The sequence below is a fragment of the Antechinus flavipes genome, chromosome 6, assembly GCF_016432865.1.
Source record: "Antechinus flavipes isolate AdamAnt ecotype Samford, QLD, Australia chromosome 6, AdamAnt_v2, whole genome shotgun sequence".
NCBI classification, from domain to species: Eukaryota; Metazoa; Chordata; class Mammalia; order Dasyuromorphia; family Dasyuridae; genus Antechinus; species Antechinus flavipes.
The window spans coordinates 239331073-239403161 of record NC_067403.1 but is presented as its reverse complement, the minus strand read 5'-3'; the positions used below and the strand labels follow the sequence as shown (position 1 = coordinate 239403161).

General features: G+C 42.5%; 1 protein-coding gene across 1 annotated transcript; it reads left to right on the top strand.

The window, feature by feature from the left end:
* Positions 1–12497: 12497 nt before the first annotated feature.
* SYT13 (synaptotagmin 13) lies at positions 12498–71748 on the top strand. Its single transcript, XM_051964745.1, has 6 exons — positions 12498–13266; positions 33895–34120; positions 39666–39800; positions 50965–51260; positions 62463–62592; positions 67846–71748. The coding sequence occupies exons 1-6, from the start codon at positions 13078–13080 to the stop codon at positions 68148–68150; spliced, it is 1281 nt and encodes a 426-aa protein (XP_051820705.1). The 5' UTR covers positions 12498–13077; the 3' UTR covers positions 68151–71748.
* The last annotated feature ends 341 nt before the right edge of the window (positions 71749–72089 follow it).

Below are 72089 nucleotides of genomic sequence, written 5' to 3'. Positions count from 1 at the left end.
AGTTTAAATCCTGTCTCTGTCCTTTAATATGTAAGTGATTTTGAGGAAACCTGGAGTCTAGTCTTTACTCCTCCACTAATCAAATAAAAACTTTGTGGAACCATATGATCATGGAGTTGGTAAAAACACTTAGAGACCATCAACTCCAATCTTCCACCTGATACTTACGATAGGGAGTTCACTACTCATAAAATCACCCATTCCGAACTTTGAATGGACGTGGGATTATTCTATTTTATATTTATAATATAGTGTCCTATCCGGGAGTGGGAATATTCTATTTTATATGGAGGCAATTTCTGCCTTTCTAAAGCTCCTACTCTTTTCTCCTACTTATACTCCCTGAACTCAAGCAATCAAACATTTGTTAAGTGCCTACTATGTCTGAGGCACTGGGCAGCTAAAAACATGAGACTAATCTTCTCCCACATGATAATACTTCAATGTTTGAAGATGACCAATATGGCTCTACCTCTGTCTTTTCTTCACCAGACTAAATATCCACTATTCACCTGGAATAATTTTAAGCCTTCTAAGTCATCCCAGCCTCTTTTGGATAGACTATCACAGGGAGAGACTAGCATGTAGATATGGCCGTCATTGTATGGCTTGAAGGGAGGCAGAAGATACATCTGCAGCTTCTTTTTCCCAACCCTACTTTTTTAGGATTTTCATTCCTGAGAGGAAGAGAAGGAAGAAGCTGGAGTCAGAGGTCGCCCTGCTCTCCAGAGAGATAGAGAACTGGCCTAGAATTATTTCTAACTGTTTCTTTAAGTATTATTCCTCTAGGAGATATGAGTCCAAACTATTGCTTTGTCGTTAGTGGGGAGAAGCATGACTCCAAGCTTTATATCTAAGACTTGATCCCTTTCCCAACAAATAACAACTCCACAATGAGCATACATAGTAAACAGCAAAAATATGGTTTGTTCAAGTCATGACAAAACAAAACTTGGAGAAAGTATACATTAGAATATATGTCAAACAATACAGAGTGAAGAAGCTGAGATCACCTGGCCCAACCAAGAGAGAGAGTTCTAGATCTTACCCAAGAAGAGAGATCCATACCATTGAGGAGAGAATCCCATATCAGTGGGTTTTGGATCAGAGATTATGCTCTAATTGGTTAATGCTGTGCAGGGTCAACTGAGAGTTTAAATAGAAGAAAAGCCAGCTGATGATATGTGGGTGTTTCTGCTGCTGGTGTTGAATAGAATCCCAGATAGAAGAGGGAGGGGGCTTTGCTAGGTGATCAGCACAAAGACCTGAGGCTCCCATGGACCATAAAGCTTTTAATTTGTCTATCTAATCCAGGTGAATCAGGTGAGAACTTTTCTCTCCTTTCTCACCTTCTTTACCTCAATGTTGCCCTTTTATCCTAAGGAAGTGCTGTTATAAATCCGAAAGATCCCTTTAATTGGTCTACATTTTGTGATCTCAGTTACCATCTAGCTGCTACAATCTGCTCCACGATCTAAGACCTCTTCCAACTCTGACATTTAATATTCTTGTGTTACTTTCAGCTCTAAAATGTTATATTCTAATGATTAAAATGAAGAATTTAGAGAAGCATGGAAAGACACGTGAATGGACCTTCAGTGAAATGGAAAAAGGAAAATTATATAAACAAGAACTATAACAATATAAATGGAAAGAAAATGAAATCAATACCGCATGATTATAAAGAAAAAGCTTGAATTCAGCAGAATTGGTTGGGGTGTCTGTTAGTTTTGCTGAACTGACTTTATTTTTTCTTCTTTTTTATTTATGGTTACAAGGAATGACTTTCTATAGAGGGAGGGGGAGAGAGATATCCAAAAAGTGAGATTATGTAAAAGCCAAAGATATCAATATTTCTGTAAAATTATAAGAAAATGCAGAAAAATTCTATGCCCTAAAGTCTTTTCCAGGTCTAGGAAGAAAGGAAACAAATATTTACTGAGTACCTTCAATATGCCAGAAAGTGTACCAAGTGCTTTATATAAATTGTTACAATGACCCTTCGAGGTAGATGCAAATATCCCTATTTAACATTTAAGGAAACTGAGGCAGAGGATTAAGTGCCTTGCTTAGAATCACACAGCTAGAAAGTATTTGAGTTTAAGCGCCCAGCTCTATCCATGGTACCACTTAGCTACATTCCAGTTGTAAATTGAGGGTACAAAAGATGGAATGTTGTGCATAAGAAAGAGATAATCTGCCAAAGTGATTAGAAGAGAGAATATGCTTTGGTCTACCTAGTTCTTGCTATGTGTGTTATATAGAGTCACCTCTAGCTTTGACCTTCTGTGTTCTAAGTTCCCTTCTGCATCTAATCTTGTATCATTCTGTGATCTCATGCATTAAAAAAATTAAGAGACTTGGAAGAGGGACCCACCTTGGGATTTTATGAGAAACTACCATTGATGGGTAGGAAGGACTCCTTGGATCCCTTCCTTGTTCTCCACTGTGGTTAGAATATTTGCCTGGGATTTGCTGGCCAATGGCCAATAGTGGCCAATAATCAATGAATCAATTGATTCACACGAGAACAACAAATAAAACAATCTCTGCTCCCAGAGGACACATTTTCTATCAGGAAAGACAAGAAATACTTATATAAGAATGTATGTAGAATAAATGTAAAGTTCTTTGGGAGGAAGAACACCAGCAATTGAAGGATCTAATAGTGACCAGGAGTCCCAGGACTCCTGTATCCAGTCAAGGAGTGTACCTTGGATGTAGGAAGAACCTAGAGATACCCCTCCCCTTCTTTCTTACTCTTTTTGGGGGATTCTGAAACATATAAGTCAGTTTGCAATAGAAATACTCCAAAGAACTCCTTTTTTTCTTTCTGAAAAAAGATGCTTGCTACTTGAATCATCCTCAATAAGAAGTATTTCTTGGGTAATGGACTTTGCTCTAGGTCCTTGCTTTAATCTTTGAAACTAAATGCATTTAATAAATAAACTCTTATTGAATAGAAGCGGGTAAGAGTCTCCATCCTTGGAAATCCCTTAATCGAGTAAAACTACTTGGGGAAATCCAAGGTCTTTGCAAAGAAGGACCAGGAGTTCCTGGAGTATGTTTCAGTCACTGGGGCATCCCCTGGGCTGACCAGATAAGGGATAGATCTGGAGAATTAATCACTGAGGACCCCATAGGGCTTTTCGTCTTATTTTGTCATAAGCACTTTCAATTTGAAACTGACCATGAGTAACAATTGCCCATGAAAACTCTTCCCGGGGCCATCTGCAAGACTCCCCCCAAAAATGAACCTGACTTCAGCCACACTTACAGGCAGGCAGTGATGAGACCTGTAAACCTGGATGTCATGGTTGACTCAAAGAGTTATAGCATGTCAGGGCTGAAAAGAGAATTTAAAGCACAGAATACAGAATAAAGGAACTGAAAAAGACCTTAGAATAGAGAACATCAGAGCTGGGAGAGTCCTTAGAACATATAATGCCATTCCAGTAGACTTGGGATGGAAAATGCCATCTGCATCCACAGAGAGATAACTGAATGTGGATTGAAACATATTATTTTCACCTTTTAAATTTGCTTTTTATTTCACATGGTTTTTCCCTTTTGTTCTGATTTTTCTCCACAACATGACTAATGGAAATATGATTAGAATGATTGTACATGAATAACCTATATCATTTTTGCTTGCTATTTTGGAGAGGGAGGAAAGTAATAGGGGCAAGGAGAAAAACATTCGCAATTCAAAATCGTACAAAAATGAATGCCGAAAACTATCTTTATATGTAATTGAAGAGATAAAATACTATTGAGAAAAAAGAACATAGAATATCAGAGTTGGGAGGGAGGGCTCTTAGAACTTAGAAGAAAGGTCAGAGCTGGGAGAACCCTTAGAACACAGGTCAGAGTGGAGGGGACCTTGGAACATAGTGTCATAGATTTTGAGCTGTAAGACATCACTAAAGTCTTTACAAGCTTTTAAGACTCAAAGGCTTCATAATCCATCCTACTTATTCTATAGTAGATGCTTAATAAATAATGAATGAATGAATGTCTATAGACTAAGAAAGGATCAGAGGATCAGAGAAGTTAAGAGGGATTTGCTTAAAGTCACACACAAGAGAAAGTCAGTCAACACACATTAATTAAGTGCTTACTATGTGCCAGGAGACACAGCTGAATTCTGAGATTCTGGGAAAGGCAAATAAACATTGTTTGCCCTCAGGGAAAATACATTTCACTGGGGAAGATGATATATAAAAAATTCTGTGCCTACGAGATATATGCAGAGTAGAAGGAAGTCATTAGCAGGGGGAGGGAACTGGAGAGCATCCTCAGAAGGAAGGATGTGAGTTAGAACTGAAGGCTTGTGAGCAATCTGGGAGGCGGATGATGTGAGGCAAGAGAGCGTTCTTGGCATGGGGTGAGCACTGTCCTGTGGAAGGGCAGCAATGGACCTCTGGCCCCTAAGGCACTGCATGGCCGGAAGGGGTCCTAGACCCCTGAACACAGAATATCAGAGCTGGGAACAGCCTTAAAACATTATGAGTGTTGACACTTTTAGAGCATTTTAACATTATCAAAAATGTAAAAAAATAGCTGATTTTTAAATTATAGCTTTTTATTGACAGAATAGATGCATGGGTAATTTTTCAGCTTTGACCCTTGCCAAACCTTCTGTTCCAACTTTTCCCCTCCTTCTCCCCATCCCCTCCTCTCTATGGCAGACAGTCTCATACATGTTAAACATGTTAAAGTATATCTTAAAAACAATATATGTGTATATATTTATACAGTTCCTTTGTTGCTCAAGAAAAATCGGATTTCAAAGGTAAAAATAACCTGGGAAGAAAAACAAAAATGCAAGCAAACAACAAAAGAAGGCGTGGAAATGCAAATAGTTGATTTTTATGTAGTTTTAAAGTTTACAAAGAACAGATATCATCTCCCTTGAGCCTCACAACAATCCCATAATGCTGGTATTATTAAGGTGAAGCTGTGGCTGGAGCACTGGATCAGGGGTTAGGAAGACTTGAGTTTATGAATCAGAGTATTCTGAAAGGGTGAGGAGGGGGCTTTCTTGGTCCCTGGGAGCTGGAAAAGCTAGTCCAGGCAGCAGCAGGGATGGAAAGGCATTAGAAGCTCTGGAGGAAACTTCACAGAGGGAGGCCTTCCTGTTCCAATCCTATTAAGCAGCCCCTCTAGGTTCACTTAAAGGCTAATGTATTTTGATGGCCTCCTGAAAGCTGCAATTCGGCTAGTAAGGGGAAAAGGGGGGAAATCACATCTTTACAGCCCACTGACTAATGATAACAATGAAATCACTAGCAACAGTATGGTCCCCAAAGGGCTCCAAACACCAAATAGACATGAACTAATTTAAGGTTCTCTATGGCCTGATCCTGAGGAGCTGTCTCTTGCAGACTATTCCAGGGAGCCTGTCTCTCTCCTGGAGGGTTGGAGGGTTTGAAAGGAACCCCAAACCTAGAGTCCAAAAGCCTGGTCCCATCCCTCTCTGTTCTAGTCAACCTGGCTTCCTTGTCATTACCCTGGATGGTACTTCCTCTGTACAGGCCATGTGGCTGGAATACTCTCTTTTATTTAAATTTTAATGATTATTTTTTTTCCTTTTTTAAAAGCTTTTCATTTTGAAAACACATGTACGGATAATTTTTCAACATTGACCTTGCATAGCCTTGTGTTTCAAATTTTTCCCTCCTTCCCCCCACCCTTTCCCCTAGACGGCAAGCAATCCAATATGTTATACAAGTTAAAATATATGTTAAATCCAATATGTGTAAACATATTTATACGATTCTCTTCCTGCACAAGAAAAATCAGATCAAAAAGGAAAGTAAATGAGTAAAACAAAACGTAAGTGAACAACAACAAAAAGGAGAATGTTATACTGTGATCCCTACTCAGTTCCCACAGTCCTCTCTCCGGGTGCAGATGGCTCTCTTCATCACAAGATCATTGGAACTGGCCTCAATCATCTCATTGTTGAGAAGAGCCACGTCCATCAGAATTGATCATCATATAGTCTTGTTGCCATGTACAGTGTTCGCTTAGTTCTATTCACTTTACTCAGCATCAGTTCATGTAAGTCTCTCCAGGTCTCTTTGAAATCATCCTGCTGATTATTTCTTATATAACAATAATATTCCATAACACTCATATAATATAACTTATTCAGCCGTTCCCTAACTGATGGGCATCCACTCAGTTTCCAATTTCTTGCCCCAACTGCCACAAACATTAATGCATATGTAGGTCCCTTTCCCTCCTTTAAGATCTCTTTGGGATATAAGCCCTGTAGAGACACTGCTGGATCAAAGGTATGCAGTTTGATGACTTGTTGAGCATTTGAACATTTGCTCTCCAGAATGGCTGGATCCCTTCACAGTGGCTGGAATATTCTCAATCTTCACCAATACTTCATGGAATACAAGATGCCATCTCCTAGAGGAAGCCGATCTCGATCATCTCCCTTCATCCTCTTTCCCCTCTTGCTAGTCCCCTTCCCTACCAAAAATGTCAGTATTGACATCTATTTTGTATTCACTAATCTGTGTGTTCCTTGCTTCTTTCTGAGCTTCTTAAGGGGAAAGTTGTGTTTATGAATGTGTGTATGTGTGTGTTCATGTTTGCCGTTATATTATTCTTTAGTAATGAATGGATAAATGAAGGGATGACCGCGCTGTTCAAGATCTTTGGATGAGCCTCATTTGACTCATCTGTAAAGTGGAAATAATAATACATGTATTCCATACTTAGGACGTGATTCAATTCATCATTTATGAAGTGTCTTTTAACAATCACAACAATAAACACACATTTGGACACCTGTTCCCAAAGAGCTTTCATTCTACTTGGGCACAGGGGACAACAGATGGCTCAGAGATCAGTAAATACAAAGAAATATACAAAGTAGCATCAAGAGGAAAGAGGTTCCTTGTGAGAGGTTGCATTTGAACTCTTTATTCACAAGGTTTCTTTGAAGGAGGTAAAGGATCCTAGAAATTATCAATGCTTTTCAGACATTGAGGATTGCCTATGCAAAGATAGAGAGGTGAGAGATAATTTGGATGCACATTGTATGATGGGAAATGCTAAACTTGGGAAGTGTCATATTGTAGCTCTGGGAAGATTTTGTATTTTATCTTAGGGACCAATGAATGCAGAGGCTGTCCCAAAAGCCTTAGTGTAGCTTTTTAGGTTCTTTTGTTTTATAATAATAGCTTTTTATTTTTCACAATATAGGCAAAGGTAGTTTTCAAGATTCATCCTTGCAAGATCTTGTGTTCCAAATTTTTTATCTCCCTCCCCACTTTCCCTTTCTCCTAAATAGCAAGTAATAAGTGTATGTTAAGCATGTGCAATTCTTCCAAACATATTTCCACATTTATCATACTATACAAGAAAAATCAGATCAAAAGTGAAAAAATGGGAAAGAAAACACAAAGCAAGCAAAACACCAACAAAAAGGTGAAAATACTATGTTGTGATCCACACTCAGTCCTGACAATGAATGCAGATGGCTCTCTCCATCATAAGACTATTGAAATTGCCCTGAAGCATCTTATAGTTGAAAAGAAGCAAGTCCAACTCAGTTGATATATCACATAATCTCGTTGCTGTGTACAATGTTCTTTTGGTTCTACTCCTTAATGTAGTTTTAAGCTTTAGTAATTTGATGCTACATTTTAGAAACATCAGTTTGGTACTGTGAGAAAGGATGGATTGGAAAGTAGAGGAATTGGAGTCAGGGAGACCCACTGAGAAGGCTGTTTCAATAGTTCAGGCTTGGACTAGGGTATAGCTATACCAGTGGAGATAAAGGGAGGGAAGCCAGAGAGGTAGATGTGGTTCTAAAGTTAACCAGACTGGATGAATGATTAGGAATGAGGATAGAGGGAGAAAGAAGAATCAAGGATGGCTCCAAATTTAAGAACCTAAAATACTAGAAGGATGGTGCTGTTGTTCACAGGTATTCAGTGATGTATTTAACTAAAGATATTCAAAACTAAAATGGGTTACCTTAGGAAATAGGAGATTTCCTTATTTCTAGGTGTCTTTAACTGAAGGTTGAATTACCACTTGTCAAGTATCTTGAAGAAGGGATTCTTGGTTCGGTAGGACTAGGAAGCTTCTGAGTTAACTGTCAAAGCTGGAAGAGATCAACCAGTCCAAACTTCTCATTTTGAAAATGAGAAAATTAATGGGGGGTGAATTCCCCAAGATGACTTGATTGGGAAGTAAAAAAAAAACAGAACTCAAATTCAGGACTTTTTACTTTGAAGTCAAGTTCTCCTTCCACCACATCAAAACATCTCACTGATGGAAATTGTAAAAAACTATGTATGAATGAGCATTCTATTGTATTTAGAGATGGAAGAGACTTAGAGATTACTTAGACTCCCATAATTTCAGAGCTGGATGAACCTTCAAGAAGGACATTGTTTAGAGCAACCCAGTCCTGAAGGAAAGGTCTTTCCTTCACACTGAACAAATGATGATCCTTTCACTGCTTCAAGATAGCAGTGAGGAAGAGGTTACTCTTTCTTGAGGTAGTCTAGTCTGATTCTGGAGAGCTCTATTTAGAAGGAATTTTTTTTTCTATATGCAACCTCAATTTACCTTTTCTAGCCTTTTTTTTTCTTTTTGGCAATTCTACCCATTACCTTCATTTCTTTCCTCTGAGAGTCAAATAAAACAAGTGTAACCCATCTTATTTTACAAATAAGAAAATTTGTAATAGCCAATGGAAGTAAAGAGTTTCCAAAAGAAACAAAAATTATGAGTGACTGAGTGGGATTTGAACCCAGCCCTCTACTCCAAATCCTTTGATCCAACAGTTTTATTTTGCACTTTAGTCTTAATATTTACTAATGTGTCATGATCTAACCACTTTATTTCTGTGGTCTTGGGTTTTGGACCTGTAAAATGGAGACAAAAATTTTTGCCCCATTTTAAAAGAGATGGTGTGGAAAAGAATGCTTAATTGAGTTAAAGTCTAAATTAATAATTTTAAAATAAAATTTAAATTAAGTAATTAAAATAAATTAATATCTAAATAATTTAGTTATTTTAATAATAATAGCTAAAATTGATATAGCACCAGGGACAGCTAAATGACATCATGGATAGGGTGCTGATTTTGAACTTAAAAGGTCCTGTGTTCAAATGTAACCTCAGACACAAGCTATGTGCTCCTGGGCAGGTCATTCAACATTGTTTGCCTCAGTTTCCTTATCTGTAAAATGAACTGGAGAAGGAAACAGCAAGTTACTCTAGTGTTTGGGTCAAGAAAATTCCAAAATGAGATCATGAAGAGCCAGCCACGATTGAAAAATGACTGAATAACAACAACAAACATAACATCTACTAAGTATCAAGTGCTTTACAAATATTACCTTATTTGATCCTCACAACATCTCTATTTTACAGAGGAAGAAACAGAGGCAGAGAGAGATTAAGTGGGTCACACAGCTAGGAAGTGAATGAGAGATTGGATTTGAATTCGTCTTCCTGACTCCAGGGTCCAAGCTCTGTCTACTGCGCTACCTTTTTGCTAAATTAACTAAGATAAATATAAAATGTTGTGCTGCTATGTAACAAGTGTTGTATTTAAAGTCAGAGGGTTTGAATGTGAATCATACATAGTTCTGCTACTTACTGGGTGACCTTGGGCAAGGTACTTTGGACCTCAGTTTACTCCTCTGTAAAATGAGGACTCGGACTATATGACCTCCTCCTGAGAGTTTCTGGACAAGGGAGATGCTTTTCTTCCCCTCTAGGTGGCAGATTCCTCTCGTTGAGGTGCAAGGACATCTCTGTGTTAAGGGAGGACAAACAGCTTTGGAGAAGGCTTGAGTTTTCCCAAGTTGGGTAACCCGGAAGAGAGTCACATACATCTCTGGCTCTTTTCCTGCCCAGTCAGACCCCTTGTTTGGGGAAGGAGCAGGAGAAAAATCTCCTCCAGTATTCTTGGATTCCAAACAATGGAAAGATTCTGAGAGCGTTTAGTAAATCTCCTGCTTGTGAGATTTCTCTATTGCTGGGAGAGGCTATTATTACAGGGTGGAAAGAATACTGGAGTTGGAGTCAGAATATCTAGGTTCTCATTCTCCTTCTGGCACAATGTGACCATGGGGAAATCCTTCATCTCTCTAAGCTTGTCCCCTCATCTATAAAATAGTGATAATAACACTTTTTCGATCTACCATCATCAGGCTGTACTATGGGGAACACTTTGCCAACTAATAATGCAAGGCTTTGCTATTTACAAGGATACTAGTTATTGAGCAAGGACTCAGTTTTATATCTTTTTATGATAAATGTCATTAGGAGTTGAGACACATTTGATCTGGGGCAAACCATTTTCCCTCTCTAGTTTTCAAATCCAGTCTCTCAGTCACTTACTAATTGTGTGATCCATTTAGCCTCTCTCTTCCTCAGTTTTTTCCTTTGTGAAAAGGGGATAATAATAGCATCTCTCTCCTGGGATCATTGTGAGGATCAATATATATGTAAAATACTTGATACATAGTAGATGGTGGTGTAGTCTAGTCTACCCTCATCCATAAAACGAGAAAGTTGGACTAAAGCAGACACTCATCCATTCATTCAAAAAAAAATATTTGTTGGATGAAAGAAAGGAAGGAAGGAAGAAAGAAAGAAAGAAGGAATGAAGGAAAGAAAGAGTAAGAAAAAAGAAGGAAGGAAAGAGAAAAAAGAAAGGAAGAAAGAAAGAATGAAACCATCTTCTGGATTTGAAAGTCTTTGTCCTTGAAATAGGAGGCATTTTTACCACTCAGAATTGTACAGTGGCTCATCGGAGAGAAAACACGAGCATTGTTTAATTTGGTCTAAATTTCAAATATTCAATATTCAAAGACCCAGATTCTTGTCCTGTTTCTGTCACTTGGAAAAAGTCTCTTTCCCTCTCTTGTTCTCAAGTTTCTCATCTGAAAAATCAAAGAGAAAAACAATATGATCTCTGAGTTTTTCCAGATCTAATATTTCAATCCTAAGGTTCTTTCCAAAGCTGGCAACCCAAGTTTTTTTTTTAAAGGTCTCTCCCAGCTTTGATATTCTATTATATTCAAAACTCTCTCTGCTTTCTTACTCTAAGTTTTGTCTCAAGTCCCTTTGAGTTCTGATATTCTGTTTTACATTTAAAGATTTTTTGTCAGTCTTGACATTCCATGTTCCTTCTAGCTCTAAAATTTTGTGTTCTAGGTTCCAAGGCCCCTTGCCTTCTCACATTCTCTCTGTTTTAAGGTTTCTTTCAGGTTTGACATTCTCTGTTCTCAGCCCCTTTCCAGTTATAATATTCTGGATATTTGATTTTCTAACCCTGACATTTCACCACAGTCAGTCTTTCTCTCCTCTCCCCCTCCCCTTTCCTTTTTTAGCCTGGCAGCTTTTGTCTCTAGGTTGTTTTCAGACAGAGCATTCAGGTATTCCCAGATGCTCAGCACCCTCTGCCAACTGCCTCTCTATCAATAAGATTTATCCAGTTTTCAAAGAAAACAGTTCATTGGTTTTCTTGGGGGAAAAATCTCACCAAAAGCCTGGATAAAAATAACAGGGAAGGAAACATCACCCTGTTCCCAAGCTAGTAGAAGAGTAAGAGGAGAGTGGGGGTGGCCTAGGGAAAGAACAGACTGCCAAGGATTTGCTGTGTGACCTGGGAAAAGATAACTAACTTCTCTGTGACATGTTCCAAAGGAGAGGGAATCCTTTCTTTTACACCGGGACCTGTAACCCTATGGTACAAGAGCCTGTCCTGTTCACAGATGTTGCCTTAATCATCTGTCCTGGATACCTTTGAGAACAGTTGTTCTCAGAGAGAATTTCAGACAGGAGGAGGATCAGAGATGACAGGTTTAATGAAATATTTTATTTTCCATGGGCATTCTGCAGTGATGGACACAGAAACCAAGGATACTCCAGATCATCTCTTGGGGAATCTCAATTTCTTGGAGATCTGCTGAGTTTTAGAGCAGCTGTTGGGAGAGGGGGGTTCCCGATCCAGGATTTAGGAGAGACAGAAGAGAAAAGAAATAGAGACAGAGACACAGAGAAAAGGCAGCCAGAGGCATGAAAAAGAGCTATGGAATCAGTGGCCCAGGGTCCAAATCCATTCCAGACTGAGGAAAATCTAAGTATCCATCAGGCACATCTTTTTCCTTCCCCCCACCTCAGTTCCTCATATATAAAATAAGATTGGACAAATGACCTCTAACGCTCTCCCCAGCTCAAAATAAATGATTGTCTTATATTAGTTCAACTTTTTCATATTCATATGAGTAAACAGAACCAGAGGAGAAAAATGACTTGTCCAGGATCAAACTTGGCTCTCGACTACTACTAATTGAGGGGTCTGTCCACCATGCAGGCTGATAATATTTTGCCTCTGGAAGCTGCAGATCCAAGATGAAAGAAAATTCTAAGACTAAGGATTTCCGATTTATTCTCCAGGAGTGAGGAGGTGATTTTCTGATCTATGGGCTAGTGGGGGCTGGGAAGCTGAGAGAACTTGACGTGATACGGTGGGAGTATTATGGGGGGGGGTGAGGGGAGAGGTGGGAGTGAACCTGGAGGCAGAGGAGAGCTCTGCGGGAGGTAGGGGTTTGGGGGGAGGCGGAAAGGCCGTTCCCCATCTCTGACGTCTTCCTGTCTCCACTGCACAGTGGCTGCTCCCCTCCCCAACCCCTAACCCACCCCCAGCCCCAGCCCCGCCCCTCCCTCCTCTTCCATCCCTTCCCTTCTGGTCTCTGTCTGCCCGATTCAATGAGAGCTGCAGATTCCAGAGGAGGCCAGGGGGCCGCTGAGCTCCGGCAGTGGGCAGCGGAGGGCGGCGCCAGGGGGCACAAACTGGACCCCGGGGAGCGAGCCCGCAGGGACTAACGTCCCCCTGCCCCTCCCGGGCCGCCCGGCCCCGGGGAGCGCGGGGAGAGGAGCCTCGGGGGCGCTCGGGTCCGGGACAGGTCCTGAGCCCTAAGGGGAGCCGAAGAGGACGAGGGAGGAGGGCCCCCCCGCTTGCAGCCTTGCCCCGCGCGGACTGGGATCCCAGAGTCCTGCCCTGCTGCGCCCGGAGGGACCATGGTGCTGTCGGTGCCCATCATCGCGCTGGGCGCCACGCTGGGCACGGCCACCAGCATCCTTGCCCTGTGCGGCTTCACCTGCCTGTGCCGCCGCCTGAACCCCAAGCACGGACTCCAGGATCAGGACCAAGGCCAGGATGCTGAGAAAGCGACGTCCGGCGTGCTTCGGCCCGCCCAGCAGCAGCAGGTACCCGGGCGCCTCCACCGCACGCGGAAGGGAGCCGGGAACCGACCGCGCCCCCTCCCCTGTCTGGGGGCGGGGCCATCTGTCTGCCCCTGGAGTGGGGGGCGGGGACTGACCCCCTGGGGAGGGGGTGTGACCTCGTGGGCCAAGGGTGGCAGGGGGCTGCAGCTGGCACGAGGGCAGCAAAGGGGGGACGATACAGAGAAATAGAGGGGTGGGATGGGGGCATGATAAAGGAGATTGAGGAACTGGGATACTGAGGAAGGGATTGAGAGGGGGGCTATGGGTCGAGGGAGAGCAGGGTATTCTGGGGGAGGATCAGGATGAGTGAAGATCAATGAAGAGGGGAGTTGGGGATTGATGAATTCTGGGGGAGGATTAGGTGTCTCTTGAAGAATCCTGCAGGAGAGCATTGAAGGAAGAGGACTAAAGAGAGGTGGACGCTAGGGGGTGAGAGTGGAGACTGGGGGGTGAGTGCACTGGGGGGGGGTGTTGAAAGAGTAGAGTAGAGGCTCCCAAAGGGGAAAGGAGTGATGTTCCTGCGGGAGGGGAGATGGCTAGTGAAGCCTCTGGGGAAGTGGGGGGTTCTAGTGGGTGCTTTGACTTGGAGTGGCAGGGACATGACAGGAGACAGTACAACTGGGGAATTGGAGAGGGACTGGGGAACATGGAGAAGGGAGAAGGGGGCTGAACATTTGTAACAGGATTGGGGAGGTTAATACCAGGAGGAGGGGGAGGATTTGAGAATGAAGGATTCAGTGAGTGGGGTGAGGGTGCTGTGAGGAGGGAGAATTAGGGGAGGAAGGATGGAGTTATGACAGGAGAAGGGAGTAGGACTGATTGAGAGGATGATTGGGGGGTGGGGTAAATAGGGAGATGGGAGAAGTGTAGGATTCCAAGGAAGGACTGAGATAATTAGGGACTATGGGGAGGGGGTATGAGAGAGAGCTGCAAGGAGCATAGGGGGAATCATGGATTGGGGGGAGCATTGGGGACTGTAAGGAGTCTTAAGAGGGAAATAAAGGATTCTGAGGGAAAAGTGGAGGAAGGGCTTTGGGAGATGGTGGAGCATATGTGTGTGGGGTGTAAATGGAGAGTAAAAAAAAACCCAAATCCAACAATGTATGTGGGTCAGGAACCAAACTGAGTCCTAAACAAAGGAAAATGCAGTGATCTCTCCAGGAGGGAAAATTCTCCCTCGTGGGTAGGAAGGACAGTCTGGAGGGAGGGAAGAACACCTGTGGTTTAAAAGCTTCCAGACATAAGAGAGAGCTTGGAAGTAGAAGTGGATAAGACCCTGAAGGTTGGAAAGACATCCCCTGCTTTCACCACGATCTGCCCCCAAACTCCCACTACTGCCTACAGTCATACAGCTGGGGTTGACTCCACTTCCTTGAAAGAGATCTCTGGGACTAACAGGAACATGAGCACCTGCATCTGTTCTTCTTGACCTCTGGCTAGCAGGGACTGGAAAGAGCCCTTGGCTGGCAAACTGGAAGGGTGGGGATGAGTAGGCAGAGGATGCATGTGTACTCTGTCCCTGGAAAGCCAAAGAGGCAAGTCACCTTGCTGGGATGATTTGAAGGAAGGGAGTGGGGTTAACTAGAAAATCTGACCTTGAGTTTCAGAACAGAGTTGTAAACATCTTGCAGTGTACCACGTGGGTACACCCTGGTCCCTGTCTGCAAGATCCACCCTAGAATCCTTTGGCTCTGGGCTCAGATCTCTTCTTGTTCTTTTCCTAGTGGGAGGGTCACATGAATGGAGGAGAGTGTTCAGAGAATCATATAATCATAGCATGTTCAAATAGCTTCCAGGAAATCCTAGAACAGAGAATGTTTGAACTAAGAGCAGTCTTAGAACATCGTCAACAAATGTTTTTTCAGCATCTTCAGACGTTGGGCTAAGTGCTGGGAATACTAAGAAAGGCAAAAACACAGCCCTACCCTCGAGGAGCTCACCTTCCATGGGAGGAGGTAGCATGTAAATAACAAGGTATACTCAAGACATATACAGAAGAAATGGAAGCTCACCTAACAGAATATTAATTATTAGAATTAGGAGACCCTGGGGCAGCTAGATGGCACAGGGGATAGAGCACTGGCCATGGTGTCAGGAGGATTGAGTTCAAATTCAGCCTTAGCCACTTAGCACTTACTAGTTGTGTGACCCCTGGCAAGTCACTTAATCCCAATAGCGTCACTTGTCCCCCCTTTCCAAAAAAAAAAAAATTAGGAGGCACTTGCAGCATAAAATGTTAGAACTGTGAGGAATCTGAGAATATTGTAGTTGGAAAAGACTACAGGACATAGAATATCAGAGCTAGAAAGAATGTTAGGACATAGAATATCAGAGCTAAAAGAGATCTTAAACCTCATTATTGGAACTAGAAGAAATCTTAGAACAAATCACACAAAATGTCAAAACTAAAAGAAACATTAGAACATACAGTGTTAGAACTGAGAGAGACCTTAGGATTGAGCATCTTTAGAGCTGGAAGGAACCTTAGAACATGGATCTGGGAGGCCAGATTTGGAAGGGACATTTGAACATGGACCAAGGGACTTTAGCACAAAGAACATAAAATGTCTTTTTCTGGTTTCCCTGCCTGAAGCATGAATCTTATACTTTTTCTACATGAAGTGCCCGATCACTAAGTATTCCAGTCTACAAAAGCTTTTCTTAAAGACCTATTTTAATAAAAAAGGCCTCTATTGACATTATGCACATTGTATGTGCACATTTATGAGGCAGACCTCAGAAATTTCTCCCAGTGCTGAAGGTCACCCCGCTCAAAGCAATTAAATTCAAGAAACATGTCTTTGTAGAGCCCATGGTACTTACTTAGCACAGGGCCTTCCACCTAAGTGGTGCTCAGTAGTTTATAAAATGCCCTTTCTATCATAAATCAAATGATTTAGAGCTGGAAAGGATCCAGAGGTCATTGGGTACATGTAATGGGCTGAGTTGATGCAGCCCATTACAGGTACAGCCCTATCACTTGACCAAGGATGAACCTGGGACTCAAAGGCTTTTTAGTTCACATAAGATAGTAAAGTGGCAGAAGCAGAATTTAGTCCCTGATTGGGTCCAACTGATTCCAGATTCAGGCCTTGAAGTCTCACTCCTGATTTGAGAGAAAAGGGAGAACTCTGTGGAAGAATGGCATTTGGGGCTGGCCAGATCAGACTTTTGAAATAGGTCTCTGCCAGAGATGAGGAGGAGGCTATTCTGCACATAAAGCACACCGTAGGCAGAGTTGGAAGGAGCAGGATGAGTTTCTTCTGGTTAAGGTGGGTTTGGCCAGAAGGGAGGTCCTACCCATCGCCTTTCAGAACCTTGGTCTCACTCCCAACTCAGCCTTACTTAATGTTAGACTTGGTATGATAAACATGTTGTGGCTGGTTGCTTAGCAATGGGGAAGGCAGCCGGCTGTATGAATTTTTCATCCAGAAATTAGCATGGGTTATTTCAGGGAGATGTGCAGAACGCTGCCTACTGGAGACCAAAAGGCGTCCTTGGAAACCTTTGACATGCTGTCAGTTTGTTCCCCAAGGTTGTACTCAAAGCTGGAGTCAGCTGAAGCCTGGTGGCACTCTTCTTTTCTCCTCCTGGTGAGACATGGGAGTCCTCATAATAATTATTCTTCTTGACTTAGATCCAATAAACATCTTTAACTTTATTCCAACCTAAAGCATTTCTACAGTTTTGGAAATTTTTAAAATAACAGACCACTAGCTCTGGTCAAAATATATTCAAGAGACACAAAGAGACAGAAAGTAGAGGGAAAAGAAAACAGAGAAGGGAGAGAAAAGGAGAAAAGAGGAGAGAGATATTGACTGAAAGAGACAGAGAGGCAAATACATATAAAATGAGATGAAAGAGGAAGAGAAGAGAGAGGAGTGAAGAAAAAAGAGGAGGGAAGAAAGGAGTGGGAAAGTAGAGAGGAGAGGAATAAGAGAAAAGGAAATTTATGGAACAGAGAAACAAATTGAGAGACAAAAGAAAGGGAGAGAAAAGATAAAGATAAAGGCTGAAAAGAAAAAAAACAGAGTATGGTGAAGAGCAAGAAAGTAAAGGAGAAAGTAAAGCAGTAGAATGGAGAGAAAAAGAAAAAAGAAGCAGATAGAAAAGAGAAGAAGAGTGGAAAGGGTAGAAAGGGTAAACAAAAAAGAGAAATTGAAAGGGTAGAAAGGACAAAGAGAAGAGGAAAGAGAAGAAGAAAATAAAGAAGAGAAAGGGGAAATGGAAAGAAAGAGAATAGAGGAGATAGAGAGTAGAGGGGGAGAAAAGAAATGAGCAGAAAGAAAAGATGGGGAGAGATGGAAAAAAAATGGACTGAAAGGAGAAAGAAAATATGAGGACAAAGAGACAATGAGAAGATAGGAGAAAAATTGGAAAGAACACATAAAAGAGATCTACAGAAACAGGGGAGAGGTAGCAAGAAATTAATTAGTCAATAGAACAAGAGAGAATATCAGAATGGATGGATATGATGACTTATGTGTGTTATGGATCAAAGGGAAAGAAAGGGAATAAGAGAATCAAATGGAAACAGGGAGACAGATACATAAAAGCTGAGTTAATTAGACCTAGTTAGAGAGAGAGAGGTAAAGAAGGCAGAAGATGCTGTTAAAAAAAGGACACAGAGAGAGGTAAAGGAAGACTGAGATCAAAACTAAAAGTCAGAGAAAAACAGAGGGGAGCAGCCAGCCCCAGTGACAGTGGTACCATTGTTTCCCTTCCTCTGTACTCATCAGACAGTATCACATTGGCTTTACTGTCTCCCAGCACTTAAGAGCATCTCACCCCTTGTTCCCATCAGACTATCAATTCCCTTATGCTCATTTCTCACTAATTATCTTTAGAAAACCCTGTTGGGGTTGGGGTCATGAATAACCTCAAAAAAAGGAAGATAATGACTGATGAATCCTAGCTGAATTCCTCCTAGGAGGATTCATTTCTAGGCGGTGTGGTATAGGGGAAAAAGGGAAATTCTGGATTTAGAGTCATTTCACCTTTGCCATTTCCTACCCTTGGGACTTCCTCTGTAAGATGACAGAGTTGGGCCAGATAACTAGTAAGTCCTTTCTGGCTATCACTTTCCGATCTTTTGAACCCTGAAAAACAGGCAAAACTCCAAGTTTGAGGACATTTAAATGAGCATACAATGGCGGCCACAAATACAATTATATTGAAAGTGCTGCAAGAATATCCAGAGAACAAAACAAGCTGTGTGTTTTCTCTTTCCCTTTTGTTCTTGGTCTTATTGGCACTGTATATGGTGGAGAATTACAATGAGCATTGTTTAATTTAAGCAAAGTTGTGCTTTTCTTTGTAAATGAGGACTTTCTAGTTTGCTTGGATCCTACCGAACCATGTCCTTAGTCATGAGTGGGTATGAGAAGGAAGGTTAAGGAGGGAGCTACCATTATAGAGTTAGAAGGTCTTTGCATTTTGCTTTAAATTTTGCAAAGTATTTTGCACACATCTGAGCCTCACAAAAATCCTTTGAAGTATATACGATTATCTACATTTTACATAGGAAGAAAATGAAACTCACAGAGGTTAAGCAAATTGCTTATTGCAAATTGCAAATTGATCACATGGCTGGAGGTATCAGAAATAGGATTGAATGGAAGTCTCTCCCGATTCCACAGCCAACAACCTTTTTTTTCTTTCCTTTTCTTTTTAATTTTTTCCCCAACAACCTTTTAAGCACACTAAGCTCCCGATGCCTTGTGGGGAATAGGAGGGTTCTTAGTGTCCTGAGGACATTAGGTCAGAAGAGAGATGGCTCTTTCCCATCTTTGGAAAAAGCAGAAACACTTAGGGGAGAGGAAAATGGTGAGGAGCAATGAACACAGAGCAGCATGGATCAAAGGGAAAGAAAGGGAAGATGGAGATGACTGGCTTGGCCATAACTGGTCAAGGATAAAATCAGTGATGGGGCCCTAGGGGGCCCTGGTCTGGAGTGAGGAAGATTCATCTTCCTGAGTTCAAATCCTATCTCAGACACTTACTACAAGCTGTGTGACTCTGGCTAATTTCACTCTGCCTCAGTTTCTTCATATGTAAAATGAGCTGGAGAAGGAAATGACAAACCACTTCAGTGGTCAAGAAAACCCCAAATGGGGTCACAGAGGGTCAGACATGACTGAAAAAATGACTAAATGTCAGCAGCAACAATGAGAAGATCAGTGATGGGGAGAAGTAGAGGACTAGACCCTTTATCCTATTCAAACTAAATTTGGAGGGGAGAATGAGGAGTAACTTTGCCCTTCCTTCACTTGCCAAAGACCTTAGGCAAATCTCTTTGGATCCCAGTGTGTTCATCCACTGGTGATAATGGCAGGTGCATTAGGCACATGCCTAATGTTAACTCATATTTCCATGATCTGTCTTTTGCACTATCTCCTTTGTTCACTCTTATCCCCATTTTTAACAGGAGAAAAATGGGCCAGAGAGTAGTAAAGTGACATACTCAGAGTCACAGCTAATAAATAGTAGTCAGTCAATAAGCATTTATTAAGCACCTACTATGTACCAGGCACTGTGCTAAGCTCTGGGAATACAGAGTCAGGACATAGTCCCTGCCTTCAAGACACTTTAACTTGAATTAAGATCTCCTGACTCCAGATTCTGCCAAAGCTTAGAGCAGCCAGCTTCCTCTGTCCCCCTCTCTATCATAGTTCCTCCTCTTTCTTTCTTTGTTTCTTTGTGCCTTTGTACCCTTTGGAAGAGTCAGATGCTGAGCTTCCTGCCCTGTCTAACAGCCCGGGTTTGGAGAGGTGAGAATGGTGCTGGCCTTTTCTCATCTTAGCCCTGGTCATGAAGGCGAGGAATTGTGGGTGAGTTGGGCCATTGTGTTCTGATTTAAGGAGGAGCCAAAGCCAGAAGAGAACAAAGGACAAAGACGAGGCTCTTCTTCTGTTAATTCAGGTGTGATGGCCAGCATGTTAGAAATCCTAAATTTATTTCCAACTACTTACCAGCGAGATAACCATTGGCTAACATTCTGAGACCTCAGTTTCCTTGTCTGTAAAATGGGAATAAGAATGTTTACATTCTCTAGGCAATAAGTTTGTTGTGGGAGTGTAGAGAGACCAGGATGTGAGGTGCAGTTGCCAAAGAGGGGGCAAACAGCTGGGAGCTTGACCCTTGTTGATGACCCTCGGGTCCCCCTCCCAATCCAATAACACATCGCAGCTTTTCTTCGTGTTTTCATCTCTTATCTCACTGTCTGGCACATAGTACTCACTTAATAAAGGCTTGTTGATTGCCTAATTCTCCCAAGTCTCTCTAAATTAGGAAATCACTTTGGAAATCCAAGACCATGATATAGATGAAGTTAAAGACAAGAAATGGAGATTGAGATGTAGGATGTTCAAGCACGCTGAATCAGGAATAATATAGCTACTCTCAAGTCTCCTGTGATCCTGAGTGAGACCAGACCTAGAATTGGGAGGAACCTAAAGACTACAAAAGCACCCTCTCCCCAATTTTAAAGAAGAAGAAACTGGGGCTCAAGAAACAAAGTGTTTCACCTATGGTCCCACTAGGATAATATATCTAGAACTGGAAGGAGCCTCAGAAGCCATCTAGTTAAGTCTTCCCTACTTGGATTTTATAAATAGGGAATAGATCATGGTGAAGTGAAACATCTGACCTAATGGCACACAAGTAAAGTGGCAGGGCAGAGATTTGAATCCAAGACCAATTCCATATTTGGGACTTTTTCTCCACCAAGACTCTGACTTTTCTATTTGGTAATTCTACAATTCTATACAGGTTATTTAATCTTTCTGCTCCCCAATGAGCATGATAATGCCTAATTCACCAAATTGTTGTGAGGAAAGAGCTTTGTCAAAGGGTGACCCATTCTTTGTAGGCATCTGAGTCAGCCTTAGTCCTCAGACAGGTATTTCCTGTTCAATGAAGTAGGATAAAGCAAAGTCACCGGACTTCATTTATTCAACAAATATTTACTGAGTGCCTGAGAGGTTCCAGTTCTGCCCAAGCAAAAATCAAATAGAATAGAAAACTAATGGTGAGAAATGAAAAAAAATCTCTCATTTCAGTTAAAATCAGGTGGAGATAGAAAGAATATGGAACTCAGACACAAGAAATTTGGGTTCAAGACCCAGCTCAGTCACTTAATGTCTGACATTTGTCTGCTTGTTGATAAACAACGAGTTAACATTCTCCTTTCCTGGTCTTCAGGTTCCTCATCTATAAAATAAGGCAGAATAGAAAGAAAGCAAACTCAGTGTCAGAATATTGAGTCAAAAAACCTGGTTCAGATCTGCTTCTAATGCTACCTAAGAACATGGGAGAAGTCAGTGCATCTCCCTGGGACTCAGTTTCCCCATATATAAATTGAGAGGGTTGGAACCAATGGCCTGTGAAGTTCCTTCTTGACTCAAAGCTTATAATCCCCTGACTAGATCACATCAGAGGATCCTAATTCCTCTGAGCTTTCCAAATAAAGTGGGTGTGTGATTAAATGAGCTAACCCTGCTCCTCGGCTCCGGTGCACCACAGAAACGTGAGCTGCCTTTAATGAGCACATAGCCTTGGATCCCGGCTGGCTTTTCCAGGGCCGGCTCAAGCCCATATTTCAGCATCTTTCTCCCACCCCCACACTGGACAGATCCCTGGTTGGTCTCCTCACTCCTGCCCCTCATTCCCAGGACCCGGCAAGTTCAAGGAAAGGGAAGGACAGGACTTGAGGGGAGGGACCATGAAGACTGGCAGAGCAGGCCGGCTCCCAGGGACAAAGCCGGCAGGGCCAGTCGGGCTCAGTTATTCTGGGCCAGTGCGTCAGTTAGTGGGAGGCCATCTTTACCCAGGAGGATGGAACAGACTTGCAGAATGGGGACGAGCTCTAACAGCTGATCAAACATCAGGGACACAAGTGGCCCCACTGCGAAGGGCTTTCAGTGGGAAACCTGAGAGATTTTCTCCAAGTCACAATGAAATGAAAATATTGGTAGGTCAGGGGATTAGTCCCCATTTGCTTTCTTCCTTCCTCAAAACTCCCCATGAAGTCTCAAAATCACCCACGGGGACTGTTTTTAGGCAGAGTTCTGTGTCTTAGAAATGACGGCCTTGTTGTGTTAACTGGAAAGCATGGAATCATCCATGTGGAGTCTGAAGATTCCCTGGATTCATTGAGGATTCATGTGGATTCACTGCCTGGTTTTTCACCTTCCTACCTATGGAGCCTGTCTTCCCTCTTCATCCAACTCTCTGATCTTTCATTTCTGAAATCTAGGCCACAACACAGGGCTTTGTTATTTAAAAGACTCCACAAATAGTTATGGAATTTGGGGGAGATCAGGCTGAGCTGTCAGTCAGCATCTATCACGGTTTAAATTGGTTCTCAGCCAGAATGCTGTTGGCTTCCCCTCTCTGTGCCTCAGTGAAAATGGCAGGGTCATAGGGGGGAAACAGTTCAGGGAACACAGAAACACCTGGATAATTGTTGTACTTTGGATATTTACTTGTGTGATCCTGGCTACTTCATCCTTCTGTGCCTCAGTTTCCTTGTCTGTAAAATGGGAATTGTAAAATTTGGAGTGCTTACCCCAAAGAGTAGTTGTGAGGATCACATGAGGTAACAGATATATCAAATATCTATGGTCAGTTAATTATTGCATTTATTAAGCATGCACTAAGTGCCTAGTGCCAAGAGCTGTCCGAGGTATTGGGGAAGAAAAGGCATAAATGAAAGTGCTCATTCTCAAGGATTTCACAGGGATGGATCCCTTTGGTTACCTGGATTGCTTCTCAGCACAATGTTTTAAGTAATTAAAGGAAATATTAAATTTCAGTTAGAGTTTAGTAAAAATAAAGATGTATTTTCTTCATATAAGTTCATGGGTTTTCCTAAAACCTATTTACAGACTCCTTGAATGTCTGCAGACTGCAACTTAAGAATATCTGTCTGGAGATACATAGAATGCGTGTGTGTATATATATATATATGTAATGTGATCTTACTATTGTTATTTTATAATTTAGTAACAATATTCCCTATTTTTCTTTAAAACTGAGAGGAACCTTAAAGACCATGAAATCCAAAGCTCTTGTTTTGCAGACTAAGGCTCGGAGAGCTTAAAGGATATGCCCAAAGTCACACAGATGATGATGTAGACAGACTGGATTCCATCAGCAGACTTCTCTGACTCCTGCAGTCTCGTTCAAAGTGATAAATAGGATACAAGAGGTTCTTTGTTTATTTATATTTAGCCCAAGCTGGCAAATTTTTGTCAAAGGAGGTTCTACACAAAGTATTCTATAATCATCTTGGGGTAAGTGTGGGGCTCTGGTTCCCTGGGGGAAATTGAGGATTTCACTAGGACGTTCCTCCTACTCACTTCTTTATGATCAAAAGATTTGCATCCAAAAATAACTTAAGAAAGGGCCTCGTTGAACTCCCTCACTTTTCATCAGAGAAAACAGGTCCAGTGAGAGCAAGCAATTTACTATATAGAAAGTGAATACATTGGAAATCTACCAAATCATGATGACTGTAGTTTCCAGAGTAACAGCAGATGCACATATTTGCTCATTTATTCTTTAATTCATTCATTAACCATGTATTAAGGACCTACTATGTTGGATACTCTTTGCCGATCTGGACTGTTGCCGGGGACTTGCTTTTTGGATTGAATCAGAAGAAGAGAGAAAAGACAATCCAGTCTTCTCTGTCACTGGCTGGCTGAACTGTTAGTCAGCATCAGGCTAGCCAACAACAAATCTAAACAATGAATAATACTCAGCCAGTCAGTGACATGGGTAGCATGAATAGTAGGCATTGTTGACCCCTCCACCATATGACTATTTGTGGAGGTGTTTTAATAACAAATTCTTGCATGTAACTTAGATTTCAGAACTGAAAGACTAGAGGGATGGATGATTGAAGGAAGGAAGGGGGGAGAGACAGAGACAGAGAGAAACAGAGATAAAGAGACAGAGAGACACAGAGACAGAGAGAGATAGAGAGATAGAGAGAAACAGAGATAAAGAGACAGACAGAGACAGAGAGACACAGAGACGGAGAGAGAGAGATAGAGACAGAGAAGGAAAGGGAAGAAAAAATAGAACTTCTAATGTTCTTGCTCTGTGTCAAATGTCTTCCACCTTTAATCAACCCATTCTTCATATAGCTGCCATATTGATATTCTAGAACATAGGTCTGACCATATCACTCTCTTTCTCCAGAAGTTCTGTTGTCTTGTTGTTTGCTTACTTTTTTCTTTTTTCCCATTTTTAATCTGGTTTTTGTGTAGCAAGATAAATGTGGAAATATGTTTAGTAGAACTGCACATGTTTAATTTATATTGGATTACTTGTTGTCGAGGGGAGGTGAGTAGGGAGAAGGGAAGGAGAAAAATTTGGAATATGGGTTTTGCAAGGGTGAATGTTTAAAACTATCTTTGTGTGTATTTTGAAAATTAAAAGCTCTCATTAAAAAATAAAAAAAAGTTCTGTTTTTTAAATACAAACTATTCTGAGATTTATAGCCCTACACAATCTGGCTACAGATTATCATGTAAGGCTGATTACATGTGGATAGTGGAAAGATCATTGGGTCCAGAGCTAGGAAAAAGGCCTGAGGTTCTCTGTTTACCTCAGTTTCTTTATTTATAAAATGGGGATAATAACAGCACCTCTCTCTTAGGGTGGTTGTGAAATTCAAATGAGATCATATCTGTAAAGTATTCAGTACAATGCTTGGTACATAGTATAAATGTAGAAATAAGTAGCATGGCATAGTGCATAGGGCAGCTAGATGGCACCACAGTGGATAGAGTGTGGAACCTGGAGTCAAGAAGACTCATGTTTCTGAGTTCAAATCTAGCCTCAAATACTTCCTCACTGTGTGACCCTGGGTAAGTCACTTAACTGTGTCTGCCTCAGTTTCTTCATCTGTAAAATGAATGGAAAAGGAAATGGCCAACCACGCCAGTATTTTTGCCAAGAAAATTCAAACAGAGGTTACAAAGAGTCTAAGAACAATTAAAATACTGCTTAGAGAGTTGGCCTCTAAAAGCCCGGAAGACTTGGGTTCAAGCCTTTTCTTTTTAATACAATCTGTGTGACCCTGATAAGGTGATTTATTTTCTTGATAGTCCTTGTACCCTACTTTAAATGGCACAGATGTTGCTTTTTCTTTGGTAGAGGGAATTTCCTCATCTGGGAGTTCCTTCTGCCAATGAAATCCATGGTCTAGTTCCTGTCTTTCTCTCTTTAGATGCTGAAATCAATCTATTTGTCATGTTCCCAGGATATAAAATTCCCTCTTCTATTTCCATGATTCTCTCTACACTGTCCTCCAGGTCTGGAGTACTCTCCCTACTCACCTTTGCCTCTTAGAATGCCTCTTCTTGTTGTTGTTCAGTCATTTCAATCATGTCTGACTTTTCATGATCCTATTTGGAGTTTTCTTGGCAGAGATACTGGAGTGGTTTGTCTTTTTCTTCTCCAGCTCATTTTACAGATGAGGAAACTGAGGCAAGAAGGGTTAAGTGAATTGTTCAGGGTTACATAGCTAAGAAGTATTTGAGGCTGGATTTAAACTCATGTCCTCAGACTCCAAGCCTGATGCTCCACATACTGCAGCACCAAGGTGCCCTTTGAGATCCTTAGTTTCCTTCAAAACTCAGCTTGAGTGTCTCCCTACATGAGATTTATACTTATCCTGATTTCTCTTGTCCTCAGTTTTCTCCTCTATAACAGGAGAGAGTTGGAGCAGATGAGGTCTTCTGTCCCCTTCTAACTCTATCCCTCTGATTCTATATTCCTTATTTCCTTTATTTAATGAGTTGTTTCTTCTCGATGGAATTTAATCTCCCTAAGGATAGGTTATATTTCATTTTTTTGTATCCCCATTGATTTGTTTAAAGCCTTGCACACAGTAGGTGCTTAAAATGTTCCCCAAATGAATGAATGGAGCACCCAGTTTGGAGTCAGAGGACTTAGGTTCAAATCCCAGCTTTGCACTATTTGCGTGACCTTTGCCACTAGTTACATGTCTTTGAGCCAATCAATTATCTCTGAGCCTCAATTCCTTTATCTGTAAAGTGAGATAGTCCTTAAGTCCTTTCCAATTTAGTCCATGATCCAATGCATGAATGAATGAAATCTAAAGATAAATTTATTCCCCTCTTCCAGTTCATTGAATGCAACAGTGATGTTATTACGGATGGAGAGTCAGCATCAGGGTGGGTTAATGGAAAGAATCCTGGCTTTGGAGTCACAAATCTTGATTCTGCTACTTATCTGTGGGACCTTGAGGAAGACCTTTAACCTCTCTGGCACTCACCTTCATCTTTTGCAAAATGAAGGGGTTGAATTCAGTGATCTCTGAAGTCTTTAAATTGCATGATCTTTTCTCCCAAGCGAAAGTCTGAGAATAGAATAAATCAGGTTTGGGGGAGGTTGAAGGAGGGGATAGAGAGGGGATGCCAGCTGGGAGGAGGGGAGAGTAAGAAGAGAAAAGAGCTGTTTTTAGAGTGACTAATTGATGTAATTAAAGTTATTAGTAAAGAAGAGCTTGGTTATTAAGGGGCAAATGAGTCAGCAGCAAGTGGAAGTCAGCAGCCCGGTGCCATGTGGTGTGTCTAGAATTTGTGTATATTTCAGGAATGCATGATCCCCTTGTAGGATGAACACCTTGGATCTACCATCTGTATGTGCATGAAAATAGCCTTCTTCACATCGGGGGACCTTGGACTTGACCCCAGTGGTTGCTAAGGGAAGGGGTCCTTGGGAGAGATAGTGAGTGGTAGAGCCAACTGGTATTAAAGGAGACCCAAGATTTATAGACATATAAATACCCCTCCACTAATCTCATAGGGAAATAAATTAAGGCTTGGAAGAGACCTCAGAGTACATCTAAGCTTTTTCCACTTAAGACTCCTTTTCACCTGACAAATTTTTACATGACCCTGGGTATATAGTATAAAAAATAGGTAAACAAATCAAATATTTAATAAATCATAATTTCATGACCCCCACATTCAGTTACAAGACCCCATATGGGATTATGAACCACAGTTTTAGAAGTTGAGATTCTAGTACAACCTTCTGATTCTATAGAAGAGGTTAAATAATCCATAAGAGACAGAGCCAAGTCTTTTGACTTTAAATCCAGTGCTCTTATTTCTGTGTCCCATTGTTCTTCTATTGTAGTGGTGATCTGAGCTGTCAAAGGCCAGAAGGACACCAGCTTTGACAGATTTTACCAGTCTGGAAAGGTGTCAAATGAACAGTCTTTGTGTCTATTTTCTGGAGATCACGCTGGCTAAGTTGGGAAATGCTCTTTACCAACCTGGCCACAGAACGATGAACTCATTGGCCCCAGGAACTCTTAATATCTGATGACTCGGTTTAGAGGAATTTTGACCCCTTAGGATAAAATAACTACTTCTAAGGCTGGCATTTAAAACCTTCCCACAATCCCTTTACAATTGTTTAAAAGATATTACTCTTTTTTCCTACACTCTGAATTCTAGTCAAACTGTCCACATACTCCATCTCCTGTCACTATACTTGTGCCCAAATTGTCCTCCCTTTCCTCCCTCATTAATCATAGATTGTAGAATCTGTACCTCCTCCAAAATACCACATCCTCCACAAGACCTTCCCTTCAGTTATTAGTTCTCTGCCCCCTTAAAATTACTTACCATCTAGACTATGCTTAGTTGTGGGACTCTCCCCATTTCCCTATTCCCTGCAGCATCTAGCAAAGTACCCAGAAAATAGCAGGCACTCAATTATCTGTTGAATAAAATTGAATTACAATCTGGCTTCTGACACCATCACTTGACCGAGGCTGCTCTCTCTGAGGTTCCCGGTGAGCTCTTAATTGCTAACTCTAATGGTCTATTCTCAGTCCCCATCTTTCTTGACCTTTGTGATGCTTTTGATTCTGTTGGCGATGTCCTTCTCCTGAAAATCTTCCTCCCCCGTGTTCTGCTTTTCTAATACTGTTTTTCTTGATCTTTCTTCTACCCGTCTGCCCTCTGTTCTGTCTCTGCAGCTAGATCATGATCTATGCTCCATCCCTTCACCTTGGGAGAGGGGTCCCTCATCCTGAACACTATTGTCTCTGTTTATCTCTGTCTCTCTTTGTTTCTGTCTCTCTGTTCCCATATACTTCTCCCTTTTTCTGGCGGCTAGCTGATAGAGTGCTGGACTTGGATTCAGGGAAATCTGAGTTCAAATCTGACTTCGGACATCCGGGGCTAGTCTCTTAACTTCTGTGTACCTCAGTTTCCTCAACTGTATGATGGAAATAATAATTGCATCTAGACTGCATATAAGCATGAAACCATACTTATAAATAGCTTAGCACTAATCAGCATTATATATAAATATCATCATCCTCATCCTCATCACTGTGTATCTGTCTTTCTTGCTGTCTCTCTGTATTTTCATTATTATCTCTGTCTATCTCATATCATATCAGTTTCTCTGAATCTTCTGTGCACTTGACCTTCTCTTCCCTTTTTTTTTTTTTTTTTTTGGTTATCTCATTTCTTCCCATGGATTCGATAGTTATCTCCATGCAGGTGACTCCCAGATCTATATGCAGCCCTCCTCTCTGCTGAGCTGCAATCTTATATCTTCAGATCACAGCCAGACGTTTCCAGCTGGATGTCTTTGAACTACCTCAGACATGACCTGTTCAAAATGCAACAGATCAGCTTGCCTTCTAAGTCTGGCTCTCTTTTTGGAATCGCGTGTCTTTTTCAATAGCGGGACTATTCTCTGGGTCTCCATTCTCAGAGTGATCCTTGAATTTTCACTTTTCCTTCCTCCAATTGTGAAGCCACCAAAACTTGGGACTTGTTTTTTTCATAATCCTCTCCCATCCATCCCCTTGTTTACACTGATTTAGCCACCTAAGTTCAGCCCATCATCATCTCTTGCCTAAGCTATTGTGCCATCATTCTATTTGATCTCCCGGTATCAGGAATAGCAAGAAGGCAAGGCTGAATGGAACACAAAGTGCATGAAAGAGAATAAAGTGTAACAGAGTGGAAAAATAAGTCAAGGTCAGGTTGTAAGGATCTCTAAATGTTAAGTAAAAGATTTGGGCCTCATCCACCTATTGTAGAGGTTGTTATCAGGGGAATAATCATGGCAAACCATTATATTATCTCTGCCAAAACCTCAAATAGGGTTGTGAAGAGTTGGAAGTGAATGAAAAACAATCATCACTGCTAAGGCACATGGCATAGTGGTTAAAGTACTGGACTTGTAAACAAGAAGACTCAAGTTTGGATCCCACCTCAGACACTAACTAGCTTTGTGAACCTAAGAAAATTACTGAACTCCTCTGAGTCTCTCTCTGTTTCCTCATTCTAAAAAGAAAATAATAAATAATAGCACCTACTTCATAGGGTTCGTATAGGACCAAATGAGATATCAGTGCTTTGCAAACCTTAAAGCCTGTTATAAATATTGGCTATTATTATTATTTGGTTTTTTCTCATTATTAGTGAAGGCCTGTACTAAGGTCATCTATAGTACTTTGGGACCAAAGTCCCACATAATTTTGACCAATGGAGCATATTCCTAGGACATCCCATCTCCCATTGCTTCTCCTTTGTATTGACTTTCACCCTTGCCTGAAATGCCTCTCTCCTCTTAGAATTTCTAGTTTCAAAATTTAGCTCAAGCATCATTTCTGTATAATCCACGAGCTATTAGTGTCTTCTCCTCATTCCCTCCATTAGCTCATATCTATTTTGTATGTAATTTAAAATGTACGTTTGTCTGCTGAAATAGTGTGTATGCTACTTGAGGGCAGGAGTTGTTTTATTTTTGTCTTTATTCCTAATGTCTAGAATGGCACTTAGTAGGTGCTTCATGAGCACTTATTGATTAACTGATTAGTTTATCATGAAAATATTCTACTTCCCAGGGAGGTAGGAGATCTTTGACAGATCTCCCGGCAGATAAATGGCAGGTCTAGACTTTGCTATCAACTGTGAACTTGGGGTTCAGTTTCCTCATCAGTAAAATGAGAATGTAGTAGATCTTGTCCAAGGTCTCTTCCAGTTCCTGTGTTCCATGATTATAATCACAGCCAAAGGCAAAAATCAATGCACCATCAGCTACACTAAGCTAGGTCACAGAAGCTGGGAAAGAAAGGATGTTATTTATAGTAACTAGCAGCAAGTACTCTGGGAGAAAAAATCTGTTCCAAAGATTTGCAGATGTTCTCCGATCAAACTCTATTTTAATGAAGACATGCTATATAGACTGCTCAAACATTGACCTTTCTAGGAAAAAAGGAGTTTGCAAATGCTCCCCTCCTCCTTCAAAAATTGCCTTGTATTCATGTGGTATATGTATTGTCTCCCATGATGGACCTAAGCTCATTGAGGGTAGGGGCTGTTTGTTTTGTTTTGATTTTTCCTTTGTAATCCCAGTGCCTAGACTTTGCTTTGCACCGATTGATTGATCTCTAAATCAATCACTAAATCACTAAACCAGACTATGGTGATGTCATTCCCACATTTTGAATCAAATCAAGGGATAAGAAAATAAAGAGAAATGTATCGGCAGCCTTTCTGCATATTCACAACCAAATCCATAAAGAACAGATATAAATAGAAATCCCATTGAAAAAAACAACAGAATATAAAATATTTTGTACTCTACATATCAAATCACCCACTGGAATGATAGAAATACAATAAAAATGCTTTTTGCAAAAGTAAATATAAGCCTAAGTAATTGGAGCAATGTAAATTGCTTGTTTGGGTTTTGCTAGTATAATAAAAATGACAACATGGCCTGAATTAATTTCCTTATTCAGTATGAAATCCAGCAAACCACCAGAGGATTACTTTATAGAATGAAGGGAATAATAATGAAATTCATCTAGAGGAACAAAGGGATAAGAAGTAGGAAGGAAAGGATTCTAGAAGCACAAGATCTCCAAATATATTATAAAGTAGTAATCATTAAAACTATTTAGTACTAGTTAAAACTAGAAAGATAATTAGTGAAATATATTGACATAATTTCTAGAAACCAGCTTACTATTAAGATTTTCAATAAATCCAAAGACTCCAGCTTCTAAAGTAAGAACTAGACAAAAACTATTGCAAAAACTGGAAAGCAATCTGGCAGAAATTAGGTGTAGAATAACATCTTCCATAGTATACCACACTTTCCAAATATATACATGATTGAGATATCACACTACAAACAAACTAGAAAAGAATGGAAATACCTTTTATAACAATGGACAGGGGAAGACTCTTTGAATAAACAAAGGGTAGATATTTAATAGTCATGGAAGCTAAAATGGAAAATTTAGAGTCCCTACAATTTTGAGCTTTTGTACAAATAAAACCAGTGCAGTTAAAATCAAAAAGGAAATGTTTGCCAAGAAAAAAATCAATGGAGTAAGTTTCTGAGATAAAAGTCTCATATTCGAAATAAAGATATATAGGGAATTGATCCAAATATATGGAAAAAAGCTATTTTCCTATTGGAGACAGGTATAGATGGTAAAAGGATATAAACTGATATTTCTCAGGAGAAGCTAATGATAGTAATGTCAAAAAAAAAAAAAAAAGAAAGAAAAGAGCATCTGCAAAGTATTTTTTACAAAACACATAGATGACAACCAGGAGGTGCTGAAGTCAGGAGGACCTGAATTCAAATATGCCCTCGGACATTTAACACTTATTAGCTGTGTGACTCTGGACAAGTCACTTAAGCCCAATTGCCTTTACAAAAAAAAATACATAGAAGAAAATGTAATGAAAGTCAAGACAGATACTGACAACAACAAACAAATTCAATAGCTTTTGGAACTAACATACTAAAATTTAATATATACTTAATTTAAAAAAAAACCAAGCTATTTGTGATGATATTCATAGTTACAATACTTTCTCCCATTCTTTGTATGTGGAAATTTTTATGCTTATTGGTATTTATTTTTCTAGATCACAATAATGCAATTTTAAAATAATATTTGAAAGATATGGGGAAACTGAGGCTCAGATATTTCAAGAAATTTTTCTTAGGTCCAATAAGTGACGATGAGCAGAGGTGTGGATCAAATTTGAGTCCTTTGGCTTTGTCCAGTCAACTTTCCACTTTACAGCATGTAAACAGTGATTAAACATAGGGGGGCTTTATTGTAACCCTCATATATTGAAGAGACTGTCCCACGGACAAGGGATTAGATTTGTTCTCCTTAGCCCCAGAGAGCAGAAATGAGAGTGATGGGTGATAAAAACAAAGAAGCAAGTTTGGGTTATTGAGAGGAAAACCTTCCTGGCAATGGGAATTATCCAAGAGTATCTTTTTGCCTTTTCTCTCTGACTAGCCCTAAGACACTTTCTAAGAAGTCCTGTGGATAGTTGCCTTCTCCCTAAACTGTGATCTTTCATTTTAAGCAACAAGGAGGTTCAAGTACTCTCTTCCTTGACATCTTGATGGTACCATGTGCTATTTTGGGACTCATATTGTGATTTGCTGAAGAGTATCCAGAGAGGGTGAACTAAATGGTTACAATTCAGTTAATAAACATTTATTAAGCTCCCATGATGTGGTAGTATTGTGCTGAGGGCTGGAAACACAGAAAGAAAGACGGTCTCTGTCCTTAAGGAGCTTACAATCTAATACAATAGAAGGATAAACTAGAGGGAATAAAGATGTTGAGCCTGGAAAAGAAGAATCTTGGACAGGGGGGACATAGTATCCTTAATTCTTTGACATGAAATATTAGACTTCTGAGAACTGAATTAGGAATAATAAATACAAGCTACAGGGAGCCAGATTTCAGTCTCCCATAGGAAAAACATTCTGTCCAGAAATAGAATGGGCCATCAAAGAAGGTAGTGAGCCCCCCCCCCCTTAATCCAATTAAACCCATATTTATTGACATTTTTTCTGGCCATTACTGGGCTGTGTGTTAAGGATGCTCTGGGAGGGGGGTGCCCTTAGAATGGATTCCTATGCTCCCATTGTCTCTGAAATTCTATCATGTCCATACAGGGTTCAGAGATGATCTGTCTTAGCCCTCAGGGAGCCCTGGATGGGGAGATATTGAAGTTTGGTTTATTTACAGTGTGACCTTAGATAATTTACCAGAGAACCAAGTAGCATGGGCCTGACTGTCCTAGGGAAAAGGATTGGTAGAAAGAAAGCTGCCTCCCCGCTTAGCTGTTCACCTCTACTGGTTGTGACTTTGGGTAGCACCATTTTGGTATGCGAGAAAGTGGATTTGGAGTCAGGAGACCTGGATTCTAGTCCTGGTTCTGCCACGTTTTGCCTCTAGGACCTTAAGAGAGGGTCTCTTCATCTTCCTGTATAAATGAGGAGTTCTGAATGAGATCGCTAAGATCTGGCTCTAAAATCCTGTGCTCCTAAGTTCCAGGGATATCTTTAGAAGTCGATTCTTCTCTAGTGTTTGGGATCCATCAATGGACATTTATAGAGCATCTAGTACATGTTAGGCAATATGTTAAGTGTTAGGGATGAAAAAGAGGCAAAATAAGTCTCTGCTCTCAAGGATCTTGCAATTTAATGAGAAGGAGTTATAGCAAAGGATGTAATAACCAATCATGGCAACTTGTGTTTCAGTTCAATATTAAAAAATCCACGGAGCCTGTTCAGCCCAGAGCTCTCCTGAAGTTCCCGGACATCTACGGACCTAAGCCATCAGTGACTGCCCCGGAGGTCATCAACTATGCTGATTATACCCTGAGGACCACCGAGGAGGACCCAGTCCCCGCCAGCACCTCAGCCCTGAATGACAGTCGCCTCAAAAGACAGGTCACGGAGGAGCTCTTCATCCTTCCTCAGAATGGTAGGCTCCCTCCCTCCCAGGCCCCATCTCCCTCCACCAGGGCACCGACTTTTGTTCACTGGTCTCACCAAATGGCCTGCCTCTGGCCAGACAGACTGGGACATTCCAAGAGATTGATGGAATCCCAAACTTTCCTGGCTGGGATGGGATTCTCCAATGGAAAAGCAAGTTTCAGGGTCCCAGATGAAGTGGGTGGCCATTCAGGTGTAATGCCCAATAACAAGCATCCCTCCTTCTCTCTCCATGTTTCCCGTTATCTTACTGGGAAATGGAAATTCTCAATCCTCCTCAAGTCCACAGTTATGGGGGTTGTATCTCCTCTTGCTAGGTACTGCAAGGGACATAAGAAGCGTAATAAATAGAGTGTTTAACCACCCTGGAAAGCTCCTTGTCTTCACACAGCCATTAAAGCCATTTCCCTTAATTAGGTAAAATAGAAAGTCCTTGAGGATATCGATGATTATTCCCCTTATGTCTGTATCTTCCGCGCTTAGTGCAGTGATTTCACTGGGGTAGACAGCTCTCCTAGGAGCAGACTCGCTCTAAAAATACACTTCCTCTAACAAAGCAGATCAGCCCCAGCTCAGACATATCTGGTCCTGAAGGTTAATTAAGTGACTTTTCCAGGGTCACGCAACCACACTTGAATCTATGCCTTTCAGATGGAAAATTCTGTCTACCCAGGGATTCTTAACCTGGGTCCCATGAATCCCCCCGGGGTCTGTGAACATGGATGACAAATGCATCTTTGATCTGACTAATCTAGAACTAAAATTTAATGTTTTCCTTCATTGTGATTTTTAAAAATAATTGCATGATTCTTAGCAGGACCTATAGGATTCAGCAAATTGTAAAAGACATACAAGAGATACAAAAACTTGAGAATCTCTGATCTACTGCTTCTCACCTTGCATATAATTGGCAATTAATACATGTATACTAAACCGAATTGAGTTTGTACCTTTCTGCACCTTAATGCCCACTCCCATTATCTTCAAGCTAATATAAAAATTCTTTAGTCTGGGCATTCAAGGTCTGCCACAATCCTACCTTCCCAATCTTATTTGAAAGCCATGTTCAAGTCAGGTTGGGTCGATGAGCATTTATTAAACTCCTACTGTGTGTCAGGCATTGTGTAAAGCAATGGAGATGCAATATTGTTGTTCAGCAGTGTCCTACTCTTTTGACTCCATTTGGGAAATTCTTGGCAAAGATGCAGGAAGTGGTTGGCCATTTCCTTCTCCAGATCGTTTTATAGATGAGGAAACTGAGGCAAACAGGGTGAAATGGTTTACCCAGGGTCACGCAGCTGATTCAGATTTGACCTCTGGAACATCTTCCAGATTCATCTTCTTGACTCTAGGTCAAGTAACTCTTATCTACTTGGACAGCCTAGCTGCCCCATTGGGGACACAAAGAAAGGCAAACATACTCTCAAGGACCTCCCACTCTAATGGAGATGGCAAACAACTATTTATGAATAATATATGAACAATATAAATAAGAATAATAAAGTCACTCGAGTTTATCAATGATGGGTAGGGAGGGAAAGGGACATGGCCATCTTGAATCAGTAACCCTACCCATTCTCTGCTTCCATGCACTTGTACACTCCCTTCCCTCCCTCCATCCCCAAAGAATTCCTTCCTTTTCAATTTGTTGAAACTATTCCTTTCCATCAAGGTCCAAGCTAGGTAGGAACCACCCCGCCCCCCAGCTCTTGGCTCCCCTCCCCTAGATAAGAGATCCTTCCCCTTTCAAATCTCTCCTGCCTTTATGTTTGACCTCTCCCATGGCCTGATCACAATCAATTCAGTTTAATTTAACAATTGAATTTGCCCATTATATACTCACTATATGCCAGGGGAGAGAGAAATAAAGGAAAGGAAAGTTCTCAAGAATGGCACAATACAGAGCTTATTCCAAGAGGTAGAGGGGCCTCTTTCCCACCTCATTTCTGCCTCCTGACTTTTCTCAAGCTCCAGCTGAAATACTATCCCCTCCAGGAACCCTCTAAGGGATCCCTTTCGTGACTGTCTATGTAGCACTAACTGGACTCCACATAGCTTCTTTGTACAGCTCTCCCCCATTACATGGGGGGGGCTCCTCAAGAATGAGATTGCCTTTTGCCCCTTTTGTGTCCCAAGAGCTTAGTGCAGTCCCTGGCACAGAGCAGGTGCATCCTAGAAGCTTGCTGGCTAACTGGTTAGAGGGGGGGAAAGGCTGCATCTCAGACCTAGGAGCCACAAATGAAAACGTGAGGTGAGGGGGACAGCCCGGGAGCTGGGGTCTCAATGTAGTATGTGCGTGAGGGAGAGTGATGGGAAATCAGTCTGTAAAGACAGAAGGGAGCCAAACTGAAGAGTCTTAGATGCCAAAAAAATTGGGTTCATGTATACACACACACACACACACACACACACACACATACACACACACACACACACGTATGTATATGTGTTGTATATATATATGCGTGTATATATGTATATGATTATTTTTTATTCACCTTATTTCCCTACTAGATTGGATATATTTATATATGTATAGATATAGCCAATAGATAGATAAATACTAGATATGTAAATGTATTATGTATATGTATATATATACATGATTATTTTTATTTATTCACCTTATTTCCCTATTAGATTGGAAGCTTCTTGAGAATAGGTGTTCACCTTTTTTATCCCAGCATCTAGCATAGTGCTAATTAGCAATTAGCTTAATTGCTAATTAATAAATATTTCTTGAATTAGTTAGGACTGACTTTGCTTTTTTTGGGGGGGGAAATAGGGGAAGCAAAAGCCATTGGCTGCTAGACCTCTTCCCTATTAGAACAGTTACTCCACCTCACCCCCAAGACAAAACAAAACAAAAAATATTGGCCACCTGAAATCCAAGACAGTCTTCTGCTTAAAGAAATTTCTACCGAAAGCTTAATAAAAGTAGCTCCATTTAAAACCTTAGTACTTTCACAGGAGCACAGTTCTAGAGCTGTGCCTTATTGTGATCTGTCCAAGGTCACATAGCTAGACAATGGTCTTTGATAGGAGCTGTTAGAAGCAAGCCCCCGGTACTGGTATCGTGACTGCTGAGTTGTTTCAGTCCTGTCCAATTCTTCATGGGTCCATTTGGGATTTTCCTGGCAAAGACGCTGGACTTGTTTGCCATTTCCTTTTCCAGCCCCCCTGCTTTTATCCTCTGCAGAAATGCCCAACTTACTCCATGAGGGAGAGAATGAAGGGGGAAATGAGGCAATAGGGAGAACCTCGGAGGGAAATCCAGTGGAAAGGACGTCGTTTCTGGAGATGCAAGATGGGAGCTCCCGTCTCAGTGCTAATGCTCGTTGAGTGCCTGTGAATCGGGCACTGTGCTAGGTGATGGGGATGCAAAGAAAGAATGAAGCTGTCTCCTCCTTCAAGGATTTTACACTCTAATGGGGACAACAGCCTGAAAAAAATTATGTGCAAGGCAACGTTGGCCAGGGTCCCCAAGGTCTTGTGTTTTTAAGCTTTAATGCCGTGATAAATTTTTAGAACTTTAATAAGCTTTAAGTTTTAATGGCTTAAAACCACAAGTCTTTGGGGATCCCCTGGCCATGCAGTAAATTGTTGCTAACCGACAGAGGGAAGTTATTACCATTGTAGTCAGTTTACCTTCTTGAACCTCAGTGTGATCATCTGTAAAATGGAAGAGTCCCCGAGGCTCCTGCCAGCTCCAGGTCTACGGTCCTGTGGGTCAGGAGCAGCTGGCTTTGAGTCCCTGCTCTGTGAACCCAACTGATTTAGCCTTGGTGGGGCTTGGTTTCTGCAGCTGTCCAATTAGGATGGCATTATGAGTCTGCCTGCTGGCACACGGGTGGTGTGAAGCTGAAATGAAATGGGGGGCAGAATCTGCCTTTCTGAATTGTCAACTACTACGTTTCCCTGGTCTGCATGGAACACTCACTACTTGTGCTCCAGTAAACTTGCCTGGATCACAGGGATCCCTTCTGGAATGGAATCTTAGAGATCACCTGGTGCAGCCATTTTATTATACAGATAGGGAAACTGAGGCTCCCTAGAAGGAGAGTGAGCGACTTGCTCAGAGCTGAGGTCCAAAGCTAAGTTCTTTGTCCAAATCCAGAGCCATTTGAATGATTCCATCTTTAGGGCTCTTTTAGGAGCTCGGTGGGTATAACTGTAGTGGACTGAATGCTGGAACTAGAGTAGTAAGATTCATCTTCCCTAGTTCAAATCTGGCCTCAGACACTGTGTGACTCTAGGTAAGTCACTATACCCTATTTGCCTCAGTTTCCTCATCTGTAAAATGAACTGGAGAAGAAAATGGCAAACCAGTCTGGTATCTGTACCAAGAAAATCCCTAATGGGCTCAGAGTCAGACATGACAGAAAACAGCCCAATATTACCCCCAGCGATGGAGTCTCTCCTCCTTGAGCTCGCACTATTGGAGCTCCATTTCAAATTCCACCTGAGAGTGTCTGAATCCCTGAGTGCGACTCTCCTGAAGGTCTTCGGGGGTCTGGCACTTGTAAAAGCAGCCCGCTGGCCCGCTGCCACTTTTTCACCCACTCCCCCAAGGGAAAGACCAGCACTAGACCACAATTGATTGTGGAGGCTAGAACCTCTGAAAGCTACCCACCGCATGGCGTCATGCTTTCCCAGGGGCTTCATTAGTCCCCAGGGCATGTGCCACTGAAATGCCCTGGCTCCCAACTTGTGACGATCACACCTTTAGAGATTCTAGTAACACTCGGGCCCTCACATTTCCAGCCTTCTCCTGTATTAAAAAGTGCCCAGAAAATAAAATGTCTTAGAACCTGCCGCAAAGAATTCCAGAGCTGGAGGGGACCTCGGATCAGTATGATATAGGATGTCAGAGCTAGGAATGTGGAACATAGGATGTCCTAGCAGGAAGGATCTTTAGAACCTAGAATGACAGAGCTGGCAAAGAACTTAGAACATGAACTTGGGACAATATAAAACATCTAATTTATTGTTGGGGCTTTTGAGTCTATTTAGCCTAACACCTTCATTTTAGGTGAGAAAACAAGTTCAGAGAGGAAAACTAACTTGCCCAATGACATAGGATGTCTCAGCTAGGAACATGGGATGTAGAATGTCCTAGCTGAAGGATCTTTGGAACCTAGAACCTAAAATGACAGAGCTGGAAAAGAACTTAGAACATAGAACTTAGGATGACTGAGCTGGGACAATATAAGACATTTAATTTGTTGTTGGGGCTTTTGAGTCCATTTAGCCCAATGTCCTCATTTTTGGGTGAGAAAACAGGTTCAGAGAAGAGAACTAACTTGCCCAAAGCTACATAGCTGATGAATGGCATTATACAGACTGACTAACTAACAAGTATTTCCCGACATCTGCTTTGTGCCGGGGCCGGGCCAGGTTCTGGATGCACGTATACCTCTGTATCATAGGATGGTTTTAGGCCAGTTTTGCTGGCAAAGCATTAAGTGGGAGCATGGGTAGGAGAGGTGGGATCCTCAGGGGCAGGGAGATGACTCCTGTGCTCCTCCCCACAGGTGTGGTGGAGGACGTCTGTGTGATTGAGGCGTGGAACCCAGAGAAGGCTGCCAGCTGGAACCAGGCCCCCAAACTCCACTACTCCCTGGGCTACGATCCCCAGAAGGCCCAGCTGTCTGTGACGCTGCTGGAAGGTAAATGTCTCATTCTTCCCTCTGCCTCCAAACGAATTCTTTACCCCAAATGTTCTTCTTTACAGATTCAGGCAATGGGGTAGAGATGAAGCAATGATTGAAGAGATATTTCATGCAATTTAGGATCTAAAGATTCCGTGCAGGAAGAGACTTTTGAGATCATGCAATTCTTTTTCTTTTGAAAAACATTTATCTTTTGTTTTTGCCTCGACTACATTTCCCAATGCATCCCTTCCCTTCTACCTCCAGGACAGCCATCCCTTATAAATAAAGGAAAAAGAAGAGACTAAAAAGAAATAATTCAGCAGACCTGATCAATACATCCATTCAATATGGCATTGGATGCCATGTTCCACACAAATCATCCCCCACCTCAGCAAAGGAGAGGGAGGGTCATTCCGATGTCTGCTTTGGGGCTAAACTTCTCATTTTGTAGACAAAGAAACTGACATTTGAAGGGTTTAAATAACTTAGATAAGGTTACAAGATTAGTAAATGGTAAGACAGCTAGATGGCTCAGTGGATAGGGCACTGGTTCTGAAATTAGGAGGATCTGAATTCAAATTCAGCCTCAGACACAACACTTACTGTGGGACCGTGGGCAAGTCACTTAACTCCAACTGCCTCAAAACAACGATTATGACGACAAAACCAACAAAATCAGTAAATGTAGAGCTGAGCTTCAGACCCAGGTCCATTGACTTCCTCCTACCCAATCCACCTACCACTTTCCACTTGCCTAAACAAAAATTCTCTCCACAACATACCAGATAAATGATTATCCAGCCTCTGTTGGAGAACATTTAGTGTCAGGGTCCTCACTACATCCCAAGACAGCTCTAGCTTTTTTTCCCTGAGGCAATTGGGGTTAAGTGACTTGTCCAGGATCACACAACCAGGATGTATTAAGTGTCTGAGACCAAATTTGAACTCAGGTCCCCCTGACTTCGAGGCTGGTACTCTAAGTATTTGGAAAGTTTTTCTTTACATTTTGCTGAAACCTAAGTCTCTGTGGAGTCTACCCACTACGATGCTCTGAGGTGGTGAAGGTTAGAGTATTGACCTTGCAGCCAAGGAGACAAATTCAATTCCTGACACATACCTATAATTATGCTTGACGCTTTATGGCTCAGTTTCCTCCTTTTGTAAAATGAGTCTTTAAGGTCTCTCCCAGTTCTAATTATTCTTTGACTTTCTTTCTGGCCAGCAATGTCTATAGAATTTCCCCCTTGGCTCTGATTTCATGATTGTAGCTATTATTTTAATGATATATTAAGCATTTCAGAGGGCACAACGGAAGGGGTGGCCAGAACGGAAGAAAGACTTAAGAGATGAATGGCTGAGGTGGCTGAGAATTTGGCACCAGCAAATGGTGGCAGGAGGAAGGAGTTTTTACCTATGTAGTCTGCATTTCCAGATCAGAAAAGCTTCAGGAGAGTGAATTTTCTCATCCTAGCCCCTTCCTAGTGACTGCTCAGCCTTTCCCTTTCCTTCCATCTCCAAGTCTGTGATTCTGGGATCATCCTGCCTGGAGGGATGTTTGGATTTCAATTATTAGGATCTTATAACCAATATTATGGTGGCCTTGGCTTAGGAATCCAGGGCACAGATGAGAAAGGGGATGTTGGCAGTTGGCAGATAAGCTTCTGCTTTCTTTGTGTTCCAAACACTAAATGACAGGAGTCACCTCTCCAAAGGAACAGGGAGTCCCCAGATCTCCTTCCCTCCACTTAGACAAACAAAGCTGGCCAAGGACCAAGAAGTACATATTCATCGTGATATGCTACATCGGGTCTAGAGTTGGAGACTTGGGATTGGGATGAGAGTGGGTTCTAGCTCTTTTGAGATCTATCATTTGAGAACAGACTGCTAGAATGCAAACTAGGAGATAAGACATTAAGGATCAAGGCACAAATCCCAGTTGTGATACTTCTTAGGCAATTGAACAATTTTTTTCTCTCTCTGAGTCTTGTTTTTCTCCATCTGAAAAATGGGAATAATTATCCTCCTATTACCTACACTATTGGGCTCTTATTTCTGCTTTATAAAGGTTAAAGTATTATGAAAATGTTCATTTTCTCCAGAGTTCCTATTTCCAACCTTCTCTAGACTTCTTCTCCTCTTTTCTTTAAAAGAAAGTTATTGATTTTGGGAGTTGTTCTATCACACTCATTTCTGAGGATATGCATCTGCAATCCCCACTCCCAAACAGGTAGGAATCTCTTGTTAAAAAAAATTGAAGAAAGAAGAAGAAAAATAAAGTAATTCATCAAAATGTCCATGACACTTCTGGTGTTCTGCAGGCACTGTTTCCCCTGCAAAGAAAAGGGAGAGGTGTATTTCTCCTCTCTTCTCCGCAGCCAGTTGGTGATACAGTAGTAGAGCTCTGGGCCTGGAACCAGACAAACCTGAATTTAAATCTGCCCCAAGCTTTCACTTACCAGCTGTGTGAACCCGGACAAGTCCCATAATCTTTATCTCACTCACTCTCCTTAAGTGTCATAGTCTATGTACATTTATTAAGCACCTACTAGATGCCAGGCATTGTGTTTAATGCTGAGGATGCAAAGAAAGGCAAGAGACAATCCTTGCCCTCTATGATTTTACAATCTAACAGGGACAGTTTTGTGAAGGCTACTTCAAATGACATATGAACTGCACCGTGTCGGGCACATCATGGGCACTTAATAAATGTTTGGTCCCTTCCTTCTCCTCCTCCCCAGGCTCAGTGGTTATAATTATACGATCATCTTTTTTTAAATGAAAATAAGTGATTAGATTGTGGTGAGTGCAGTGAGAGAAGGGACCATTTTTGTTTTTCTTTGTATCTCTAGAACATTCAGAGAATAACTGGCACAGAGTAGGGTCTTCATAAATACTTGTTGTTGACCTGACTGATTGGGGCACACTCAATGGTCCACACTTGAACCATGAGTTTAACTTTTCACAGCACTTTCACCTAGATTATCCAACAAGTAGTGGAAGCTCAGATCTGATCCCTCTCAGGCTTAAGGACCCTCAGTATCTGCCTATTGCCTCTAGGACAAAACAAAAACACTTCAGCTTGGCATTGGAAGTCCTGTCCTGCCTCTAGTCTATCTTTCTAGACTTATTGTCACTCCCCTTCTCAGAATCTGACATAGAACCTCTCGTCTCTATGTTCTGCCCATAGATGTGTTCCCAATTCAACATCATCTCTTAGAGTCCTTCAGCCACCAGCTCATGTGTTCACTGTAATGGGAAGCCTTTCTTGATTTCCTTATTTATGGTGGCTCCTTCCTCCTCCTCCAATTTTCACGCATACTTGTTAAATCCTCCATTGTCTCCTCCAGAAGAATATAAGTCCCTTGAGGGCCAGGCTTATTTATTTTTTTCCCCTGTATCTCCAGCACCTGACACTATTAATTAATATTATTAATAAGTCATTAGTAAATGCTTATTGTATTTAATTGAATTGGATAAGAATAGATGGATTCCACTAGATTAGGATGGATATAATGTGAATAAAATAGAAAATGAGAATAAAAATGGATTAGATTAGCTTAAAATGGAATGGATTCTATTGATTGAATAGGATTGGGTTGGAGTAGCTCCATCAATATAATGATTACAATTTACTTTCTTTGTTTCCACTTTATAGGTAAGGAAACTGAGGTTAATTGATCTCTGAGGGTTCTGCAGCTAGACTCTGGCTGTCCAGGTCACCTGACTCCCAAACCAGCTTTGCCACTTCCCTGATGTTACTTAGATTTCTTATGTCCCAACATCTCTTCCCCAAAGCCTAAGATGTGCTAGGCCAACTCGTCTGTTGTTCAGTGTGAATATCAACACCCCAGAAATGGGCAGGTGCTATGAGTCAGGGCTTGACTTATTTTTTTATTGTCCAGATTTTAAAAAGTGATAGAATATTTAAAATGCAAAATAAGCATAAAACTGTGTTGTGAGTACATTTAGAAGAACATTGTAGACCGGTTGTTAAACATTTACCAGCCCTCTCTGGGTGAGAAGCATGCTCAGGGATGCAGTTATGATGATGGGGACATTTGGCCGGGAATTATGGTGTACTTTTGGGGACTTGTAGCTGCATCTCTCTTTTGGCTGATCTCTCTTGCAGGGAGGCCTAGAAACTGTCATTTTTCCAGGAAGTAGGCAGCAGGAGCTAACATTTTCCTGCCAGCCTGGGAATGCTCAGTCCTAGGTTGTCCCTTCCCAGAGGGCTTTGAGCCAGTGCAATCTAAAGCCAAGTAGTCCTATTTCAAACCCCTAAACTATCCTGGTTTCCTTCCTTCAGAGCATTGCCCCTCCTCTCCTTAAGCCTCAGTTTCCCCCCTTGTAATATGAGATGAAAAATGGAACTTTCCCTACTCACTCCATTGGTGGTGGGGGATGGGAGGGAACACACCAATGTACACTGCATTCTCAGAGAGCCTCCCGTGCCAGGGTCTGGATGAGCAGAAATTAAACCCCATTAAGAAATCGGTGATGAGAATACAAAATCACGGTAATAAGCAGACATCCCAATGACTCCCTTTACAAATAGTTTTGTGGTGAATATTTTAATCTAAATAAATAATCTAATTATCATTTTTATTGGGTAGCAAAAACAACAAGCAATTTGGCCCCAGTGCCGTGCTAGCTATAAAATCTTATGGCTGGAAAATCTCCGGAGGAACGAGTCATAGAGATAGTCAGGGGATCACAGGGTTTAGAGGTAAAGGAAAAATAGAACCCAGGATGTTAGAGCTTGGAAGGTTCTTAGAACACAGAATGTCAGGGCTGGGAGGTCCTTAGAACACAGAATATCAGGGTTGGGTTAGAACAGAGAATGTCAGGGCTGGGAAGTCCTTAGAACACAGAATGTCAGGGCTGGGAGGTCCTTAGAACACAGAATGTCAGAGCTGGGAGGTCCTTAGAACACAGAATGTCAGAGCTGGGAGGTCCTTAGAACACAGAATGTCAGGGCTGGGAAGGCCTTAGAACACAGAATGTCAGGGTTGGGTTAGAACACAGAGTGTCAGGGCTGGGTTAGAACACAGAGTGTCAGGGCTGGGAGGTTCTTAGAACACAGAATGTCAGGGCTGGGAGGTCCTTAGAACACAGAATGTCAGGGCTGGGAGGTCCTTAGAACACAGAATGTCAGGGCTGGGAGGTCCTTAAAACAAAGAATGTCAGGGCTGGGAGGGCCTTAGAATACAGAATGTCAGGGTTGGGTTAGAAGACAGAATGTCAGGGTTGGGTTAGAAGACAGAATGTCAGGACTGGGAGGTCCTTAGAACACAGAATGTCAGGGCTGGGAGGTCCTTAGAACACAGAGTGTCAGGGCAGAGTTAGAACACAGAATGTCAGGGCTGGGAGGTCCTTAGAACACAGAGTGTCAGGGCTGGGAGGTCCTTAGAACACAGAGTGTCAGGGCTGGGTTAGAACACAGAATGTCAGGGCTGAGAGGTCCTTAGAACACAGAATGTCAGGGCTGGGAGGTCCTTAGAACACAGAATGTCAGGATTGGGTTAGAACACAGAATGTCAGGGCTGGAAGGTCCTTAGAACACAGAATGTCAGGGATGGGTTAGAACACAGAATGTCAGGGCTGAGTTAGAACACAGAGTGTCAGGGCTGAGTTAGAACACAGAATGTCAGAGCTTGGAGGTCCTTAGAACACAGAATGTCAGGGCTGAGAAGTCCTTAGAACACAGAATGTCAGGGCTGAGAAGTCCTTAGAACACAGAATGTCAGAGCTGGGAGGTCCTTAGAACGCAGAATGTCAGAGCTGGGAGGTCCTTAGAACGCAGAATGTCAGAGCTGGGAGGTCCTTAGAACACAGAATGTCAGAGCTGGGAAGTCCTTAGAACACAGAATGTCAGGGCTGGGAGGCCTTAGAACACAGAATGTCAGAGCTGGGAGGTCCTTAGAACACAGAATGTCAGGGCTAGGAGGCCTTAGAACACAGAATGTCAGAGCTGGGAGGTCCTTAGAACACAGAATGTCAGGGCTGGGAGGTCCTTAGAACACAGAATGTCAGGTCTGGGAAGGCCTTAGAACACAGAATGTCAGGGCTGGGAGGTCCTTAGAACACAGAATGTCAGGGCTGGGAGGGCCTTAGAATACAGAATGTCAGGGTTGGGTTAGAAGACAGAATGTCAGGACTGGGAGGTCCTTAGAACACAGAGTGTCAGGGCTGGGTTAGAACACAGAGTGTCAGGGCTGGGTTAGAACACAGAGTGTCAGGGCTGGGTTAGAACACAGAGTGTCAGGGCTGGGTTAGAACACAGAGTGTCAGGGCTGGGTTAGAACACAGAGTGTCAGGGCTGGGTTAGAACACAGAATGTCAGGGCTGGGAAGTCCTTAGAACACAGAATGTCAGGGCTGGGAGGTCCTTAGAACACAGAATGTCAGGGCTGGGAGGTCCTTAGAACACAGAATGTCAGAGCTGGGAAGTCCTTAGAACACAGAATGTCAGAGCTGGGAGGTCCTTAGAACACAGAATGTCAGAGCTGGGAAGTCCTTAGAACACAGAATGTCAGGGCTGGGAGGTCCTTAGAACACAGAATGTCAGGGCTGGAGGTCCTTAGAACACAGAATGTCAGAGCTGGGAAGTCCTTAGAACACAGAATGTCAGGCTGGGAGGTCCTTAGAACACAGAATGTCAGGGCTGGGAGGTCCTTAGAACACAGAATGTCAGAGCTGGGAAGTCCTTAGAACGCAGAATGTCAGGGCTGGGAAGTCCTTAGAACACAGAATGTCAGGGCTGGGAGGTCCTTAGAACACAGAATGTCAGGGCTGGAAGGTCCTTAGAACACAGAGTGTCAGGGCTGGAAGGTCCTTAGAACACAGAGTGTCAGGGCTGGGAGGTCCTTAGAACACAGAGTGTCAGGGCTGGGTTAGAACACAGAATGTCAGGCTGGGAGGTCCTTAGAACACAGAATGTCAGAGCTGGGAGGTCCTTAGAATGCAGAATGTCAGGGCTGGGAGGTCCTTAGAACACAGAATGTCAGGGCTGGGAGGTCCTTAGAACACAGAATGTCAGGGTTGGGTTAGAACACAGAATGTCAGGGCTGGGAGGTCCTTAGAACACAGAATGTCAGGGCTGGGAGGTCCTTAGAACACAGAATGTCAGAGCTGGGAGGTCCTTAGAACACAGAATGTCAGGGCTGGGAGGTCCTTAGAATGCAGAATGTCAGGGCTGGGAGGTCCTTAGAACACAGAATGTCAGGGTTGGGTTAGAACACAGAATGTCAGGTTGGGAGATCCTTAGAACACAGAGTGTCAGGCTGGGTTAGAACACAGAATGTCAGGGCTGGGAAGTCCTTAGAACACAGAATGTCAGAGCTGGGAGGTCCTTAGAACACAGAATGTCAGAGCTGGGAGGTCCTTAGAACACAGAATGTCAGAGCTGGGAGATCCTTAGAACACAGAATGTCAGGGCTGGGAAGGCCTTAGAACACAGAATGTCAGAGCTGGGAGGTCCTTAGAACACAGAATGTCAGGGCTGGGAGGTCCTTAGAACACAGAATGTCAGGGCTGGGAGGTCCTTAGAACACAGAATGTCAGGGCTGGGAGGGCCTTAGAACACAGAATGTCAGGGCTGGGAGGGCCTTAGAACACAGAATGTCAGGGCTGGGAGGGCCTTAGAATACAGAATGTCAGGGTTGGGTTAGAAGACAGAATGTCAGGACTGGGAGGTCCTTAGAACACAGAGTGTCAGGGCTGGGTTAGAACACAGAGTGTCAGGGCTGGGTTAGAACACAGAGTGTCAGGGCTGGGTTAGAACACAGAGTGTCAGGGCTGGGTTAGAACACAGAGTGTCAGGGCTGGGTTAGAACACAGAATGTCAGGGTTGGGTTAGAACACAGAATGTCAGGGCTGGGAAGTCCTTAGAACACAGAATGTCAGGGCTGGGAGGTCCTTAGAACACAGAATGTCAGGGGTGGGAGGTCCTTAGAACACAGAATGTCAGAGCTGGGAAGTCCTTAGAACACAGAATGTCAGAGCTGGGAGGTCCTTAGAACACAGAATGTCAGAGCTGGGAAGTCCTTAGAACACAGAATGTCAGGGCTGGGAGGTCCTTAGAACACAGAATGTCAGGCTGGGAGGTCCTTAGAACACAGAATGTCAGAGCTGGAAGTCCTTAGAACACAGAATGTCAGGGCTGGGAGGTCCTTAGAACACAGAATGTCAGGGCTGGGAGGTCCTTAGAACACAGAATGTCAGAGCTGGGAAGTCCTTAGAACGCAGAATGTCAGGGCTGGGAAGTCCTTAGAACACAGAATGTCAGGGCTGGGAGGTCCTTAGAACACAGAATGTCAGGGCTGGAAGGTCCTTAGAACACAGAGTGTCAGGGCTGGAAGGTCCTTAGAACACAGAGTGTCAGGGCTGGGAGGTCCTTAGAACACAGAGTGTCAGGGCTGGGTTAGAACACAGAATGTCAGGGCTGGGAGGTCCTTAGAACACAGAATGTCAGAGCTGGGAGGTCCTTAGAATGCAGAATGTCAGGGCTGGGAGGTCCTTAGAACACAGAATGTCAGGGCTGGGAGGTCCTTAGAACACAGAATGTCAGGGTTGGGTTAGAACACAGAATGTCAGGGCTGGGAGGTCCTTAGAACACAGAATGTCAGGGCTGGGAGGTCCTTAGAACACAGAATGTCAGAGCTGGGAGGTCCTTAGAACACAGAATGTCAGGGCTGGGAGGTCCTTAGAATGCAGAATGTCAGGGCTGGGAGGTCCTTAGAACACAGAATGTCAGGGTTGGGTTAGAACACAGAATGTCAGGGTTGGGAGATCCTTAGAACACAGAGTGTCAGGGCTGGGTTAGAACACAGAATGTCAGGGCTGGGAAGTCCTTAGAACACAGAATGTCAGAGCTGGGAGGTCCTTAGAACACAGAATGTCAGAGCTGGGAGGTCCTTAGAACACAGAATGTCAGAGCTGGGAGATCCTTAGAACACAGAATGTCAGGGCTGGGAAGGCCTTAGAACACAGAATGTCAGGGCTGGGAGGTCCTTAGAACACAGAATGTCAGGGCTGGGAGATCCTTAGAACACAGAATGTCAGGGCTGGGAGGTCCTTAGAACACAGAATGTCAGGGCTGGGAGGTCCTTAGAATGCAGAATGTCAGGGCTGGGAGGTCCTTAGAACACAGAATGTCAGGGTTGGGTTAGAACACAGAATGTCAGGGTTGGGAGATCCTTAGAACACAGAGTGTCAGGGCTGGGTTAGAACACAGAATGTCAGGGCTGGGAAGTCCTTAGAACACAGAATGTCAGAGCTGGGAGGTCCTTAGAACACAGAATGTCAGAGCTGGGAGGTCCTTAGAACACAGAATGTCAGAGCTGGGAGATCCTTAGAACACAGAATGTCAGGGGTGGGAGGTCCTTAGAACACAGAATGTCAGGGCTGGGAAGGCCTTAGAACACAGAATGTCAGGGCTGGGAGGTCCTTAGAAAACAGAATGTCAGGGCTGGGTTAGAACACAGAATGTCATGGTTGGGAGGGACCTTAGAATGCAAATGTCAGGGCTGAGTATATCCTTAGAATATAGAATGTTCTGCCTGGGAGGGAGCTTAGAACGCAAACTGTCAGACATAGAATGTAGAATGTTTGATCTGAAAAGGACTTTAGGTATCGAATGCTCCAGCTAGAAGAGATCATAGAAGGCAAAACACAAATTGTCAAACCTAGAAGAGGTTTTGTAATATAGAGCACCGTGAAAGAGCTAGAAGGGGACATAGCAACAGAACTTAGAATATTAGAGCTGTCATGTACCACTAAACATAGAATATCAGCGGTAGAAGAAAGTATTAAACATGAAATTAGAATGGTAAATTAAAGATTAGAGACTATAAATGCCAGTTAGAAGACACTATAGGCTATGTAACCCAACTTCTTAATTTTTACAAATCAAGAGACTGAGATTCAAGGACAAAGCTCATGTCATGAAAAGGAGGGAAAGAGGAAAGGAGGGAAGGAGAGATGGGAGGAAGAGAGAAAGGGAGGAAGGGAAAAAGAGAAGGAGGGAGGGAAAAAGAGAGGGAGGGAGGAAGGGGGAAAAGAGAGAGGGAGGGAAGAAAGGAGGAAGGGAGGAAGAGAGGGAGGAGAGAAACCAATCCTTATTAAACACTTACTATGTACCAGACATTATGCTAAATGCTTTACAAATATTATTTCATTCGACCCTCACAACTGTATGAGGAAGGTGTTGTTATGACTCCCATTTTGCAGATGAGGAAAATGAGGCAAGTTAAGGTTATTTGACTTACTCTGGGTCACACACTTTAAGTATCTGAAGCTGAATTTGAATTCACATCTTCCTGACTCAAACCCAGTGCTCTATCCATGGTGCTGGCTAGCTACTGAAGAGGAAACTTCCTGAATCTCAGTTGAGTATTCTTTCCATTATTCTCTCCTCCCATTTTCTCCTGTTTCAATAAGGCTTTAAGGTTTACCAGCTCCTCTCATTTTAGCCACCTTACCTTAGGGGGAGGTAGCTGGTCAGATATCACCCCCCCTCTTTTTTTTTTTTTTTTAATTGAGAGATTGAGGTTTGCAGAGTCGGAGGCACTTGCCTGGGATCACCCAGCTGATGAGAGATGGAGCCAAGACTCATGTCTGTTGGCTTCAGGTCCAAAGCTCTTGGCCGGATCCCCACGACCAGAACGTCCTGTCCCCTGGGTTTTTCCCAAGCTCTCTATAGAAGAGGTTTGCTCAGAGGGAATGGTCTATAGGGGTGAGTGCTGGGACTCGGGAGCTGGTGTTTCATCCTGGGTTTGCCCCCGACTTTGCCCCAGGTAACTTAACTATAAGAATGAAAAGGGACGGATCAGATGGATTCTGAAGTCTCATTCTGTTCTATCAGCCTCCATTGTATATCTGAGCTCTTATAGGAAGTTCTTCCAGCATGTCTGAATTTCCATTGTGTCCATGTGTGCCTAAAATAGATCGCCAGGCCGAGGTTTACAATGAGAAGACCTGAGTTTCGACCTCATCTCTGCTCCTTGCTTCTGTTTCCTCCTTTGTGAGAGCGGGGTGGGTTGGCTCAGTGAACTCTCAGTCCCAGAGTCTCTCAGTCCCATTCTGTGATCCAGCACAGAGGGGTTCGGGACATTCCCTTGCCAGCCATGGCTTTGATCCTGTTTTCATTGTTTATTCCCTGTCCCTTTGCTCTCCTGTAGCTGTGACAGCGGACCATGATATGGGCTGTGATTGCTACATCCAAGGAAGCTTGGCGAGTGGGTCGGCCACTGTTGAGGCACAGACAGCCCTGAAGAAGAGGTTGCCACATACCACCTGGGAGGAGACTCTGGTTTTCCCCCTTCCTGAGGAGCAGCGGCCAGCGGCCATCTTGACCTTGACCTTGAGAACCTGCGACAGGTTCTCCCGGCACAGCGTGGTGGGGGAGCTCCAGCTGCACCTGGATGGGCTACCCCTGGGGACAGCCCAGTGGGGGGAGCTGAAGACCTCAGCCAAGGTACGTCCATCCCACTCTGCTTTTGGGGCCTTTTTCTGGTAGGGAAAAAAGGCAGACTTTCCTATCCAGCCTGATGGAGAGCATAAAAGCAGAGGAAAAGCCTGTGACATGATCTGGACCAGAGACTCAACTCAGTTATTTTCCAGCTGTGTGACCTTAGTCAAGTCACTTCTCTTTTACAAAACCCAGTGTCTCCATCTGATAAAGATATTAATACCTCTTTTTCTTTCCCATTAGGTAGATGTGAGATACTTTATAAATCCTTAGGCATTATAGAAATATGAATTGATATTATTACTTGGCTTGTGAGGGGATAGAATCATAAGGATGAAACAGGTCAATACCCAATTCCAGAGTCCCAGATTGGGGGGCTAGAAGGAGCTCTTGGGAGCTCCTCCTCCCCACCAGCTATTCTAGGCTGTCTTCTCTCCTCAAGTGTCCCATTCACTCCCATTCATAATTTATACTTAGAAAATCAGGTCATTTACTATGAATTGCCCCCTCCCCATTCCTCCTCATCTAACCACCCTACCTGCCTACACATCTTGGATCTCCCCCAATTTTTTCTTTCATGCTTGTCTTTGATGAAGAGGGGCCCTTCTCCATTCTGAATTCAACCCCACTTCAGGTTTTCATTGTTGCTGTTCAGTCACGGCTGACCCATTTGGGGTTTTCTAGGCAAGGATACTGGAGTGGTTTGCCGTTTCCTTCACCAGCTCACTTTACAGATGGAGAAACTGAGGCAAAAAGAATTCAATGATTTGGGCAGGGTCACATAACCAGTGTCTGAGGCTGGATTTGAATTCAGGAAAATGAGTCTTCCTGAGCGTAAGCCCAGTGCTCTGCACACTATAGCACCACCTAACTGCCCTTGGTCCTCATCATTCCTCTATTCTCCAACAGATTGTCCAGATATCATCTCTTCTCTTTCTAATCTTACATTTCAAGCCATGATGGGAAGCCATCAACTAGTCCTTTCCTGCTACTATCATTACTCCCTAAGACTCCACCATCTCCACTAAACCTAAAATCACTTATCTTTCAGCCAAAATTCTTGGAAAAATTACATTCACTTAAAATTTCTGCTTCCTCCCTTTTTTGGCAAGGCTGTATCTGAACTCAAGTCCTGTTGCTTCTTCTAGGGCCAATGTTCTGTTCACTGCACCATCTAATTGTCCTTCTCTTAACTTTTAGCAAAGTGGTTCCAAACTCATCACCCCATTGAAAATTACATTCTCCCAAGTGCCCAATGAGTGCTTCATTTCCTAATTTTTTGTCAGATCTCATCCTTCGATATCTGACACTGTTAATCCTGCCTCCTCCTGGACACTCTGCTCCAGGTCTGTGACTGTCTTTCAGAACCACATCATATCCCTGAACCCTCTTTTGGGCGCCCTTTCTTCAGCCTTTGCAATCTCACCAGCTACCATAGACTCAATTATCATCTCTTTTCCTGATACCGCCAAAATCTGTCCAAGATCCAGAGGTACTGTGTGTATCCTTGGCTCCAGTTCTTCCTTCTCCACTTAAAGGACACTTCAAATGAGATGCCCTGTAGACATTTCAGACTCAGTATGTCCAAAACAGAACTCCAAGAACAAATATTCTTATTTCTGCTAAGGGCCTGGTCATCTAGCTTCCTAACTACAACATCCTCCTCATCTCCTCATTGGCACTCCCTTCATATCTCCAACCATCTCCTAAATCTTACCCCCCATCTCCATCTCTGTCTTATATGCTCTCTTCTCCCTACTCACACAGTTGTCACTCCATTCAGTTTCTCATCACTTCTTAGTTGGACTATCACAATAGTTTCCTTTTTAATCTTCCTGCACTCTAATTTACCTCCTACAGAGCTGCCAAAGTAATTTTCTGAAAGGACCATGTCATCCCCTTCCTCAGAAAACTGCAATGGCTCCCTGTTACCCCCTTTGCCCACCATTTAAAGCTCTCTACAACTTGGCTTCCTCTTACCTTTAGAGTCTTTTTACATTTTCCACTTTTCCTCTCCACCCTCCATGGTCTAGCCAAACAACTTTCTGCTGTTCTGCCCACACCATGATCCATCTCCCATCTCCGTACCTTTGTACTATTTTCCCCCCATGCTACCTACATGCTTCCTCCTCACATCATCTCTTGCAATCCTTGGTTTTCTTCCAGCTTCCTTTCAGCTCATTGCCAACTCCTCCCTCTCCTGGCTATTGCTAATGGCCGCTCTCCCCAGATTACCTTGTATTTCTTTTGTATATAGTCTGCACGTATTCAGAAACCATACTCTTTTTCTTTGTTACACTGTAAGCTTTGTGAGTAAAGATCATTGTGTTCTTGTTTTTATATCCTAGTGCCTAGAACCTTGGTTAGCACGTTTAATACATGTTTGTAGATAGATTAATCGATTTAGTCCAGTTCTTACATTTTATAGATAAAGAAACTGAAAACTTAACTATGGGGGTTAAGTGATTTTCCAACTTCTCTAGGTCTCAGTTTTCTCTTTTATAAAATGATTTGGACCAGATGATCTTTGAGTTCCTTTCCAAACCCAGAGCCATGATGCTATAAAACAGTACATGTCATAAACAGGATTTGAACCCATATCTTCAGACTCCAGAATGAATGGGAGTAATAGCTCCCACTGACATGCTGCTTTTAATATTTTCAAGAGGCTTTCTTCACAATGGCTCAATGAGGTGTATAGTACAAGAATTAATATCACTATGTTACAGATGAGGAATACCTACCAAGGTGTTCCTCTGAGGATCCTTCACGGCATGGAGGAGACCCTGGGTTCTTCAAGGGCGTACCGGCCCTACACAACCCCTGGCAGGTCTTGCAGAGAGCTTCTAATATGCACGAATGCAGGGAAGATGTGCACAAAATGCAATCATGGTTCACAGCTTCAGAGAACCTTGAAGAATCAAAGTAGAGATAAGTAAAACAGAGTGTTGGAGAGGCTGAACAGTTTCTTCCAGATCACTCAGCTAGTGTATGTGTTTTGATTCTAAGACCAATGTTATTGCTGCTATTACTGTTTATCATTTATTTATTTATTTACTTTTTTGCTGAGGCAGTTGGGGTTAAGTGACTTGCCCAGAGTCCCACAGCTAGGAAGTGTTAATGCTATTACTGTTTTTGACCCTAACACCCCATGCCTCTGGACAGCTCTGATTCAGTATTGGCTTGATAAATTCCTTAGCTTTTTCTAGGAAAACCTCTGAAAGTTCATGAAGTCATAAGATTATACTTTTTAGAGATGGAACCAATATCATCTAGTTCAATTCTCTGTTGAGGAAACTGAGGTTCAGTTGGGGTGGGGGCCACACAAGTAGGAAGCATCAAAAATAGGATTTGAACTCACACTCTGTGAATACAAATACAGAATTCTTTAGCTTTGACAGTCAGTGCTCTAAGGCCCCTTCCAGACTCAAAATCTCTTCCAATTTTTTTTGAGGCAATTGGGGTTAAGTTACTTGTCCAGGGTCACACAGCTAGGAAGTATTGAGTATCTAAGACCAGATTTGAACTCAGGTCTCCTGAATTCAGGGCCGGTGCTCTATCCACTGCACCATCTAGCTGCCCTGCCAATTTGAACTTTCAAATGAAAAAGTTTCCAACCACCAGTCAATATTTTCTCCCACATTTACTTTTATGGCAGATGCCTCCCTCAAATAGATGGCTGAATTTCATGAGAGAACTAGGCACTTATACTTCCCACCTTGCCCATTGCTTGTGCTTTTATAATTCCCTGTTTCCCTTTTAACTATGAAGAATTGATCTTAGAAAGTCCATCAAGTTTGCAGGAAGCCGGGACCACAGATCGACTCCAGAGCTGAAGCCTGGCATGTAATAAGCTTTTTCACTCTGATTTTCTATTTTTTTTCCACTCAGATTTTCTAGACAATCATTGACTGCAGGCCTGGGGTGGTGGACCTACATTTTTGCTTGTTAAGTTAATAAGCAAGCCATCCCTGGAGATGGCAATGTTCCTCAGTTTTCTAGTTGCCCTCCGTGCTAATATCTGGCAGAGTTGGGGGGAGGGATTGGCAAAGCCGCCGAGGAAATGGAGTACCAATCTCACCAAAGGTTGGAGTGGGGGGAAATGTGAAAGTATGATGAGAGGCATTACAAGGTCTGGGCCTGGGTCTCAAGAGTCAGAATAATTCCTTAAATCCTCTTCCTATGGAACCAACACCAGTCTTTCCTTCTCCCCATCTCACGTGGGAGAAGATAGCTCTAAATCTTTGAGCAATTTTTATAGACCCTTCTACTTCTGACTTTCTTTTTTGTAGTCTAAAATTCCCTCCAGTATTAGGGGCTTTCTTCCACTTCTGCCCATAGGAAACCTTTTCTCTGACCCAGGAACACATTTGTCATCCTCAATGGACCTTAGCATATTATTAATGTTGTTTTTTGGTCATGTCTGACCTTCTCCAGCTCATTTTCTAGATGAGGAAACTGAGGCAAAACTAAAGAAACAGAGTTAAATGGCTTTCCCAGGGTCACACAGCCACTAAGTATCTGAGGCCGGATTTGAATTCAGGGAGATGGGTCTTTCTGACTTCTGGCTGGGTACTCTGTATGCTACAGTCCCTCCCCCACAGCTGCCACTGGAACCTCATGTATAAAATAAAGGTACAGGCAATATGAGTCAATGGAAAGACTGCTGGCTTTAGCATCTGGAGATCTGGATTCAAATCTTGTCTCTGATGTTCACTAGCTGTGTGACTTTGGTCAAGAACCTTGACTTCCCCGAGTCTGTTTCCTCATCTCTAAAATGAAGAAGTTCAATTCCATAATCTCTGAAGTCCTTTGCATCTCCAAATCTATGGTTACTTTACCTTTAAAGATCTTTCTCCTTCTCAATTTCTCTATATGAGAGAGAACATTGGCGCTCTCTTCCAGTTCTGCCATTTTGTGGTCTATGTTCTAGGCCCTTTATATCTCTGCTACCCTGGGTTCTACGATTATCTTTCCCAAATTAAATCGCCTAACAAATGTGAAGTTCTTTTCGAATCTTAAACACACAATGTAATCATCAGTTATTGTCATTATTATTCAGCATACATACACACAAATGTCTGTGACATGGCAGCCAAAAAACCCTCATAGAATACTTAAAAGAAGGAAGCTCCCCAGAACAGGGAGTGGGCCTAGATGGCTGGTAAGACCCCTTTCAAATTTCTGATCCAGACTGGAACCACAAGACTCCTAGCATGAGCTCTCAGCAGGAGGGCAGGGTTAAGGCTGGCTGGTAAGTCACTCATTCCCTGATTGAGTGATGCTCTGCAGGTACCATGAAAACAATGGCCAAGATGCTGCATCTGGGCAGGAAGGAGTTAAGAGCAGAAAGAGTGGTAGGTGAAAGCTGTGCCCTAATTCTACCGGAAGATGCTCAGCAGAGTCAGGTTTGCGTCACCGGGGACCCTGGAGAGCTGTGCTGCCGAAATACACAGCTTGAATCATTCATTGAGAACGGGAGGCGAGGGACAAGGGAGCAGGAGAGAGAAAGAGGCCTGGGAAACAATGAAAAGAGGAGAGGAGTTATTTTAGTCAGCATATCCTCTGATGGAAGAGAATGGGTCAGGCAGTTGTGAGAAATAAACAGCAAAGGACTGATGGGAACCAGAACTCGTGTTTCTCTCGAATCTCAGTCTAGCCACTTAGTAGTTGTGTGACTCACTACAAATAACCTGCCTTCTCTGGGACTCGGTTTCCTCATCTGTAAAATGAATGACTTCTAAATTTCCTTTTGGTGCTGATGTTGTAAGATTTGGAGTTGGAAGGGACCTTAGTTTATCCCTTTTCATTTTACAGATGAGGAAACTGAGGTCTAAGTGAAAGATTTTCCACAGGTCACACAGATATTTAGACAGCAAGGATTTGAACTGATGCCCTCTCATTCCTAATCTAAAACTATACTAAAATAGATTATTTCAAGTTTTAGATATCAGCCTAATCAATAAGCATTTATTAAGTACTTACTATATACCTAGACACTATACAAAGAGTTGAGGAAAGGAAAAGCAAAAACAGTCCCTGCCCTCAAGGAGCTGTTAAAGATTAGAATTTATGTTTCTCTCAAGTCTCAGTCCAGCCACTAAATAGTTGTGTGACTCAGTACAAAGAACCTGCCCTCTCTGAGACTCAGTTTCCTCATATGTAAAATGAATGACTTCTAAGTTTCCTTTTGGTGCTGACGTTATGATTATAGGATTTGGAAAGGACCTCATTTTGCCCCTTCTCATTTTACAGATGAGGAAACTGAGGTCTAAGTGAAAGATTTTCCAGAGGTCCTACAGGTATTTAGACATAGAGTGAGAATTTGAACTGATGTCTTCTCATTCCTAATCTAAGACTGTATTAAAATTGATTATTTTAAGTTTTAGCTACCTGCACAATGAAATCAATAAGCATTAGTTAAGTACTTACTGTGTACCTAGACACTGCACAAAGAGTTGAGGGAAGGAAAAGAAAAATCAGTCCCTGCCCTCAAGGAGCTTACATTCTAATGGGGGGAAAATCATCAAGTACTTAAATAAGTATATATGATACATCCATAAAATTGCTATAAAGTAACAATAGTGTTTTATTATGGTATGCTATCTCCCAAATTTAAGTTTTAAACTCTTTCTTTTGGCAAAGCAATTGGAGTTAAGTGACTTACCCAGAGTCACAATCTAACAAGTGTCATGTGTCTGAGGCCAAATTTGAACTTGAATCCACAGGACTGGTGCTCTATCCACCGTGCCACCTAGCTGCTCCCTGACCTCTTAAATAATGGCCAGACTCCACTGCTTTTCTCAAATCTAGGCCTTCTTCCTGGTCACCTGGCTCTTACATCAAATATGCATAGTCTAAAAATCCAGTTTCCACATGGGCCATGTTGAATCATGTGTGTTTCATTGTGCATTTTAAGTCCATCACTTCTGTAGCAGGTGCTTCCTCTGCAGCCTCCGGCATCATGGCTTATCCTTGCATTTGTCCAAGTTCCAAAAAATCTAAGTATCGATATCGAGGGCTTCCTCACCAGGGAGGTCCATTTCTGAGGGAAATGCAGAACCACTTTCCATTCTCTGTCCACAATATTTCCATAGCTGCTAAGTGGTGCATTGGAGTACGTGAAGGATGTGCCGAAAGGAAGACCTGGATTTGAATCCTACATCAGATATTCACTAGTCATATGATCTTGGACAGGTCATTGAACAAAAGTCTTTGGTCTTTGTTTTCTTATCTGAAAAATGCAGATGATAATAATAATAACAATAGTAATAGTAATAACATCTGTCTTCCAGGTTTGTTTTGAGGATCCAGTGAGAAAAGATTTATAAAGTACTTTGTAAATCTTTAAGCACCATATTGATTATTATTATTGCTACTGTTATACAGGGTGGCCACCCTATATTTGTATAGGGTTGACATGTCTATAGTTAGCAAAATAATTTTTCTAAGGATTGTATCCCCTGATTGTCATGATTTCCTAGTGATTGTGATGCTATATGTGTTATCCCATTCTACAGATGAGGAAATTGAAGTCAAAGAAGAGAAGTGACTTTCAGAGGCAGAAATTGATCTCTAACTCCTGCCTCTCTAAGTCTTTTCTTCTATCCACCATGTTATAATTAGACAGCATTGCTTTCTGAAAAGGAAACAGCATGGTGCAGTGGAGAAAGCGGAGTTAGGGATCCGTCCCAGCTCTGTGACTCACCAGCTCCGACTTTGGACGTCACCTCCCTCCCTGAGCCCTGGGTTCTTCATCTGAAGAATGAGATTAACCTACCTGGAAGAGCTTTTTGGGAGGGAGCTGCTGGTGACCCAGAAAGAGCTAAAGAAAGGAGAGCTTTTTCTACTTCCGGAAGCATACCATTTCCCACAGTCCCTCCTGAAGGGACACATCAGGAGCCTGTGTTGACCATCACCCACCCACCACACATTTTGTTATTAGGTCTTTGTTTGCTCTTGCTCCCAATCACAGCCTGACATCTGCTGGGGGTAGTTGGGCCCCAGTGATAAACTTGCTCTTACCCTACTTAGGAATAATAGGAGGTAGCAAAGGGAAGAGAGCTCAACTCTCTATCAGCCATGGATTGGAGAGGAAGGAGCTGCTGAGAAGGAGGAGGGAGGAGAAGGAAGTTCATCAGTTCCTCTGGAGTCCATAGCCTGTGGGGCAGCTCCAGGATTTTCTTTGAAATAAGGACACGGCTCTGGAGTCAGGAGGCCCCGAGTTCAAATTTGGCTTCAGACATTTACTAGCTTTGTGACTCAGAACAAGTCACTTAATCTTCCCCCAAATCCATCCCCTCAACAACACAACATTAGCCCCCTGCTTGATAGAAATGACTTAGTTGCATTATCCATCTTTCTTTTTAAAATTTTTTATATGGATTAAAACAAGCATTTCTATAAGATAGTACAATTTAAAAAAAGACTGTACATGAAAGTGCAAATTTACTATGCACAACTTGCTATTCCTTTCAAATATACAAGACAATTATCATGTAAATTTCTTTTTCCTTCCCCACCCCTTCATTAGAGATGGTTACCACCAATAGGTATATGTATATAGAAAATTATTCTATACATCTATTTGTCATTGCTTTTTCTGGATGCTGATAGCATCTTCCTCATGTCCTTTATGGTTCATTTGGGTGTTTATTATAGACACGTTTAAAGTCATTCTTAAAATAATATTGCTGTTACTACATACAGTGTTCTCGTTTCTGCTCATTTCCCTCTTCATTATTTCATGCAAGTCTGGAGGCAGAGAACATCTTCCTTCATTTGTCCTTTATGGTTAATTTGAATATTTATAATAACTACAATATCTTGGTCACTCAAAGTCATTCTTTAAAAAATATTGCTGTTGCTGTATACAATGTTCTCTTGTTTTTGCTCATTTCCCTTTTCATTATTTCATGCAAGTTTTTCCATATTTTTCTAAAATCATTGAACTCATTTCTTATGCACAGTAGTATTTTATATTATATTCTTATATATAATTATATTATATTTTATATACATATTATATTATACATTACATTACACACAATTATATGCTTATATAATTATCTGCAATTATATACTACAACTGTTCACGCTTTCCCCCATTACCTGTATTTCTATCTTTCTCCTCTCTCTTCCTCCCATGGACCAGCTGAGGCATCATATGGTAGAAGGAACAAAGGGACTTTAGTGTGAGAAGTCTCTCTTCTGACTTTAGTCCCATATCCCCAGTGGGGCTTTCTGGAAATACTTCACACTCCCCAGGTGTAAAGAGCTTCCCTTATGTTGAAGCCTTCTTCTCTTCCAAACTTGCCTTTTTCTGCTGAAGGTATCGCCATTCTTCCAAGTTGTTAGGTTCATATCCTTGTTGTATACTCTCAGCTCTTCCTGTTCCCTCATCCCACGCAGCCAATCAGCTTCTGTCCTCTAACTCATACCTGTTGTGATATGGGAGCCACTTGCCAGTGGCTGCTGGAGGTCTAACTCAGACCTATCGAATGGATCTCTTCCTGTGAGAGGATGACGATGATATGAGGAGACTGAGAGACCATTGCATTATCTGACCTCTCTCCTCTTCCCTCTGCCTCCAATTTATCTCATTCCCAGCCCACAAGCAACACCTGTGTCAGTGAAAGCTGCTTTGCAGCTCTTTCAAGTTTATGATCCACAGCTGTGGAGGTTGTTGGAGAACCGACCTGCCCGTTCACCCAGGCATGGTCTTGGGTGACATACCCAGCTCTTTCTCCCTCATGCAGCTGCCGCCTTCATCACTGGTGGCCTGGATTATAAACAAGCCTCCTGCTTGGTCTCCCTGCCTTCTAGAACTACCCCACTCAATCTTCCATATCACTGAGTGATTTTTCTTAAGCACAGATTCACCAAATCATACCCCTGCTTATGTCATACCCTCTTTCCTCTAGATAATATGCATTTCTATATTTAATAAATATTCAATGATATTTATTAAAACATTATTTAAAATAATTATTATTCATATTTATCAATTTAATTGATTAATTAAAAATTAATACTGATGCTTAATAAATTAAAATATATTTATTAATAAAAAGAAATATAAATATAAAATATTTAAAAATAAAAAATACAACTATTTATTAAAATATTATTAAGAATAAAGCAATAAGATAAATAAAAATTAAAAAAATAAATTCCTCTATTTAACTTTTAATACCCTTCACAACCTGGCCCCAATCTATCTTTCTAGCCCATTGGCTTACACTCTGTGATCCAACCAAATGAACCTCACTCTCCCTTCCTCTAAAATAATGTTCAAGCCTAACCTTTCACTGGAAGTGATGCCCTCAACTGCTAATGTCCTGTCTTCTTAATTACCTTGTATTTAATGAAGACTTTCTGTTTATTTCATTGATTCTCTCTTTTTTTTCCATATATACTCACATAGTATCCCCAGAATCTTAATGCACATAAAGCTTTACTAGTTTAAATGCACAAAGATTTTGGGACACTCTGTATAAATTCTTATCTCGTCCATTAGAATAGTGAGCTCCTGTTGAGGAGGGATTCTCCCAGTTATTGTCTTCGAATCTCCGGGGCAGAGCTGCTTTGCTTTTAGTGTATGTGTATCATATACATACACATGTGTATACATGTATACATGTGGATGTATATATAGTGTGCTTGTAAAAAGTGCTTCATAAACGCTTGCTTGACCTTAGTTTAGATTTTGACTCTTTTCTTCTTCCTCTGATCAAGTTGCTTCTTAATTTTTACCTAACAGTTTTGAAAACATGGAGGCCTAAAAGACCTTGGAAATGACCTAATTCACTCCTCTCATTTTGCAGAGGAGGAAATAGGACCATATGATTTGGGGACATCATGTGTCCAAGGTCTCTCTCTCTCTTTCTTCTCTCTCTCTCGCTCTCTTTTTCTCTCTCTCTGTCTCTGTCTCTGTCTTTGTCTCTGTCTCTTTCTCTGTCTCTCTGTCTGTCTGTCTGTCTGTCTCTCACACACACACACCAGCTAGGTTTTTAGTCCAGACCTGATGCTCTTTCTGCTGATTTGAGGATCTGGATAGAAACTTGATGAGCTTCGGTTGCCATGGTTATAAGACTTCCTGATTGTTCACTAGACTTCACAGTAGGGATTGGTGCTGACCCTGCTTCATTCAGACTGAAGCCGGCTCAGAATCGACCTTTTCACGTGGACGTCCCCTTCCCTTCCCAGGCCCTGGCCACTGGCTCTGGCGAAGTCCTTCTCTCCATCAGTTACCTCCCGGCAGCCAACCGACTCCTCGTGGTCCTGATCAAGGCGAAGAATCTGCATTCTAACCAATCCAAAGATGTCCTGGGGAAGGGTGAGTAGGGCGGCACTGGGAGCAATGGGAAGGGAAGCTCCCGGGGACCTGGCTGAAGAGAGCCTGAAGGGGCAGGTATGTGGCACAGTAGGATTTCGGATCCGAAGACTTGGGTTTGAAGATGTACACACGTATACACTGTCCACACACATATATACACATGCTCAGATATATTCTTGCAACACATGTATATATACACATCAAGCTTACACAATACACATGGCACATATATACACTTGCTACACAATATGTGCAAAATGTACTTGCACATATGCATGTATACATACAAACCGACTACACATGTAGAGATGAACACATATATTTACACATATACATATGACACACATGTATTTTTGCTGCAATATACCCATATACATATACTTACACAAATATATGGATACATGGGCACTTGCTACATATGTATACATGCACATAACACACATATACACTTGCTACACAATACCTGTATACATATACTTGCACATATGTATGGATACATGCACACTGGCTACATATGTATGTATACACATGTATACCTACACACATATATAACACATATATACACTTGTTACCACAATGCATGTGTACATATACTTTTACTTTATGTACACATGCACTGGTTACATATATACATGTACACTTCCATATATGAGATTACATATACACATATACCCTAGCATATACACACATGCAGACACACTTAGACACTCACACACACACAGACACACAGACCCTTACCCTCTTGCAGGTTGCTTCACAAACATTCACAAACCATGTTAAAAGCGTGTTTTTTTAGATTTAGAATTGTCTTTCATTTCTTCACCAGGAGCCTTGTCCTTTCCCCATCCCACAATCCTTCCCTGCCAAAGAAAAACAAGTCTGTGGGGGTGAATGACTTCGTAGTGCGTCCACCCTCCTGTACCATATCTAGCCTCCTAGTCCAATGCTGTCTGGAGTCAGGGCTGGTCACTGCACTGATTCTGAGTTCAGCTGCCTATTCTGTGTGCTGTATTTTTATTGTGTAGATAGCTTTTCTAGTCTTGATTCCTTCAACCATGGCCATTTATAGAACTTCATCTATAAGAATATACTGGTTTCCCTGCCACCACAAAAACACCCACTCATTGGCTAATAATAATAATAATAACAACAACAATTAGCATTTAGCAAAGCTTTAAAGTTGGTAAAATATTTTATATACGTGTGTGTTCATAAATGCTTGCTTAATCTTAGTTTAAATTTTGATCCTCACAACAAACCTAGGAGATAGGTGCTATTATTATTATTTCCATTTTACTTGTGGGGAAACTGAGGCACAGAGTGATGCTGTGACTTACCTAGGAATTATTCCTGACAGCATTCGGATTAAGGTCTTCTTGATCCCAAGTTCAGCCATCTGGACACTATACCGGGGACACAACCTGTGTCTAGCTCCAATCTTCCTTCTCTTCAGAATTTGCCAGTTCTCCACCTTCATACCGGCTGAGTTTATGCGATGGCAGAAGGTGTGTGGGGGCCTGAGACAGGGAGAATCTGCTTGTTACAGGGACTGGTGTGCCCAGAGTGCCTACCCAAATGGCCACTTTCAGACTCGGAAGTCTGGGATTTTCTTTATCAATGTCAGGGCTCCCAGAGTCCCTGAGAGGACTCATCTTCCCTTGGGACTAGTATGGGCTCATGGGCTGATGATGTGACTCAGAAGGAACAGAACCTTAGAAATGAGAGCTGGAATGGCCTCAGAAGCCATTACTTTCTAGTCCCTCATTTTACAAGAGAAAACTGAGACCCAGGGAATAGTGACATATCCAGTTCACAGCTAACAAATAACAGCCCAGTGGAATCTGTTTCCTGTCTGTCTCCCAACTTATAGATTTTCCCATTAAACCACACCAAGAGGACGGGAATCTCTCGGTCATTGTCCCCGAGCCCCACTGGGCTCCCAGAATGGAGAATCGGAGAATGATACAACCTCAGGGTGGGAAGGGATGGCAGCAGCCGCCTGCTCCAACGTGTTATCAAGAATGAGCTCCCCAGCATTCACAATGAGTACATATTCAGCCTTTGCTTGAAAATATCCCTTGAGGGGCAGCCCCCCTCGTCCAGAGGCAGCCCCTTTGCAATAATTATAATACTTAGGAAGAACCAGTACTCTGGAAGGGGCTGACTGCCTGTATAAACCTGAGATAAGAAGTCTTGTCCCATAATTCCAAGATTGACAACCTTTCCATGACATCATACAACTTGACTTAGATTTTTGGGACCCTTTTTAGCTACAAAATGGAGATCCCAAGACTTGGGTTTGGAATCTTTGAATGAAAGGAACTGGATGTTTGGGAATATCAGCATCAACCACACTGTCCCCCAAGCAAGGGGACAGAGTCAAATTCATCCTCTTCCTGTCCATCCCTTGCTTCTCTCTCTCTCTCTCTCTCTCTCTCTCTCTCTCTCTCTCTCTCTCTCTCTCTCTCTCTCTCTCTCTCTCCCCTTCTTTCCCCACTAGATTGTAAGCTCCTTGAGGGCAAGGACTGTGTGTCTTTTAATTACTAGTATTTCCAGCTCTTAACATAGTGCCTGACTTAATACATGTTTATTGGATTTACTGGGTTTTTTTTCCTGAGGCAAAAGTGACTTGCCCAGGGTCACACAGCTAGGAAGTATTAAGTGTCTGAGACCAGATTTGAATTCGGGTCCTCCTGACTTCAGGGCTGGTGCTCTATCTACTGTACTACCTAGCTGCCCCTTTACTGGATTTTTTACAGCTCACTCAGGTCAGTTCTCTTACAGCACTTACTTATCTCTCAAATACTATTGTCAAAGAGAAGCACTAACCACCTGAGGGTGATAATTATACTAATAAACATTGAGTTGTAATTACTCTCCCATTAGCTTCCATAACCCTGAGTTCATTGCAACTGGCTTTGGCCGTTAAGATTATATATGGAAATGGAGCATAATGGGAAATGTATTACATTTGATTTTAGGAGAATCTGGGATTGAAACTTTGCCTTTTGTGATCTTGGTCAAGCCCCTTCCCCACTCTGGGTCTCAGTCGCTTTACCTGGAATATAAGACAGTTAGATCAGATGGTCCTAAGGGCTCCTCCAACTTTGAATAGTGTAAATTCCTATGTTGGCCATAATCTTAAAATTCTGGGAGAAGCTTCCGGCAGTGTCCAGAATCTTTTCTCTCTCGGGAAGGGAGAAAGGGAGGGAGGAAGGGTGAGAGGGAGGGAAGAAGGGAGGGAGAAAGGAAAGAAAGAAGGGAGGGAGGAAGGGAAGGAAGGAAGGAAGAAAGGAAGGAAGGAAGGGAGAGAGGGAGGGAGGGAGTGAAGGAAGGGAGGGAGGGAAGGAGGGAAGGGAGGAAAGGAGGGAAGGAAGGTCAGAAGGGAAAAATGGAGGGAGAAAAGAAAGGAGGGAGGGAAGGAAGGGAGGAAGCAATGGAAGGGAGGTCTACTTTGGCTTGGGTTGGGTGTGCAATGTGGAACACTGGGAAGTTTGGAAGAAGTGGGTTTGAAACCTAAAAAGCAAGCAGAATAGTGGAATGAGAACTGGTTCTGGGCTTAGAGGAGTTGGGTTCAAATCCCATCTCTGACATTTAATATCTGGGTGACCTTAGGAGAACTGTTAAAATTCAGTTTCCTCACCTGTAAAATGAGGTGTTGGAATAGATGGCCATTGATCTGAGGTCTATGATTGGCGAAGTCATTTCTTATCTCAGGCTTTGTTTCCCTTGCTGTTAAATGAAGGAGAAGCTCTCTCAGATCTCTTGTTGCTTTAAAGTGAGGTGTGCAGAGCCAAGGTGAATGTCTGAAAAAGTCTTTTTCAAAGAACAAGAAAACAGATGAGAGGGATCCAGCCAGCTAGTCAGCCAGGAGACGCATCATCTCAATGGATTTGGAAGGACATTGAAAACAAGTGAGAGGAGGATGAGTGCTGGCTATTCCCAGCTCCCATCTGCACTTGGAAGGCTGCCTTCTCCAACATCTCTTCCCCCCATCCCCACCCTCAGCTCTTTCTCTCCTTTTGATACAGAGGAAAAGCTGCTGATTCAGGATCCAAAGCCCATCTCAAATGCTATCTGTGTGACTTTGGACAAGTGCTTAGCTTAGCACAGTACCTGGCACAGAGTAAGTGCTTCATAAATGGTTATGAACTCAATTATTGGAATGAAGTCACTTTACTTCCTGGGCCTCAGTTCTGTAAACAGAAGGAGCTGAATTAGATCGCCTCTGAATCTATGACCCTTTCATCTCTGATTCTCAAAGTGCCATGTTTGAAACCCTTCACCTTCACTTAGCAGAATCTGATGTGTGACTGTGAGTAGCTCTCAGACCTGGGCTGGTTTTCCATATCTCAGGAGCTCCTCATCTTCTTTTTTTTTTTTTTACTCCTTCCTTCCTTCCTTCCTTCCCTCCCTCCCTTCCTTCCTTCCTCCCTTCCTCCCTCCCTCCCTCTTTCCTTTCCTTCCTTCCTCCCTCCCTCCCTCTTTCCTTTCCTTCCTTCCTCCCTCCCTCCTTCTTTCCTTTCTTCCTTCCTCCCTCCCTCCTTCTTTCCTTCCTTCTTTCCTTCCTTCTTTCCTTTCTTCCTTCTTTCCTTCCTTCTTTCTTTCCTTCCTTCCTTCCTTCCTTCCTTCCTTCCTTCCTTCCTTCCTTCCTTCCTTCCTTCCTTCCTTCCTTCCTTCCCTTCCTCCCCCCCTTCTGGATCTTATGCCAGATCCAATATATGTATACATATTCACATAACCATCCGGCTCCTCATCTTCTTGATGGACACCCAATAGACTTAGCCTGCTATAGCTCAGATGCCTGAGCTCAAGCAATCCACTGGTCTCAGCCTTTCTCAGCAGCAGGAATTAGGATGTCTGCCATGTCCAACATTCTTACCAGCTTGAAATCTATAATTTCCAAAAGGCAACTACTTAAAATCTCACTAAGAGAATCTCTGTGCCATTGTTCCTAGGAATAAAGGGATGGAGGGACAGGAATGTACGGGGTGAGAGGTTGGGTTCCTTGGTGCAGATTATGCTCTTCAACTCTATAAAATAGGAGGCTGAATCAGGTGACCCCTTAGGTTTTTCCCAGATTCCAAATCCTAGGACTTAATGGTGAGTTCCATTCTGTCTCCTGTTCCCTGACTGTTGTCTAAGCCGGGACCCCAGGAAATTTCGGAGGGCACCATGGCTCTCCTCTAGAGCAGTGTTAAAACTCATCAGTTTGTGTCTCTTATCCTCCCTTCCACATTTATGCCTTTGCAGATGTCTCTGTCAAGGTGACCTTGAAGCATCAGGCCCTGAAACTCAAGAAGAAGCAGACCAAGCGGGCCAAACATAAGCTGAATCCAGTGTGGAATGAGATGATTATGTTCGAGGTGCCCGACGACCTCCTGCGGGCCTCCAGCGTGGAGCTGGAAATGCTGGGCCAGGACGAGGCTGGCCAGAGCCACGTGCTGGGCCGCTGCAGCCTGGGCCTGCACTCCTCCGGCACCCAGCGCAGCCACTGGGAAGAGATGCTCAAGAACCCCCGCCGGCAGATCGCCATGTGGCACCAGCTCCAGATGTAGCCTCCGCCGGGATGGCAAACCCTCTCCTCCTTGTCTCGCCCACCCTCCTCCATCTGTCTCCCCGCCTTCTCCCCATTTCATCCTCCGTCAGTCGTGGGCTCAGATGATTCTGGAAGGTTTGGGAAGGTCGATCCCTGTACCGTCAGTCAGGTCATCTCTCAGTGAGCATTTATTAAACAGTTACTGTATGCTGAGAAAAATAAGCCTTTGATCTCTGACCAGAGAGCCCAAACGGGACCTCTGTGGTCGTACTACTGAGTACATCCAGTAATTCCCTTCTTACTTGCCAAAAAGATGGGTGAGTTATAGTCCATGTGCATGAGACAGCCCACACACAGATGGGCAGAAAGGCCCTGGAAAAAGGCAAAGGAAAGCTTGATCTGACAAACATTTCATTATTTTTGAAATGCCTATTCTTGAACACCATGTTCTTTTTTATTGAGTAAATAAAAGTTTCCCTATTTTTTTAAGAATTAAAAGAACCCCAGAATGTCAATGGGGAAGCACTTTCAAGGTCATGCAGTCCCACCCCAATAACCCAGGAATAAACTCTTCAGTATCCTTGAAACATATCAAATTAATCAAGAAACAACTGTTAAACACAGGTCCATCCTCTGCTTGAATCCATCCAGTGATGGAGAACTGGAGGGGTAGAAAGAGGGCTGAGTTTGCAGTCACAGAATTTGGGTTCCAATCTTGACTATCTCTTAGTTCCTGTGTAGCCTCGAGCAAGAGAGGTGAAGATCTTTCACCTCTTCTGTTAAAGGAGGTTTAATTATATGAGCTCTGACATCCCTTCCAGCTCCAAATCTATGATTCTAATGAGGCAATTAGCTGTTTTTAAAAATAAATTTTATTGATTCTTTTTTGTTTTTAAAGCGCAATTCTGGATATCCTCTCTCCCTCTTCCAGCTTTAAATCCAATGCCCCGTGAACAAATAATAATCTGGATTCTTATTCTGGCTCTATCACTTGCTTTCCTTGTAATTATAGTTACATCGTGCCTCTGGGTCTCAGTTTCCTCATCTGTCAAATGGAGGCACTCAGGCTACTACCTATCTTGCAGGGCGAGAAAACTCCTTTCATAAGGATTAAAGTACTGCAGAAGTGTCAGCTGCCATTATTAACTTAATTACATAGTCCTTGAATCAAGCTTTTCTCTGCATTTTGGCAGTGCATGCAAGGGTCCTCCCATTAGCAAATGGGCAGTTGCCCAGGGCTTAGTGACATGTACACCAAATACAATGTCTGAGCCCAATCAGTGTTGTTGTTCACATTATAAATTTGCTTCTGGCAAATGTTAAGCCTAAGCTTGTTGGCCAAAATGTTAGGAGGCAGTTAAGGTACAATGGGGAGATCCTGGCTCTGGAGCCTCTGACATTGATTACCTATGTGCCACCCGGCGAGCCCCTCTCAGGATCTCAGGCTTCCCATGATAAGAATGAAGGAGTCGGCTGATGTTCCTCCTGCTCTAGATCTGGGAACCTCCTTCTGTAGCAGGAGAACAGCCAGAGAGCAGCCAAATGAATAGAGTATGTATCAGCAGGTGACATGGTTGAGTGGATGGATGGAGCCCAGGGACACCTGAGTTCTCTTTGTTGCCCGCCTTTGATTCAGCGAGGAGCACTGGGCAATTCGCTCAGGTTTTAACTGTCTTGTTTTGGCCCTGTCTAAAACTGGATGAGTGACACGTGACTGGAGTTGTAGGTGGACCTTCCGGAGAATTGGGGGTTTTAGTGAGGGCCCCAAAGGGTATTATTGGCTTGTGTCATTGTCTTTCCCTTCTGGTTTTCTAGCAGGGAACATCAGAAAAGCTGGAGCGGTGTGCATGGCTACGACTTCTAGATCCGAGAGTATCTGGACTTTGGAGTTCTATTAGTCAAACTCTTATCTTTCAGTGTTGGAACAGACTAAAAAGCAGAACCCTTGCTGCAATGGGGAAAAGAAAGTCTAGAACTCAAAGACTAGCTTTCAGAAAGGGGACTTTGCAATCTGGAGTATAGTATGCTAGAGTCATACATAGAAGTAGAACATAGAATGTTACAGCTAGAAAGGGCTTTATAACATAGGATGTGAGATGTTAGAGTGGGAAGAGCCCTTAGAACATAGGATGTTAGAACTGGAAGGGACTTTAGGACATAGAATATCAGAGCTGGGAGGAGCTTTTGAACATAAAAAGAAGAACTTTAGAACACAGAATGTCTCAGATAGGTAGGACTTTAGGACAAAGAAGGTCAGACTTGGGAGGGCTCTTAGAACATAGAATGATAGAAATGGAAGGGGCTTTTGAGCATAGAAAGTAAGATCTGAGAAGGACCTTAGAACATTGTCAGATTTGGGAGGCCCCTTATAATATAGAATGTCATAATTTAAAGGGACTTTAGAACATAGAAGGTCAGACCTAGGAAGAACCTTAGAACATGGTATACCTGGGAAGAACCTTAGGACATAGAAGATCAGATCTGGAAAGGATTTTAGAACATGAGTTGTCAGAGCTGGGAGGGCCCTTACAATATAGAATGTTAGAGGTGAGAGGGCCCTTAGAACATAGAATTTCAGAGCTGGGAGGGCCTTTGGATATTATTTATTCTATCTTTTATTGAACATTTAGGGAAATTGAGATTCTGGAAAGGGAAGAGACTTGCCTGAGCTTACAAAGGGAGTGAGTAGCAGACTTAGGACTTGAAACCGTATCTCCTGGGGTCCCTTCTAGTGGGAGTGCTGTATCAATATAAATAAGTGCTTTCTAAAGATAAAGCAAATGAAAAGTTATTTGAGGACACTAGCAGTTTTATGGGGGAAGTGGGATTGAGGGGTTAGGAAAATCCTAAGGAAACTGGGATTTGAGCTGACTGTCTTGAAGGAAGTCAGGTGGCTAAGAAGTGGAGGTGATGAAGAAGGGCCTTCTGGGCATGGGAGACAAGTACTTCAGAAGCTCTGAGATGGGACGGGAAGAAGAGCAAGGTGGCCAGTGTCACAGGGTCCCTTGGCCCAGTAATTAGAAAGGAATAAAGTATATGAAGATCAGAAAGGAAGCAAGAAGCTGAGTTACAGAGAGATTTAACTGCTAAAGTAAGGAATCTATATTTAATCCTGGAGGTCACAGGGAGACTGACAGAGTAGAGGGGTGACATGGTCATAGAAAAATCACCGTGGCAAGCTGAGTGGAGGATGGATTAAAGTGGGAGGATCAAAGTGGAGAGGAAAATTAGAAGAGTATTTCAGCAAGGCAGGTGAGAAGCAATGACCTAGAATGGTGGTTGGATGAAGGACATAGACATACATATGTATATACATACATACATACATATATATTATACAATAGGTGATATAATACAGATTTATCTATGTGTGTGTGTGAGAGAGAAAGGAGAGAGAGACAGACAGAAAGAGAGATAGAGAGACAAAAAGGGACAGACAGACAGAAAAAGAGAGAGAGAAAGAGATAGACAAAAAGAGACAGAAAAAGAGGGGGGGCGGGGGAGAGGGAGAGGGAGAGAGAGAGCAAGAGCGAGAGACAGAGACCGACAGATAAAAAGAGACAGAGACATACAGAAAAAGAGAGAGAAACAGAGAGACAGAGAAAGAGAGGCAGAGAAAGAGAGAGACAGACAGACAGACAAAAAGAGAAAAGAGACAGAGACAGACAGAAAAAGAGAGAAAAAGAGAGGGAGAGGGAGAGGGAGAGAGAGAGAGAGAGAGAGAGAGAGAAGAGAGAGAGAGAGAGAGAGAGAGAGAGAGAGAGAGAGAGAGAGAGAAGACATAGTAATGGATTGCATATTTGGTGGTGAGGGAGAATGAGGAGCAAGGAAGTTGTAATCGATGATTAGGAAGTTGATGGTGCCCTCAACAGTAACAGGAAAGACAATTCGGAAGAGGGGAGGGTGTATAAAGGAAAGCCAATGAGCTGGTCTAAGGTGTCCTAAAGGCTGCTGGTAA

Coding starts and splice junctions, on each gene's coding strand:
- SYT13 (XM_051964745.1), top strand. CDS start 13,078: ATGGTGCTGTCGGTGCCCATCATCGCGCTGGGCGCCACGCTGGGCACG. Junction 13,267..33,894: donor GGCCCGCCCAGCAGCAGCAG/GTACCCGGGCGC, acceptor CTTGTGTTTCAG/TTCAATATTAAAAAATCCAC. Junction 34,121..39,665: donor CTTCATCCTTCCTCAGAATG/GTAGGCTCCCTC, acceptor TCCTCCCCACAG/GTGTGGTGGAGGACGTCTGT.